The sequence below is a fragment of the Trachurus trachurus genome (genome assembly GCF_905171665.1).
Source record: "Trachurus trachurus genome assembly, chromosome: 1".
NCBI lineage: Eukaryota > Metazoa > Chordata > Actinopteri > Carangiformes > Carangidae > Trachurus > Trachurus trachurus.
In genome coordinates, this window is record NC_139891.1 from 17,446,557 (window position 1) to 17,510,213 (window position 63,657).

The 63,657-nt window shown below is 41.8% G+C and overlaps 2 protein-coding genes across 2 annotated transcripts; one reads left to right on the forward strand and one right to left on the reverse strand.

The window, feature by feature from the left end:
* Window positions 1-4,446: 4,446 nt before the first annotated feature.
* ankrd49 (ankyrin repeat domain 49) lies at window positions 4,447-11,276 on the reverse strand. The gene is made up of 3 exons (XM_083981228.1): window positions 11,207-11,276; window positions 9,201-9,438; window positions 4,447-5,149 (listed from the first exon to the last, which is right to left on the reverse strand). The coding sequence occupies exons 2-3, from the start codon at window positions 9,429-9,431 to the stop codon at window positions 4,673-4,675; spliced, it is 708 nt and encodes a 235-aa protein (XP_083837354.1). The 5' UTR covers window positions 9,432-9,438; window positions 11,207-11,276; the 3' UTR covers window positions 4,447-4,672.
* Window positions 11,277-30,436: 19,160 nt separating this feature from the next.
* Window positions 30,437-53,223, forward strand: gpr83 (G protein-coupled receptor 83; the record flags this gene model as incomplete). The annotated part of the gene is made up of 4 exons (XM_083972768.1): window positions 30,437-30,889; window positions 32,094-32,219; window positions 51,972-52,105; window positions 52,506-53,223. The coding sequence occupies 4 exons, from the start codon at window positions 30,437-30,439 to the stop codon at window positions 53,221-53,223; spliced, it is 1,431 nt and encodes a 476-aa protein (XP_083828894.1).
* Between the last annotated feature and the right edge of the window lie 10,434 nt (window positions 53,224-63,657).

Here is a 63,657-nt window from a genome sequence, read left to right on the forward strand (position 1 = left end):
AACTGTCCCTAAATGTAAGGAGTAAAATGAAGACACTGGCTCCATTTGAACCCCTCCTGAGTTTGTGTGATGTGGCATCCCAGTGCCAAGAATGGCAGGTGACCAAACCCAACATTGCGATAGAGTCTGAATAGGGAGAATAAGGACTAATTTGTGCAGTGTAAGAGTCTTATGGAATCATCAGCTGCCTCACTGATTAAATGTTAAAACTCTTCATCAACCATTTTCTTCCACTGACTAATCATTGCCTCAATTAACACATACGGGGTGATGATACCTTCTCCAGTCAGGAATTTGTGGCTTTGGCTTGCCTGAAGATCTTAGCTTAGCAAAAGTTTTATAGAGAGACAGAGTCTGTGATATTTTCTTCGTTTTTATTGTGTGTACTTGGTGTTTACTTTATGTTTGGGTCATGCTGGCTCTCACTGTTCTCCTATTTTCAATCTGCTTTGTATGAGGTGATTTCAGCTTTTTACCTGCAACTTCCAGTGAAACTGCTCTTATTTAAATGTTGTTCTGTTGTAACAGTGACTTGAGGTGGCACATTAAGACCATAGGTTTTACAGGAGACATTCCCAAGAAGATGGTCTCCTAATCCTGAGATATGTGTAAGGATTAGTCAAGAACTAAATTAGTTGTAAAAGGCAGTATTATGTGAATGTTTACAGCCAATTTCAAGCTGAAAAATCGACATAAATGTGCTGTAGCTCCAGTCTTGACCCTTAAACGAAGCATTAACCCTGAAGGAGTTTTCATCGTCTTGACAGACAAAATGTCCCAACTCAAGAGTTAAATCAGTCCTCACATAGGTATTAGAGAAAGGGCACACACAAACACTCAGTATATCATAGTCACTTTATAGCTCAGTGCCGTCTCTACAGAGCGAGGGGGGTAGAGTCAACTGACTGATTTAAGTGAACTCCTACTGTGCTGGAGATGGAGGGAAGAGGAGTGCTGTCACTTGCTGCCCACCAGAAAATGTTGCTAAGTTTACACTGCAAAAGCCAGGAAACCAAATCCATTAGTTTAAAAAGCAAAGAGACAGTGATGGACCCAAATTGTCAGATCTGATTTTAAAACTTGCTGAGGATTGTTCTTAGTCATAGCTGCATCTCTTTCAAAAATTAATGTCTACGAGAGGAAGACTTAAGTCTCCTCATCGCCTGAAGGTACTGACTCTTCTGGGATGCAGTCGTCTTAGATTCTCAATCTTATCCAGTTTAATCATTCTGCAACCACTCCTATCATATAAAGGTGGAAGAAACTACTCATTTAATTGCAGGAAGTTAAAAACTCCCCAGTCAGAGTTGAAATTCATTGAAAACTGACCCCAGGTCATCCATGCTGACTCTCCTTATGAATTATACAACAGAGGCCAAAGGCACAAATCAAACTAACCAGCTAACAAAAACTTATTTAACTTCTTACTTTTAAAAACGTGTTGGCTGAACTTAAGTAATCATACACGAAGTGAATACCAAACTCCAGGCTGTTTGCTGTTTACACAGCAATGCACACTATCCATCCAACACCACTCATCCATGCAGGATAGCTGGGGGACTGGAGCCAATCCCAGCTGACAGGTTCACCCTGGACATGAGGTTGTGTGCACTCTGTATTGAGACATCTTATTTTATTTTGCTATATACTGAATGCTTTTTACATTTGAGGAGTGTGTACAACAGTTATCTGGGCACTATCAGTGATGAAAAGGTGATACTATGTGTAAAAAAGCCCACCAGTGCTCGTATTTACTGCAAGCTTGAATGTTCTGACATCAGTGAGACTTTCATGAAAAATGTTTTATTATGTTTCATCAAATCTGTCCTGACATTCAACTTTGTTAGCTGGTAGGTTTACTCAACCTCAAGGATAAAAACACACTAATAGCTACAGTGAAGCTATGTTGTAAAATTGCAAGCACAGCCCTGAGAGCTGTCCCAAGTTTATAAGCTAAGGATCGTATTTAAATGTTATGTGTTTCTTTATTGTTTTTTGAGGTTTTGCTTGCAACTTATGGGAATAATAAAGATTACCTTGACTTGAAAATTGTATATATTAATATCTCTACATAAATACATACAAATATATTTGTATATAGCTATTTTACTGATTTTAATATTTCTTGTGCTCTTGCATGTCCTTTGTATAAAATAATCCTTGAAGCCTTAACAACCCAGAGCCATTTTATGGTCTGATGTTAGTTTATTACTTAAATACAATGAAATATCATGCACAGCAGGTGCTTTCTGCAAATGTGCCTTTGACATTAACTGCATGAGACTTCACCACAGGGCAGTTTCCCTGCAGGTAAATATGTCTTCACTTAATTGTAAATCCTTTATTGGGAATATCTCATTAGGATGCACTCGCCCATCTTGTCCTCAAAGGAGTCCTGAACAAAAATAATACAATTCTAATAAAACAATCTAGACACAACCTCTTAGAAAACATGTGTAGTACCTGAATAATTACATGACATATGGGCCCACGCAGAGCACAATAAAGGATCTATTAGTACTAGTGATAGTATAATCGTAACAGTATTATTATCATTGCTGAGGAAGACAGGACATTCCTGAAGACGTGGAATGGATTTTATTATAGATTAGAAATTCTCTGGTAGATTATTTCCAGTGTGAGAAAGCTTTAAGCATAGAGGCCTGTTCACCTGTTCCGCCTTGAGAGATTTTGAGCTGGATATTTGAGCCTGACATTTGGATAACTTCACCTGGAGAAACATTTTGTTTACACAGGGGTCACGATTAACAACTCGGAGTCATCACACAGATGCGAAAGAGTTGCTCGAAAATCCCTCAAATACACATACGAGTGTTCTGTGGGTAGTGACGGCAGAAAGAAACTGTGGCGTGGGTTTAGTTGAACTGCTGCCCTTTCTCTTCTATGCAGAATTTGAAGACATGAAAGACATGAAAGATCAGTATTTATCTATTCAGAGCAAGCTATCCTTGGACCGGCAGCATCCTGTCATCTAAAAGTATGTTTGACAAAATAAGTGGAGGGATGATGAACATCAGCTATATAAATATGTCTGTAAATATAATAACATGTAAATATGTCTTGGGCAGTTGAGCAGCAAAACAGGCATCACCTTGACATGTGCAGATGGTGATAGACTTCCACTAATTTCAGTAAAAACAGTTAAATAAATGGTAAAATGCTGTTGCTATACATATTGAAATAACTATAGCAGAATAATTTCTTAAATCAGATTTCTGTTGAAATGTTAGAGAAGACAAGACTGAAGAGATTCTCATTTTGTTTGACTGCTATTCAAACATGACACCTGACAGTTTTTTTTAAAAGTATATTTTATTTATAGTATTTTGCCTTTATTCAATAGTGCGAGGAGAGAGACAGGAAATAGGGAGAGAGGGAGAGAGAGGGGGAATGACAAGCAGCAAAGGGCCGCCTGAGTCGCGATTCAATACACGGCCGGCTGCAGCGAGGACTATAGCCTTTGTATATGAGGCGCCGCTCTACCAACTGAGCTAAACGACGCCCTGACACCTGACAGTTTTAATGAGACATGATGAGCCGACTTACTGACATCAGCTGTGTTGACGTCCATTGTGACAGAAGCTATTAAAAGCCTCAGCTATAAACTACTTCGTGTTGCATTGTGTTTCTTACAGTCATCTGACATTCTCTAATCACGATTTTCTAATATTATCCCAAGGATAAGCTTTGTGACCGTTTGTTAATCCTTGACCCTGATTTTATTCTGCAAAGCGCTCTATTAGTAGCATATCTTCATTCTGTGACTATATTCTGGCTTCAACAGAGGTTTGCCAATGTGGGCTGACTTCCCACAGAAAAAGTTACATTTCATGATGGCATTCACACCGGTCCTTCAGAGGATTCATATTCAAGGTACATACAGTACAAATAGGTATTTAGCGTAACCACACACCACTCAGAGGTCAGAGCAACTGTCTTTATAAATCTACCGTACTATAGTGAATCTCAAGGATTTCTGCAACAAAATCACAACTAAATGTGTTCAAAGGTAAAATGTGGGATTATACTTGAATACTTATTATATAATATTTGTGTTCCAACCTTGTTCTATTCATCTAAGTATATTGGCCTTGTATTCCAACAGAGTCAGCAGTCACTGAAAAAACATTTAACCTGTAAACTGCGAAGCTTTCACAAATTCAGAAGGCTGCTTAAGGTATGCACTCTGGTTCATTGGAATAAAAGAGTTACAAAAGCAGCTAAATAAAGAAAAAAATGATGAGATTCTTGAAGGGAAAAAAAGAAAACTGAGCAGAACAGGCTATATCTACCACACAAAAGCTGGAAAGAAAAGCAGGATGGTGGATCAGATCTTCAAAGATCAATGATGCAGAACAAAATAACTTCAAGGACGCAGCCTTCGTTTATTATCTCGACTTTCAACAAAGCTTTGTTTTTCAAGGAAACATGCAGGAGATTCAATGTATTCAGCTTCTTTAATATAAAGTCTTCATGCTTGTCATGTAAGAAACCTTATACTGTATCTGTGAGTTCTGGACTGTTGGTTGGACCAAAGAAAGGTGGATCGCTCAAACTCATAAAAGGCAGATTAATCAATAATGACATAACAATGGCCATAATGTAAAAAAAAACAGAAGTAGTGAGAATTGATTTGCATTTTTGATTGCGTTCATGACGCTGCCACCACATTGACACAGTCCTCCGCCATCTCAAACAGGAAGTGGTGCGGACCACTGCGACGGGCCACCTGACCAGCCGTCTCGCTGCTGCTGCTCTGGAGCGCCGGCCTCAGGTGTCGTTGGGAGAGGAGCAGCTCTAAAGTGTGTGCAGAGTCTGTTCTTGTGGAGCTGGTGCGGGAGGCAGCCAGGTGTAGGGGTGTGAGCCCACCATTGGTCTGTCCATTCAGGTCAGCTCCGTGCTGCAGGAGCACACTCACCACGGTGACGCGGCTCCAGCAGCAGGCGCTGTGAAGGGGCGTCCAGCCGTCCATGGTGCGAGGGTTGACTTTAGAGCCGGCAGCGAGTAAGGCAGACACAACCTCGACATGGCCGCTGTATGCTGCGCGGTGCAGTGGAGTGTAACCGTCCTCATCACAGCAGTGCACCAGCAAAGGATCAGTCGTTAACAACCTGTGGACTGTTGGAAGCTGGAGGAAAAACACAGATATGCTCTGGGTGAGGAAATGACGAACCTACTACTTGGAATTGTTCACTCATCACTCTGATAATTTTAATCCCGTCCGAACCATTCATGTGAGTAATTTCTTTCCTGTCTGTGATTTAAAAATCCCAGACTGCAGTATCTTCTATTCTGAGAAAATTCTGTGCTCGTCCACTCGCGCACATTCATCAGTAATTCTAAAGCAAATTTTCCTCATTCATTGCCCTACTGACTGACACTGCTAAATCTGACCATCTCAAAGCGAGGCAGACCTGAACCTTTGCTGGAAGTAGTAAAGACGTAAAAAAAATAAAAAACGTAAACTACACTGATCTTCATCAGACATATGGACACTTAAATGTGATCTCAATAACACCTGGCCACTAGTGTTGCTTTAGTGTTTGGTGTCTGATTTCTGTGACAGAAGCCCTAACTGAGTTATACCAACATGAGTCAATGATGAAAAGTAATTAGCCAGCTGGTTGCTATGGATATATCCCCATGCATAATCTAAACTGTTGCTCAGAAACTCAGTTTCAAGTCACATGAATAGTGTCATCACTCACGTCTGAGTTATATCTATTGCTTGTCTCGTCTGTGGCTCCCTGGTGGTGGAACCAGCCAAAGCTATCAGAGCACGGGAGCATGGGACGTTCACCTTTATCTCGGAGAATCTCTTGAAGACTCATCTCCTCTGAGAGCACTTGCTCGCCCGTCGCCTCTAACACCCTAACAAGCCAAATAAACACATACTGTTCCTCCTAACACTCCTAATCTCTTTACGTTTATTGAATAGATGTCATACTCAGTAGTTGTACAATGGTGTCTCACTGCACTGATGCTTGGCTCAATGTCAAATGTGCAATCAAGTTTGCACACGTTTTTACACATGCAAATCTTTAGGCCCTTAGTGTCATCTCTCACTTGTACATTGTTTTGGATAACAACGTCTGACAAAGGAATGAATGTAAATGCATGTACACTGAATTCAACTAGCATGGCCTCAAGGACACACATGCATACACCAGAAACAAGAATTATACACATTTCTACTCAATGCAGAGTCAGTAATTTACAGCATATCAACAGGAGTAATACAGTTTTTCTCGATTGCTAAGACACATTTCTCGAAAGCTTCTCTCATTTTCTCTAAACTGTGAACACAAACCCCAATTTTCAAGCTACATTCACAAAACCTCAGACTCTTCTTGCAAAACCAAACTTTCACCTCAAAACAGTTCAATCTGTGCCCAAAACTGAACTCTATTGTCAAATCGTGCCCCGAGTCAATCAAAATTGAAAACACTACTGAGCAGCCACTAAACACTACATAGAAAAATAGAAAACACAATGCTCAGCACATGAAGCTGTAGAAATAAATGTTTATCGTTCACTGTAGGCTAAATGCATGTTTCAAAACAAAAAACCTGTGCATTTACTGTAGCACTTCTCTCCTTCCCTTTCTTTCACCCTCCTCCTTCCCTCTCCACATCCATTTCACATTCATCCATTTCATCCCTTTTCCTTCCTTCTTATTTTTTCTTCCCAGTTCATCCCTCCCTCCCTCCCTCCCTCATCCTTTCTTCCTTCACCCTGTCGTCTCTCATCTTCTCCTCTCCAAAAAACCTGTGCATTTAGCACTTGTACATAGTACTGTAAAAAAAAAAAAAAAAAAAAAAAAAAGTACAAAAACCAGAAATCTTGTGCGTTTACACGTAGCACTTGTACAGTACAAAGACAAACAGAAATCTTGTGCATTTAGCACCTGTATGCAGTAAGCCTACGTAAAAATAAAGTACAAAAGTACAGAAATGAGAAGTGCATAACTCAGCCACAGCATCATTTCTCTGTACTGGATCAGGCCACAGGACTTAATCCTGAACTGGCTTACAGTATATGTGCCCTCACATCATTGGACATAAGTGTTATCAATTTTGAGTTGTTGTGTTCAACCGGTGAAACTTGTGCTTTACTTGTGTTTGACTTTTGCCACCTGTGCTCAGCATTTTGCAACACAGGTGCATCACAATGAAAATGTGTTGGTAAGATGTGTCTAAACAGGTGAAAAGTGCTGATGGTTTTGCCAAAAGAGTGACTGATTCAATCAGTGGGTTCAGGCAACTGAGAATTTGGTTCAGACAACAGGGTTTAGTGTTTTAGCAACTGAGAAAAACTGTAATAATGAGCAGTAATGTATGCAGTCACAGTATGTGACAAGAACAGGAAGCTCTCATAACAAAAACAAATCTCGAAGCACAGACTGATATGAATGTAATGCATTACAGAAACAACCACACATTATAGATATAAATACTCACATGGAAATAAATAAACAGTTTAGAATAATTTTATATTCTATTATCTTATCTCCATGCAATAAATATGACCAATTTCTGTTAAATTGTGTGTTGAGGCAACTGTTACATGGGAAAACCTATGTACTTTTTCTCACCCATGTGGAGAGTAATTATCTGCAGGGTGCAGTGTTTTGTTCTTTTATGTTAGTGCCACTTAATAAAACTGTCCAAGTGAAAAAGATGCGTTTGTTTTCGATCAACTGTTCTCCTTCTGTGTAATTAATTGTCTCGTGGTGTGCATAGTCACACAGCTTTTTCATTTCCATCCCTAGGCCTAGTTTCTGCCTTTCTTTACAACTGCATGTTGACCTGCAGTAGGGGACAGCCGTGTACTCTCTAGTGTTTCATTCATGGCACATGGGTACATACCAATCTTTTAAAGGTTTCTCATGGATCATAGATAAAAATTGGCACTAAACTCTACTAGTATTGTGAGAGGGCAAAAGATGGGAAACAGGACACTTCTGCTTTGCATAAAATCATTTTTAGTTGCACAAAATAAGTTAGGAATGTTAATGTTAATATACTAAGTTTCTTAATATTGTTAAAATAACTCTAAAAAAACAGGGTTTTTTTTAAACCTTGTTATTGGGCATCAAGACTTCAGTGAGCAATGCTGCGTACTTTATTCATAATCAGCATTCATAGCCGTCAATCTCTCAGAAACATTTATTAAGCTCTAATGGCTCTTTATTAACTGAAATAAACTGATAATATCAGAAAAGCAAGCGCACAAGCAACATCCGAGTTACTGACAGAATTACACAATAATTGCATGTGCTTACACAATCATGTGCTTGACAGTTTATGTGAGGCCGGGAGGGATCATGACTGTCTCTCCCATTGTGACCGAGGAGTTCTGCTTTCAAAACAACCATCATCTTCAATACACTGCGTCAAGATATGACTTTGATGAGTGGCCGTAACAAATACATTTTAAGAAGCAGTGGAAGATTTAGCCTACATTTGGAAGATTTGTATTTTTTTGTCAATCCAATCTACTGTATTACTATTTTCAGTCTTTGTTAGTCTCTCAGTCATATTTAGTTAATCCCAATTGATTGTAATTTAAAAACTTAAACTGTCGTGACACTGAAAGCCAGCAGCTTGATTACCATGTGTGTTTTTCTGCCCTCCGGACCTGACAATTAAATTCTCCCCTGCAATTAAAATTACCAGCTTCCGGAGTAATTCGTTTTTTTTCCCCCCGTGAAACAATCACATTAACTTCATGGCATGGCAGCTCATTGGTCAGCACAATTAGAAGGTCCTACATTCATACATACAACACCAGTGCTTTTCTCTGTGAGTTGGTCTGTCTCTTTGTTTCTGTGTGTCCTGCCAGCTCAAAAGAAGCGCTGAACAAACTGTAATAAGACTGAATGAGCACATCATATTTATATCTATATGCTGAATGGTCATTCCCAGTAAATGGTCATTAAAGTATGATGCAGAGTCTGTCACGTGGCTTTTAATCATCTTTTATGCATTTTTGGGAACAAATCTAGGCTGTTTTTCAGGGGTATTGACCTCTACCTTCAGCCAGTGACAATATTGAATGCAAAGACTGCGTAAAAGTGGGGCCACTGACTGACTGCCCTTCTAGCAGTCATCTCAACCTCCAGCTCAACTTAACCTCTGCTTAACACAGGAGTAGCAAAACAAGTCTTAGTCACTTACGCGATTATGTTCTGCTGCCCACAGTAAGAGCTCTGCTGGTTTGTCTTTGAGAGATTCCTCCTTTTCTAGATACCAGTCCTCACTGTGGCTCGCCTCCTCTTCCTCCTCCTCCTCCTCTTCCTCATCGTCCTTATTCCTGCTACTGGACCACAGGCTGCTGGCACCACGGGGGATCAGATGCCCATGTGTATTCAGAAGCTCAAGCTGATTAAACTCTTCAGGAAACTCCATCACCTTTCTTGGAGAGAGAGAGAGAGAGAGAGAGAGAGGTGGTATTGCTGACTAATATTCTCTATCCAGTGTATTTTTTAAAAAGCATATCAAAGGTAATTTAAAATATTCACTCTGGCCATGAAAAGCTAAACTGCCTCAGGATGCCTTTATTGCTCAGTTCAGTTGTCAGTTGTTACCTTGATTCTGACTACTGGCCTTTCTAAATCTGGTTTTAAAACATTCATCACGTCATTTTTGTTGCCAAATTAGGATTCATTACAAAGAAAAAGGAGAGGGTATGCTCGCACACTTGCTGGTAGCCAGTAGCCACATAAGATTCCTTTATTATACCTTGAGTCTGACGGAGCTGCCTGACAGTTCCTTCTCAGTCCGTTAATGCTGAAGCAGAAATAAGTTTTATGTCAGGAGGAGGATTTAGATTCGTTTAGATGAGAATCGATCTACTGTTTCTCATCAGTCCATCATTTACACTGCCCATCCAAAATAAAGTCACACACTCTAATATTTTGTTGGACTGCCTGTAGCTTTGTTTACGGCATGCATATGTATGTAGCATTGTTTCGATAACCTTCAGCAATGTCACAAGAACATTCATTTCGGTCCAGAGTTGCATTCATTTTTCAAATATTCTCAGTGGGGTTAAGGGCTGAACTCTGTGTTCACATTGGACCACATGGTTCCCCACTATCCTTCCAGTTTTTAATAATGCGTTGGACAGTTCTGAGAAATCTCCTGATGTTTTATTTGCTTGATGCATGCCAATAATTTGATTCACATCTTTCCACTGCTACAGGATGTGTCTTCTGACATGGTTGTTGAAGAAATGAGACTGCATCAGTTAGGGTTAAATAAATTGAAACATAGCTAAAACATAATCATCCATGCAGTAGCCTAATTATCCAATGGGAGGCTCTTTTTTAATAACTAAACTCACTATTTGAGACTTAAAGCAGAAGTAAGTGATATATTTGTGTTAATATAAGTCTTAAATAGTTATATCTTCCAACAGCAATCACTTAGTGTTTGGACCGAAACACGGGTCTCTCAGTCCCTCTGCTCTGCTCTGAGCCGAGGAGAAAACATTTATCGTATCCTACAGTTTTTATCCAATGAGGAGAGAGAACGGCATGCAGGGCTGTGTGTGCAGCAGTAAGTTGTGACTTGAAGCTGTAATTTACGGTTTCAAAAGCCTGCCTGGAACGCAGCATTAGCCAAAACGACCGGGATCGCTTACTTCTGCTTTAATGTCAATATTGAAGCTGTTATGGTGGCACTGTTCAGTGGGTTGTCTCACACAAGCAAAGCAGGTGTAAAAGCAGATATCAGATGTGGATGACTTCTGATAGAACATGTTAGACAGTCAAAAATAATCGGATACAGGCAACAAATCGGAATTGGGCATCAAGGACTCTAGTGTAAAGACAGCCTAAATTCACCTAGTTTTCAAGGTCAGGTTGAATTCACAGCATTGATTGAGCCAGTTGTTGCCTGAATCACTGCCCAACGTTTCTGTATGTTGCTGGTGAAGTTTACACGTTAAACACTGTCGGTTGTAACGGTTTAAGCTGCTATTAATTAGTTGACATTAGCGGTTGAAGCTAACACACACCGAGCAACACGTAACGTTGTCGTATCAGAACAGCATCTACTCCCACTCGGTTACGAAGATTTAACCAACATGCTAACTTAATCGCCTAGAATTCATTGTTATCCCTTACGGTGTCAGTGATTTAACAACTTAAAGGAATAAAGCACAACTGTTTCACCCGTACCTTCTGGTTTTGCCGGTTGTAAACAAACCATGGGCTAGGGTAGCAAAGACCCATGGGATACGTAGTTGTTTTTCAGGTTAGCGTCAGTGATATTTCCCGTCAAAAGACTCAACTACCCATAGATGCTTGCGGTGGTTTTTTTTTTTTTTTAATTCTTTTTCGTGGACGTAATTTTCAGTGGTCAAGATGCGGTATGTGCAGTTTGCTGCCACCTCCTGTCCACCATTAGCATTAAACGACTTTTAAAATGCCCGAGGGAGAAAAAAAACACATCACCAACAGTGAGGTCTATGAAGCGTTGGGTGTGTGTTTATATATCCATTAAAATACTTTTGTTGAGAGGATAGATAATCTTTTGTTCAGAGTGTAGAAGCAGACCTCCATTAACACAGTGTAACCTATCTTTTTGTTGTGGCAGCCCTGAGTAGACTCGTCAGGTATTCATCACACAGGATGGGTAGTTTTATTGTGAAGGGGTCACCGGAAGTATTGTTGTTGTTGCCGAGCGGAAGTTGACATGTGAAGAGAGGAATAAAGTACGGCACTGTTGCCGCTGAAGACGGCCATTCGTGTCCTTTTGTTATTTTATTATTCACCCAGTATAGGCGCCCTAAACACTCGGTTACATTGGTGGCAGCGGTGGGATTTTCCCTACGTGGATAGCAAGCGTTAACGACCGCCGAAACAGTTCGCCGAAGTTTAGCTAAGTGGCTAGCTACCGCTAGCATCGTTAGCTTAGCTGCTCAAGTGTAATTAGCATAACGTGTATGCCGTGTCGTCAGACCTGCACTTCGCGGTTATTAATTAGCTCGGTTCGAAGAAACAAAACGACTGAAGCTGCAAATATGTGGAAGTTTGACCAGGACCCACTGCGTGACAGAGAGCGACGCGGTGAGAGGCCATTAGCCAGCGGAGTGAGGATCGAACTCCCGCCGCCCTTCACCGGAGAAGACAAGCAAAGTTTCCCCTGCTGGGCCCGACAGTATGAAGTGGCTGTGAGGGCGCTCGTGGGAGGCACCAGCGATGACTATGACTTTGAACTGGTGAGACTTTTGCCAACACGGCTGACCAAGGCTGCTTTTCTTTTGTGGGACAGCCTGCCAGCGGTCGTTCAGGCTGATTATCCTGCGGTTAAAGAGAAGCTGCTTGAGGCTTTTGGACAGAGACATTTTCTAGATTGTTTCAGGGCTAACCTCTCTGCTCGCCCCCGTGCTCCAGGGGAGAGCTTGGACGTTTATGCAGCAGACATAAGCCAGCTAGTGCAAGAAGCCTTCCCAGGTTATGGTGACATAGCCCAAAAAGAGGAGAAATTTCGGAGGTTCCTGGCGGGGCTTGACCCAACTCTGCGAGCTAAATGTCACGAGCAGGGCGCTACTGACTTGGAGGAGGCCCTGATCATTGCTGCCCGATGTGAAATGGCCAGAGAGACTTTGAAACTGGACTATGTTAACATCCAAGCACGTCACGCTTCCCCTGGGGGGAGTGCAACTGCCATGGTGCACTCCATTTCGGATGGAGGAGGTGCTTACAAAGCTATAGAGAGACTTACTGAGGACATGAGAGAAATGAGGCTGGAGATGAGACGTATGACGGAAGAAAATAAGCGTCTGAGAGTCAATAGCTGGAGGGATGAGTGGAGAACCTCTTCCCCAGGTTGTCAGTGTGTGTGTGGGGAACAGGGCTGCCAGTCACGTCGCCCTCGGGTCGACCCGAGAGGGCGGTCACCGGACCGTCGCTGGCCTGAGCAGAGAGCAGAGGGGGGCCCCGGGGACAGACCGCCTCCCCGTGCTACCTATGATGATAGAGCGCCCTCTCCAACCTGGCGTGGTCCTCGACCTCCCAGGGGCCCCTTTAATGATGACACACAGAGACGCCGAGGAGTACGGTTCCTCTCGCCCAGAAGGGAAGACACCTCCAATCAGTCGGGAAAAGAGGTGTAGCTGGTGTTGCGGCCCAGACATCAGCTACATCCCCTATGGGCCCCCTGGAGGAAGAAACAGGTACTTCCCCCACAATTAATACACTGACACAGGACACTAAAGGGCAGCAGCACACCTCCTATGTGAGGGGGAGCATTGAAGGGACTGAAGTCAACATCCTGGTGGACTCAGGTGCAACAGAGTCATTTATAAGTGCTGACTTCCGCAAAACAGTTCCAACACTGCACAAGCGCCCCCTAAAAGCTGACTTTGTTGCTGCACGGGCTGTGAATGGACAGATGCTGGATACCTTGGGGACCATAACAGCCACGTTACATCTGGGAAATAATTCTTGGCAGCATGTGTTCCACGTGCTTCGGGGGTCCACACAGACAGCCCTGCTGGGCCTGGACTTTCTGGTTCCAAACCGTGCCCTTCTGGATTATGCTCATGGCACACTGCAGCTATGGGACACGATCGTCCCGCTCCTGTGTGGAAAAGACTTGATTCCAGAGTGTTGCAACGTTTCTATAACCACTGCCACGACACTGCCCCCCCTCAGTGAAATGCTGGTGCCGGTCTGTGTGACACCGACCAGGCCCGTGGACCAGTCTCCTGACTTTGTGGGCTATTTAAAGCCCAACATCCAGAACAAATGTGAGTGTGTGGTGGCTCATGCGGTAACCTCTGTGAAGAAAGGGGTTACACTGGCCCGTGTGTTAAATCCCACACATCAGGACATTACACTGAGAGAGGGGACACATCTGGGGGAGTTTTTCTCTGTGGACGAATCAGAGATTGTGCCACTCACACATGCTCCGGTCAAGACAGTCTCTGCTATTTCATCCACTGAACTGCCCTTGGTGTCCCTGCAAGAGTCTCCTGCCAGCCAGCAGCAAAAAGAAAAAATAGCTGTTCTGCTGGCAGAGCACCAGGAGATATTCAACATGACAAAAGGAGTGGCTGGTAAATGCACCCTCATCAAGCACAGCATCAAAACAGGCGACCATCCTCCTGTAAGACAGCGGGCCTATCGTGCCTCTCCGGACAAGAAGGAGGAAATTGATAGGCAGGTGGAGGCCCTATTGGAGGATGGGGTGATAGAGGGAAGCTTCAGCCCCTGGGCCTCACCTGTCGTTCTTGTTAAGAAGAAGAACGGTGAGTGGAGATTTTGCATTGACTATCGCCGCTTGAACAGTGTAACTGTGAAAGACTGTCATCCTCTCCCCAGAGTGGATGACACGTTAGATGCACTGGCCGGCTCCCTGTGGTTTAGCACCTTAGATTTCTCGAACGGCTATTGGCAAGTGGAGGTCGCAGAAGAAGACCGCGAGAAGACAGCCTTTACCACCGGCCGGGGTCTCTACCAGTGGCGGTCGATGCCGATGGGCCTCACCAACTCACCTGCAACGTTTCAGCGTATGATGGAGCTGGTGCTGAGGGGACTTCCCTGGCAGGTGTGTATGGTGTATCTCGACGATGTCCTGATATACAGCCCTACGTTTGAGGACCATCTTTGCAGCCTCCGCGAGGTTTTCTCCAGGATTCAGGCAGCTGGCCTCAGACTTAACCCTAAAAAGTGCCACCTCGCTAGAGACCATGTAGTGTTCCTGGGACATGTGGTGTCCCGCCATGGCCTGCAGCCTGACCCCCGAAACACAGACAAAGTGAGGAGTTGGCCCACTCCCAAGAATCCAACTGAGGTGAGGGCTTTTGTGGGACTCTGTTCATACTACCGCCGTTTTGTCAGAGACTTTGCACAGCGCGCTGCTCCCCTGCACCGCTTAACTTGTAAAGATGTGTCTTTCCAGTGGACGACAGAATGTGATGCAGCCTTTGAGTACTTAAAAGGGGTGCTCTCCGCTGCCCCTGTGGTCACTATGCCGGACTTCAACCTCCCCTTTAAAGTGTACACGGATGCCTCCATGGAAGCGGTGGGGGCTGTGTTAGCTCAGGATAAAGATGGACTTGAACGAGTGGTGGTGTATGCCAGTCAGTCCCTGTCGGCCACTGAGAAACGTTGGTCCACATTTGACAGAGAGCTGTGGGCTGTAGTGTGGGCTGTGCGCCAGTTCAGGCATTACATTGGTGCTGCAGCCTTCACCATTATAACTGACCATAAGCCTCTGTTGGGCCTGCGTGGCATGTCCATTGACAAAGATCCTACAGGAAGGAGAGCAAGATGGATATTGGAACTGGATCCTTTCAACTGGGTCATGAAACACAAACATGGACATCAGCATGCTAATGCTGACGCTCTTTCGCGGAGACCCCCTGAGTATGAGGCTGAGGCCACAGATAGCCATCAACAGGAAATGGCTGCTCATGTCAACACCATCGACTCAGAACAGGAGTCACCTGCTCCCCCCTCACACATCCCTGGGCCGCACCTACCAGCCGGCAGTCTCCAGGCCGCTGAGGCCGCCACTGGAGGGCAGTATAGGGACATGAACAGTGAGCCGGATGACTTGTCTTTCTTGTCTTCACTCTCACAGGATGGAGCTGGCGTCGCAGAGCTGCAGCGGGCTGATCCTGACACTAGCAGAGTACTGGACTGGATTGGAAGTAATGGTTCTCGGCCTCCTCGGGACCAGATGAGAGGTCAGCCTCGGCGGCTGCGTAAATTGTGGACTGAATTTCCTCGTCTTTCTGTTGTGAATGGACTTCTCTGTCGGACGGTGAACTCCCCCACCATGGGGGATGCGATTTGTCAGGTGGTTGTGCCCTCCTCGCTTGTCCCAGAGGTGCTGCAGCATCTGCATGGAGGTCCCATTGCGGCACATTTCTCAGCAGACAGAGTATGGGAAAGAGCGAGACAGACTTATTTCTGGCCATTCATGTTTGGAGATATTCAGCAGTGGTGTGAGCAGTGTATCCCCTGTCAAACCCGCAGGGCCCCGGTGCCCAAGCACAGAGCACCGATGGGGGGGGTTCAAGCAAGCCGACCATTTCAGAGAGTGGCCACAGACATTCTAGAACTGCCAATGACTTCTAAAGGTAACAGATATGTGTTAGTAGTTGAAGACTACTTCACCAAGTTTGTAAATCTGTATGCCCTCCATAACCAGACAGCTCAGTCAGTAGCACAGTGTTTGTTTGATGACTATGTCCTGCTACATGGCATCCCAGAGGCGCTTCACAGCGACCAGGGCCGGCAGTTTGAGTCGGAGATTGTGCAGAGACTATGTCAACTTTTGGGGATCACTAAGACCCGCACAGCCCCTTACAATCCCAAATCAGATGGCATGGTTGAACGTTTTAATCGGACTCTTATTAGTCAGCTGGCCAAGGCTTTGCTTGCCACTGGTGGAGAATGGGACGACTACCTGAAATCTGTGGCTTTTGCCTACAACACGTCTGTTCATGCCAGCACCAGTCACACTCCATACTATCTGGTTCATGGGCGCGAAGCCCGAGTCCCAGTGGATGTTTTGGTGCCATCACAGCGGGGGCGCTGGGGGGTCTTTTCATCTCAAGGGGACTACGTGACCTCTTTGGTGGAGAAACTGGAGACTGCCTTCGGTGCTGCCAGACGGTTCAGCACCTGTGCACGGGAGAAACAGAAACTGTATCATGATGGAACAGCTCGTCACAGGCCCTATGCTGTGGGGGATCTGGTCTGGCTCCGTAATCCTACGGAGGACCGGATGAAACTTGCGCCTCATTGGAAGGGCCCGTTCAGGATCCTGGCTGTGTTGGGCTCGCAGGAGGACGCTGGTCTGACCTATCGCATTGGCTATCCTTTGGACTCTGACGGACATGAGCAGGTCGTTCACTACGATCGGCTGAAGCCATACACACTGCCTCTGCCTCCCGGTTCCCCCAGCAGCTCTTCCCCTCCTGCGGTCCTCTCACAGCTGGACGATGGACTGTTACATGTGTCTGAGGAACCACTCATCGCTGGTGGTGTAGGGACAGAGTCTGCTACGGGTTCGAGTGAGCCCCCACTACGGCTGTCTCGGTTTGGGAGAGCTGTGAGGCAGCCTGTTCATTTCAAGGACTTTGTTACTGATCAGTGAATGTCATACTTTAAATGTATGCATAATGTGTGAATCAGTGTTGTGTTTTCTTGGTGGGTTCTCATGCTGTTGGTTTTCTGATTCAAGAGCTAAGGGTTATCTGTATGTGCAGTTTGATTAATGCCTATAGGGATCTATGTTTTTTTGTTTTTATTATGCAGGCTCAAAACAGTACTGTTAGGTTGTGAGGAAGGATGTGCTGCTCTTTACTGTTACGCCTTAAGGGTTTGAAGGTGTATGTGTCTTACATTTGACCTGTTAATTGATGCTGTTCATGTGTGAAACGAGGACGTTTCTTTTTGGAGGGGGGGAGGTATGTAACCTATCTTTTTGTTGTGGCAGCCCTGAGTAGACTCGTCAGGTATTCATCACACAGGATGGGTAGTTTTATTGTGAAGGGGTCACCGGAAGTATTGTTGTTGTTGCCGAGCGGAAGTTGACATGTGAAGAGAGGAATAAAGTACGGCACTGTTGCCGCTGAAGACGGCCATTCGTGTCCTTTTGTTATTTTATTATTCACCCAGTATAGGCGCCCTAAACACTCGGTTACAACAGCTTTTCTTTTATTGAAGTGGTGCCGAGGAGATTTTAGCCGAGAGTTAATCCATCAAAAGGAACGCACAAAGCACAAAGAAGGAAAAGAAAAGAAGAAAAAGACAAGAAAGACACAGGCTTAGGCTATAATTAGACAACATTATGTTCCATCAGCAAATGCACTCAGTTCGATAAAACCTGCCTGGCATTTATTTCGTCTTCTTTTTTTTTTATCATAAAGATTGCAAATGTATCAGAATATGCAATTTCCAACACCTTACACTGCAGGTGCTTTTTCCATAATAACCCCTAAAAGGCTGCAAGTCTCTGTAAGCCCTGATAAGACGTTTTGCAGCATTTTTGTGCATTTATCCAAAGGCGATTCATTAACACAATACAAAACAGTGCAACCACAATTCAGTAATAACTTCCATTTATGTGAAATAGCAGTGACACACACTATAAAAGGAAATATTTTATATATAAACTTTGTACATAACACCATCAAACCAATTGAGATGAAATACTCTAAGCCCTGTGTTGTTTAACTTTAACAGTGCCAACTGCAGTGTTGGGTCACTTTTGGAAATGTGAAACTAATAAAAGCACTGGGATAAAAACCTTTTCAAACTAAACAAAGATTCTTTTCCTTGCAACATTTCAGCTTGAATTTTTGTAATTCATTAAAGTGATTTGCATTTCCAGCCAAAGCAGTCATCATAAATTAGTCACTGCCGCTATCTCCTGGGTTGTTGGATAGCAGTATGGTAATGAAGTAGCATCAAGTCTCAGGGCCCTAGTTTGCTGGCGCAGCGCAGGTGGCGCAAGGTAGCGCAGCCAGTCTAATGCAAGTTTCGACCAGCGCAGCCTAGCGCAAAGTCAGATTGGAAGATTTGTAGATCGCGCTGCGCTGAGATAGGCGTGGCCGCGCAGCAGGGGGAGGCGTCACAGATTCAGCTTGGTGCAGTGGAAGTTTCGTCCGAAAATGTCTCGCCGAGGTTGCGCTGAAAGCTCGCCACCTCCAACCAGGTCTAGTCTCAGCGCAGCGCGGAGCGCAGCAGGTGCAGTGGAAGTTTGGCTGACTGACCTGCAGTGCACACACGTCACCAAGACCTCACAGGCAGATCTCCACAGTTCCAGACACATTTCAATGCAATAAATATCCACAATAACCACTATTTAATGCAACTAATGGAATCAACACGTGAATTTATATCTATATAGATTGTCCCGTCACATCTGACGTCAGATCAAAGCAGAGATCAAAGGCTGTCAGCGCGTAAAGGAAACTCCACCTGAATTAACACAGCAGGGACGAACTGGCACTGAAAAGCAGCTGTGGATGTCCCAAGCAGGACTGAGGGTGGATGACTGCATGTCGCTGCCGTGTTGAGATACCACTCTGCCCTTGTGATGATCGCTGTATTTATTTATTTACTTATTAATTCATAAGCACGTGCGACCGCATCACGCAGCCGTAATGAAAAACAAAACACAAATCATCATCTCTCTTAGTCCACCACCACTGCCTCGGTATCAGATAGTCAGTATATAGCCTACTACAGTATATTCAGCATCTCTATCACAGAGAAAAAAAGAGAAAAAAAGAGACGGACAGAGAGAGAGAGAGGAGGAGGACAGAGAGAGAGAGAGAGAGAGAGAGGGAGAGAGAGAGAGAGAGAGAGAGAGCGCGTCCTTGCTGATTTCATCCACATGGTGTGTGTTTATGTTGTGATTAGTGTAGCCTACACCTCTGATCTTATACACAGGGTTTGAATAAATGTGAGTTTCTTTATTAGTTTATTAGTTGTTGTTTCTTAGATTGCGTAGGGGTTCTCAGTGTATCAGATCAATCCTGGTTAAGTATATTAGTAAACTCATTATTGGTCACTCTGAGCTCGGACCTCCGGGGAAACAGCTGTTTCCTCCGGGGAGAGGTTCGGCCTCTGGCGTCGCTGTTTCCTCCGTCCATGTCCAAGTATAAAATGACAAACTTGCAGCGCGCATCACCCGCCGCGCAGTTAAAGGTGAGGAGAGGAGCTCCTTTGATTGGTGAAGATCTGACTCGGCTGTGTCAAACCCACTCCACGCCTTTCTCTCCTCCTCCCGCCCTGTCTCCTCCCTCTTCACCGTTTGCGCCGGTGGGAGGGACGAGGGGAGGGGCTGCGCCGGTCTAAGTCTGACTGCGCGGCCCACCAATCTTGCGAAATGGACCTGGACCACACCCCGTTGGCGTGGCGAAGCTGCGCTGATCACAGACTTCACCTGGTCGACGAAACTAGGGCCCTCAGTGTCTATTCATTATTGCTATGAGTTATAAAAGGCATTAGTGCTGCTCTACAGTCTGATCTTTGCCTGTGCTTAAGCTGGTGGAATCAAAACATAAACAGCAATAATAAGAGCTCCATAACAGTAGGCCTACAGAACATCCCATCGCTTCATGACAAAACTGAATCATAAATAAGCATCCTTTGGAAAAATGGTAGCCTACATAATCTTGATTTACATGAAGAAGGAATTGTCATACAAGTAGGCTAGAGAAGTGATGAAGATCTTTCATTGGAAATATAGACATTCAATGATGCAGAGCAATGGAAAAAATGTTAGGTCTGTTATTTTAAAATTATACACCATGCCCACCACTGTAGATTTGGAACTGCTGATAGAAAAGACATTATTGATAACCATCTCTATTTAAAGGTCACTTTTTGAAGTCCAACTTCATTCACAGGGGGAAACATTTAATAATAATAACCAAAAAGAGAACTCAAAGCAGCGGTTCAACATTTTAGATAACATATTAATTTGCTTTCTTGCTGAATTTCAGTGAAAGGTTGATGCCACTCTATAGTAAATACGAAGCTACATCCAGCAGCTATTTTGGTTTACTTTGGCCAGAAACAATAACAGGGAGAAAATAACTAGGCAAACAAATTGTTGAGTTTACACAGTTTTTGTACTGACTAGGCTATGTGAGATGAGATGTGAGAGTGCTTGGTGCTGGCTCGCAGTTTCCCTGTTTCCAAGAGTAGTCAGAGTGTCCTCACCACCACAGTCTCTGAAAAAGACATATAACTGTCATTCAAACAGTCAAACTATTTCCTAAGGTGGTTGGAAGAAGTTTACTGGATCTGAAAAAAAGCAGCACAAAATAAAAATAAAAAGACATTCATTAATTTATTCATCTTCTGTACCGTAACTCATCTCAACTGACTTAGGGCTAGAGGCGGGTTCACCACAGGTCGCCTGTTAATCACAGGGCTAACATATAGCCTACAGACAGACAACCATTCACACCTTCGGGAAATTTAGAGTCGCCAATTAACCTGCATGTCGGTCTGTGGGAGGAGGAAGCCGGAGAGAACCTACACATTCATGTGGAGAACATGCTAAACTTATTCATTCAATGAATGAATGAATGAACTCCACACAGAAAAAAAGGCAGTAAAAGTAAAATCAAGATCAGCTGTTTGATAAATGTTTCAGGTCAATCCACAGACTCCAAAGAGCCTTAAAGGAGCATTATCGCAAATACAGCAGTAATAGCATAAAATAAGATGAAATATGCAAAAAAATGGGTCGGGGGGAGCCATAACTAAATTTATTAAAAAAATCGCCAACAGTATAGTGTCCGTGGGGCAAATGCAGCATTTGTCTTTGTTATGATCCAAGCCGGCCCGGCGCTTGCTGCGTTAAAATGCACTCGGAACTCGCAAATCCGACCTCCGAACCGGACAAATATGCAACAGTAAGTAATGTAGCAGTGTGTTAGGCTGCTCACAGTCACTGAATCGCTGGTAGAACACTTTGTCTCCACGTCCCTGTGTCTTTCTTCAACTGTCCTCTCAGCGTTATTAAGGAGGAGGACGTTTCAGTTGCTGTTGTTGTCGTTGTTGTGGTTGTGCGCGACGTAGAGCTGCCGCTTCCACTAGCGAGTTTTCTTTTTCCCGCGATTGCACATTCATTCAGCCTGGTGAGGGAGGAGGAGGGAGGAGGGAGAAGGAGGGGGGGCGGGGGGGGGGGGACTAAACGAGGCTGCTCTCTCTCTCTGACAGCTGCCCACTTGTTTATATCTGATAAACTCCGCCTGGCTCCATCTAGTGGCCGAATTAAGGATTTGGATTTGCGATAATACTCCTTTAAAGGGATAATTAAACTTTTCGAGTTGTATGAGCTACAAATGCCCATAAACACTAGATGCAGCAGAAAGGTCTCTGCTCTCCCCCACTGAGAAACACTGGCGCATCGCTCTGCACCGAGACACAGGCAGTACACTGTTGTCAATGAGGGACGATTGATCCCACTGGCCCTCCAGGTTGGGGGTTGGGCTGAGGGCTGATAACCCACTCCCAGAAAAACAAATTATTACAGAAACCAGAAGCAGAGCAAACTCACTGAACCCACGGGACATCATAGCCAGTACTTCTAATAAGAGGGACACCATGACGCCCAGAGGTCAAAGCCGAGAGGACGACTCTGGGCCGATTCGGCCATTAATGCACCCCAAAGTAACCATGAAGATTGGAAATTGGAATGTAAGAACACTGTACAGAACTGGAAATATCAACATTGTAGCAAGAGAAATGACCAGCAAAAACATCCACATCTTGGGTGTCAGCGAAACACACTGGACAGGACAAGGAAAAATGGATCTCGCAGAAGGACAAACCATCATTTACTCCGGAAGAGATGATGACGACCACCGAAAAGGAGTAGGCATACTGATGTCAAAAAGGGCAGCAAGAGCCTTGATTGATTGGACGCCAGTCAGCGAAAGGATCATTCAGGCCAGATATCATTCACGACACATAAAGCTAACGGTGGTGCATATCTACGCACCCACCGAAGATGCAGAGGAGCAAGTAAAAAATGAGTTCTACCAGAGACTGCAAGATGTACTAGACAAGAGGAACACACATGACACGCTGATTGTCACTGGAGACATGAAAGCCAAAGTAGGAGATGAGAATGAAGGCTACGAGAGAGTGATGGGCAGGCATGGGCTTGGGAAGAGAAACAACAACGGAGAAAGGCTGTGTGATGTGTGTGACTTGAATGAGCTAGTCATCACAGGAACACTGTTCCCACACAAGGGTATACACAAAGCCACGTGGACATCCCCAGATGGAAGGACCAAGAACCAAATAGACCATGTGATAATCAACAAAAGATTCAGGAACTCAGTGGAAGATACAAGAGCATACAGGTCTGCTGATGTTGGGAGCGACCACTACCTTGTGTGCACAAAAATCAAGCTAAAACTAATGACGCATCCAAAAGAAAAGAAAAACCCCAGAGTCACGTACGACACATCAAAGCTGAAGAATGAAGACATATTAAGGACCTTTACCATCAGCCTAAGAAACAAGTACCAAGTACTGGAAAATGAAGAGTCAGAAGCGGAAGAAGGCGAGGAAGTGGAGCATGACTCTCGGATAATGGAGAAAGCCTATAAAGAGGTGGCTGAAGCAGTCCTAGGCAGACCACGAAAGAAGAAAAAACCATGGATCAGTGAAAAATCATGGAGTCTTGTTGACCAACGAGAAGAAATAAATAGGAAGATTCTGAGCATGCGATCAGAGAGAATCAAGAAGCAGTTAAAATTACAGTATGCAGAGAAGAACAGAGAGACCAAGACAAGCATAAAAGCAGACAAAAAGAAATGGATGGAAAACATTGCAAACGAAGCAGAAGATGCCGCAAGAAAACAACACATGAAGACACTATACGGACTCACTAAGACACTATGCAATGAAAGGCCTAGGCACAGCTCAGCAGTTCTTGACAAGAAAGGTGTCCTCATCAGTGGAAAAAAGGAAGTACAGGCAAGGTGGACGGAGCACTTCAAGGAAGTACTCAATAGAGAAGAACCAGAAGACCCAATAACTGAGGACGAAGAATGTGAACTCACTGAAATGATTGAAGAGATTGCTGTACATGAACCAACACTAAGAGAAGTAAAAGAAGTGATAAAAGGATTACGGAATGGAAAAGCACCAGGAATAGACTCCATCACAGCAGACATACTAAAAGCAGACATAGACTTCTCAACAACGAAGATACACCAGCTATTGGAGAAAATATGGAGACATGAAAAGATTCCCAACAACTGGAAGAGAGGGCTTATCATAAAACTTGCCAAAAAAGGAAATCTCAAAGAATGCAAGAACTTCAGAGGCATCACCCTGCTCTCTGTGGTGGGAAAGGTACTTGGTAGGATCATCATAGATCGGATCAGAGGTGGAATCGACTCCAGGTTAAGGAAGGAGCAAGCAGGGTACAGGAGGGGCAGAGGAACAACAGAGCAAGTCTTCATATTGAGGAACATCATCGAGCAGGTCAACGAATGGCAAGCAACGCTATACCTGAACTTTGTAGACTTTGAGAAGGCTTTTGACTCGGTCCATCATGAAAGCCTATGGCTTATCATGAAGAAGTATGGGATCCCAGAGAAGATAGTGAGAATTGTGAGAACCTTTTATGAAGACTTCCAGTGTGCAGTTATAGACCAAGGAGAGATATGCGAGTGGTTTAACATTAAGAGTGGAGTTAAACAGGGATGCAATATGTCAGGATTTTTGTTCTTGATTCTGGATCATCATTCATGGACTGGATAATGAAAAAAACGGTTGGACACGGTGAGAATGGAATCAGGTGGAAGCTTACATCAAAGCTCGATGACCTGGATTTTGCAGACGATGTAGTATTACTCTCCTCCACCAAACAGCATATGCAAGAAAAATCATCAAGAATGGAAGAAGAAGCCAGGCGGGTTGGACTCAAGATCAACACAGGGAAAACAAAAACCATGAGAATGCACGCAAGAAACCAGGAGAAGATAAACGTCAACGGAGAGCACATTGAAGATGTAGAAGAGTTCACTTACCTAGGAGCTACAGTAAGTAAGGATGGAGGAGGAATGAAGGACCTGAAAAATAGACTTTCAAAAGCAAGAGGTGCATTCATTAAAATAAAAAATATCTGGAACTCCAAGAGCATCACAAGAAGAACGAAACTGAGGCTGTACAAAACACTAGTGGTGCCGGTGTTACTATATGGATGCGAAACATGGAAAATTAAGAAAGGAGACAACAAAGCAATCGATGTGTTTCACAACAAATGTCAAAGGGTGTATTCACACCTGCAGTGTTAGTGCGCACTAAATCTGGTGCGCACTAAATTTGGTCCAGTTTGGGTCAGTGTGAAAGCAAATCGCACTCTAATGCGCACCAAAACTAGTGCGGCCTGAGGAGGTGGTCTCGGTTCGGCTCCAGCCGAACTCTGGTGCGCACTAGTTTAGGTGTGAAAGCAACTGCACTCTGGTGCGAGCCAACTGCCAGGCGAACTCAACAAGTTTGAGCTAAAAGGGCTCCCGTAGTCACTGACAACGGGTTAACGCAGCGGGGAGACCGCCCGGTGCTCCGGTGCTGCGGAGCTCTGTCCCCACAAACGAAGCAGCAGCAGCAGCAGCAGCAGCGGGGCAGCCGGTCGGTGCATGTCCGCTGAGTCCGCTCAGACACCGGACAGGTCGGCGTCCGTCCCTCGGGTCCGCGGAGCAGCTGATTACCGAGCTGCAGCAGCAGAGGTCCGTGTTTAACGTTTAACCGGGAACTAACGGGACCGAGCTGGGTGAACGCAACCGGAAACCAGCCGGAAGTACCAAACAGAGTAATACATGCAAACAATATAGAAATAAATGACCAGAGCTACTAACAACCGGCTCTACTGGAGTCTCCATCATGAAAGTTTTATCAATCAGCGCTTCCAGATTCCAACCGGTAGTCATGGAGACGTGACGTTCTCCAAGTTTGGTCCCGAGTGACAAAAAGCAGGTGTGAACGCAACCGCACTAACTGAAAAATGAAACAATGTATCATTTTAACATTTAGTGCGCACCAGGGTGCGCACTAAACAGGTGTGAATACACCCTAAGAAGAATCCTCAAAATCCAATGGCAAGACCACATTAGTACAGAAGAACTATTAGAAAGAGCCGACATGAGGCCACTGAGCGAGGAAGTAAAGAGGAGAAGATGGAAGATGATTGGTCATATACTAAGGCAGGACCAAAATAATGACTGCAACATTGCATTGACCTGGGCACCTGAAGGGAAAAGAAGAAGAGGGAGACCAAAGACCACCTGGAGACGTACAGTGGAGAAAGAAAGAGAAGAGGTGGGGTGGAGATCATGGGCCGAGGCAAGAACAACTGCTGTCGACCGGGAGAAGTGGAAGCGCTCTGTGGAGGCCCTATGTGCCACCAAGGCACGAAGTGGATAAAGAAGAATGAGGGACGATTAATCAACGTATTTTCACCGCCTACGAGAAGTTCCGTCTCAAAGTAATACACACCAGTTCAAGAGTACGATAGAAAGAAAAAAATGACAATGCATCAGCTGGTTGGTAAAAGTTTGTTTATCTAGAACTATCCAACTCACTCCTCTGTACTCCTCCACACTGCTGATCCAAACAGCTGATAGGCTGAGTGATAGCAAGGCTACAGCACGTCGTGGAGCCGAATGTCTATGCCCACTTCAAAAAAGCTGAAACAACCCTTTAAAGGTGATCAATAAGTTCTCAGGATCAAGTTCAGCGACAATCCAATCAGTGATGTCTGAGAAATTGGAATTGACTGATCCCAGAGTGATTTTCCAGGGAGGGCAACATTATCATAAACTCAATAAGTATGTGTAAATTACAACTGATATAGTAATGCTTAAATAAAAAAAAATATTGAATAGTTGCAATGATTAATAAACAAGTCCCCATGTGCTCACACTTCCTGTTATCATCATCCGTTACATAAGATCTTGAATCATGAAAACAAATATTTGTGTGAATTGATAAATGAAATAATCTAACACTGTTTTCGTCAACACATTCTAATGAATATTTCACACAAATTAGTAGCCTACTTCTTCACTTGACATGGTTTAAAGATGTGACTCAGATGGTGCTAAGAAATGGCAGTGATGAATCCTAATTCTGTTTGATGGCACCACCTGTGTCTCCTTCCCTCAGAAAAGCATTTCAAAATGGTCAAAGTATTGAATTATCACGATGCCATATTGTAAAGGAGGTGCTGATTGAGACCTCTGAATGAAGGTGAACTGATTCTTTTCTGAGAACAATCTCCACAGGGCGTCCCGCCAGAACAGTTGTGATGATGTCTGATAATGTCATTCAAGGACTCACACACTTATGCCCATGCCACTCATTTATTTCTTAGATGCTTGAATATACGTGGTTTCTACACAGAGAATTAAAAGAAACATACATGGAAATGAATTATATGCATTATTAAACATAAAATGTGGCATAAAACACACAATATATAATAGCAATGAAGAAAATATTGATACAGTAAAATTATGCAATCATTAAACACAATACAATTATTAGACACACACCACTGAAAAACATTGCACGCTGACAAAGCGCCCAACAAATGACGGTCCCTTAAAGGGGACATATTATGGAAATATCACTTTTCTTTCTCCAACTTTATTTATGGAGCTTTTTGAACATTGTAGACAGACAGTGTGGTGTACAACACCAGCCACAAGGGTACAAAACAGGCATTGATTATCACAACTGAATGTCAACTCCCTCAACATTTCCTCCCCCCACCCCACCGGCAGGCCAACCCCACAAAGTCCAAACAAAAGGAACAAAAACAAACAAACAAACAAACAAACAGAAAAAACAGCTCAAGCTTATAATAATGGGTAGAATAAAGTCTTAAATAAACAAGTAAATAAATAATAAATTAACTAATTAATTAAGTATGAAGAATAGAGGATCATACATTAAAGTAGACAAAAAATGATCAGATCTGTCTCAGTGCAGGAGGAAAGGCCAAGATGAGCTCCACACACTTTGTATAGACTCTGTGTCTTTGTCAGGGCCCTAGTTTTTGCCACTCTAATTGACAAAAAAAAGAACTGGCAGGGGCTGAGCTCATGACAGGAGTGATAATTGTTCTGGTTTCAATTTTCCACTACAGAAGCAATTTGTTAATGACTCCTTAGTTACAAGTATAAATGCTGTCTATTAGAACTGAATCAAGCCTCTGTGGAGCAGGGGCCCTGACTGCCAATTCATTCACCATTTTCTGTGGGTTAGGGTTGGGGGGTTCGGTTCCAAGTTGCATTATGAGTAATGTAGGCAGTTTGTTTAATCAAGGAAGAAGAACTGAGGGAATAAAAGAGTTGGTAGGCTATTCTTTGTTCTTCAGCATCAATGATCATACATTGTTCACAGTGTAGGTGTGAGATGTTAAATCAGAGGTGTTGTTTAGGCTGGGCTTTGGACCAACAGTTGCAAGAGACCGGAGACAAGAGATGTGTTCCAATTGTGGTTTAAGTCGCCCTCGTGACTTGCCCTCGGGGGAATCCACACCGCTATCATAAGTGTTGTTCCATTTCTCTGAAAAGCTTAAGTGAGGCACATGCAAAAAGAAAAGGTGGTGGTGGTGCATCACTTTGGACCCCTCTAGCTAGTAGTTATTTTATAGGCTGTACATAATTATTGGATTTGTGCTGCAGTCTGAACAAGGCCTAACAGGAGTAGAGCTTCTGTATTGCACTTTAGTAGTGCGTACAGGTGTGACCAACACATCTGCCATTGATAAGATTACCACAAATGAATTGCTGCATGATGAGGCTGGAACCTTGAATTTGCTTGACTGTATCTGACATGACGGATGAACATATGTATTGAATTATTCAGACATAATGTAAACAGGATGAAAACCACTTTTACATAACTAATGTGTATACGTGCTTGTGGGTGAATTAATTCATATACTGTATTTGCCTATAGGCAACTGTGGGACTGAGACGAGCTTAACAAGCACAGACTGCAGCAGAAGCCAGTCAATCATTCACGAGTACAACTCAAAGTTCAAAAAGACAATTACAATCACAGAAAGACACAAACAATGCATGTCTGTTGGGGAATCAAATTTGGCTGTGGTCAACAAAACCTACCAACATTTCAATCTCTGACTCAAATGAGATTTACGTTTCTCCTTGTTTTGTGTTTAAATGCATGATTCAAGATTTCCTCGGGAGAGAGCAGCATCTGACTTTCAAAACAGCCACTCCACCCTGCAGGCAGACAGCACACTTTTCATCCCTTATTCAATAAACATAGAGAGATGAAAAGTTTTACAACTGCAAATCAGTTATAGTGGACAATGGAACTCTGCGTACCTTTCTCTGAAGTTCATTGTTGTCAAAAAGAAAAGAAGAAAGGAAATACCACTTTGCAGTTAAACTAGTTTCAGGTTTATTCAGACCTCAAACAGACTAGTCCAAATGGCCATTTGTGCGAAAACTGAAAGGATTTCTTTCAAGAGTTTTGGAGATATAACGTACATATTGCCAAAATGTTTTTTTTTTCAGGTCATCATGACTGTGTGACCTTTGACCTTAAAGCAGAAGTAAGAGATCCGGTCGTTTTGGCTAACTTCTTGTCAGCCGATGGAGTTAGCAGTCCCTGCCCTCGTCCCTACGTCACCACATTCACGCGCATCCCTTGGCTGCACACACAGAGAGGACCGCCCCTTTATGCTGTTCTCTCTCCTCATTGGATAAAGGTTGTAGGATACAAGGAAAGTTTTCTCCTCGGCTTACAGCAGAGCAGAGTGACTGACAGACCCGTGTTTCAGACCAAACACTCTAAATGATTGCAGTCGGAAGATATAACTATTTAAGACTTATATTAACACAAACATTCTGTTTACTTCTGCTTTAAGCCTTAGCCACAAAACCTAAGTTTCTCCTTGAGTCCGGGTGAAAAGGTGTTTCACAGATATTGCATTCCCAAGAACAAATTTACAAGAATTGACTGTAAAGTCAGTGCAACCTTTGGCCTGTCACATTTGACCACCAATCTAATCAGTTCATTCATAAGTCCTGATTGTTTGTCCCAAATCTGAATTCCATCATGGTGTTTATGAAATATCACGTCCACAAAACTATACCCCCAACCCTGTCATGGTGCAGAGGCATACAAACAGAAAACAAAGATTCCTGCCTCATTACTTCCTGGACATAGATTTTCCAAGTACCTGAACGCTACTAAGGAGATTAACTCTGCTGTTTTAATGATGGTGGTGGAGAAGGGGAGTTTTCAAGCCAACAGTGCAGAACATGTTCAACAGGGAGACACAGAAATAAAAGCCCGAAGCTCCTCCATATCTGAGCCATGGCCATTTCAAATACAAATGTTTCCACATTGGAGACAGGAGGAAAGGCACTCCACCCCTCACTCCCCCTTCTCAACACAAAGCTCCCAGGTGACTAATTTAAATTTCTAATATTCCCTCAATCATTATGTGAGCCATTGTTCCCATAAGATCTGCATTAAGGTTTTTCCTTTAATTTGTCACATATCCCGTGCTGCGTGTGTGTGTTTGAGGGAGAGAGAGAGAGAGAGAGAGAGAGAGAGAGAGAGAGAGAGAGAGAGAGAGAGGGAGAGAGAGAGAGAGAGACTATTTCATGAATTTCTTAATTGCTTTGGGAATAGATATTGCGGTGACACAGGCTACATTCACGCTCACACACTCTCGCACCCGTAGATACTCGAGGTTGAGGAACTGCAGCCTTGACTCGCATCACGCAACTTGTTGCTCTGCGTCTCTCCAGTGCTTCAGACGGAGCAGGTGCAGCCTCCAGTCCGCACACACACACATCACTTCTTCACACATAGAAGAGAAGAGGGAAACGACAACAAACGGGGACCAGTGGCAGAATGAGAGCCGTGTGTGTCTGGTTGTCTGTGGTCCTGTGGGTGGACAGCTGTGGGAGCTCAGCTGCAGGTGCGGCAGCAGGACAGAGACTCAATGATTCCTCACTTATTGGAGACGGGATGTTTTCTTACAAGGAGAATTTACTTAATGTTTCGGGACAGGTGGACAACCGCACTTCGGGCTTTTTCCTGCTGGACTTTGACGAGGGGATGCTGGAGGACTGGCGCTCCCTGGCCAGTAAGAAGCGGCGCGGCGGGGAGTCTCAGGGGGGGAGCGTCAAGGCGCTGCTGGTGGCTGCCTACTCTCTCATCATCGTGATCTCCCTGTTCGGCAACACGCTGGTGTGCCATGTGCTGGTGAAAAACAAGCGCAACCAGTCCGCCACCAGCTTGTTTATAATGAACCTCGCAGTGGCCGATATCTTCATCACTGTACTCAACACGCCTTTCACCCTGGTAAGACCCCCCCCCCTCTCACTCACCCTGGATCACGCATCCCACATGACCTTTGTTGTTCACATGAAGATGTAGCGCAGCCTGAAAGAGTTCAGCAGGAACCTGACTTTACACTGCAAAAAAATAAAAGTGTTCAAACTTTTAGCGATTGTTTGTTGGTCAAAATGTTTAGTTTGTAGCCTATTTAGGCAAAAAAAGAGAACTCGCAACAGTCTTCTCCCGAAATAGAAAATATATTTATTCAAGGGCTACATAATATATTATGTAGAGAAGACATTGCGAGTTCTCCTTTTTGCCTTGTTTAACTTCCCCAGACTCAACACCTACTGCAATGTTGGATGTGCGTGAGCTTTTTTATTTTTTATTTATATATTAACATTTCTGACATCAACATATGGGAGCCATCAGAGAGGCAACCTCTCTCTCTACTGCTATATGCTTGTGTGTGTGTAGAGAGAGAGAGAGCGAGAGAGGATGAACTCATAAATATACATATCTCATCATAGGGTTAGTACCCTAATAGGCGTACAAGAAAATAAATATTCGGTTTTTTTTATGATGCCATGACTTAATCGTTTTTTTTTTTGTTTTTTTTTACATGGTGACAGTGTTTCTGTGTTGTATGCGCTTCCAACTGATGTTCATATCTTTGTTTAGATTTAATGAAAAATGGTTTTATGTTGGAGCGACGGTGTATCATATTAATAACACTGTTAATTTCATGTCTTGTTTATTTTTTATCTTATCCTTCCTGCACTTTTGAGTTTTTATTGATTGAGGCAGAAACTAATGATGTATGATGCAGGATATAATATGAACTATAGAATTTATACAGATGCAGGGGCAACTGTTTTGAGTATGAATGCATAAAAATAGACTAGCAATACAGTATATCACCTTACCTACACCTTACGGTATCCCAATGTATGGCAATATATCATATCGTCACCCTCCTTTAGGATATATCATATTGCCAGATTCTTGCCAATACAGTCCTATTATCTAGGTGCTGTCTTTTGTCTGTATGACTTTGGAAACATCCCCATATTCCCACTGTCACTCAAATATTAATTCAAAGATCATCTGTATTTAATTGAGTGTTTTTGTGGTCATACAGCTATGGATTGATGGGTGAGTTGGTTTGAAATGTTGACAGGTGTGCATGACCTAAACTCCATTTGCATGTGTGGGCCCGATCCCCCAGGTCCGATTTGTGAACAGCACCTGGGTTTTTGGGAGGACAATGTGTCACATCAGCCGATTTGTGCAGTACTGCTCCCTGCACGTCTCCACTCTCACACTGACGGCCATCGCACTGGACCGACGACAGGTTTGTTAGCATCGCAGTGATGCTCTTCTGTCCTCGGAGAGGATCATGCAATGTTATTTGTTAAAAAAAAAAAAAAGTACATGATGTTATGGCATGAAGAGTAGTTTTAGTCCATTTTCCATTTCATGACATTTGTTGCCTTGGTCTAGACTCTATACAAAGGTAACAACAGTGAATGACATCTGGGCTGCTGATTCTGGCACAGGTTATAATAAACCAATAAATCAGTCTCTCAGTTTACATGGTCATCGAGGGACCCCTGAGGTTGTGTTGCTACTACATTACAATGACATGTTTCTTCTACAATCGTGTGACCTGCGATAAGAAAGAAATCAAAGTGGAGTATTTTAAAACAGACAATACAGTATTACAGGGACACAGTATTTCTCATTCAGCTTCTACAAGAAATGACACAGCCTTTATTTCTTGGAAAAATCACAGCACTAATATATGGTGAGTATTGAACTATTATTGCAATTTCATTTTGTTGCTTAAAAATAATGAAAGGCCTTATATTAGCAAGCATTTATACCTTTTCATACTTACATTGTACTTTCACAAATAGGCTATTCTCTGTTTCTGTGTTCTTAGGCAATAAATTAAGACATGTTTGACATGTAAAACATATATTTCAGATTTGGTATGTTGTTTTGTTTAATAAACCAACTCCATAGACAGTTAGGAGAGAAGTTCATCCTGAACAACTACAACAAGGAAAACAACAGCAATGGTGTATTTTCTGTGTTGCAGGTTTGGCCAATGAGGATTTTACCTGAACCACAGTGAAATATTATACATCTGTAAAACATTACAACAGAGGATGGAAATGACGGTAGGCCAAATTAAAATCTCAGGTCCACCAGAATACATCCACAGCAATGATCTCAAAAGTCCCTGTTAGTCTAACATTTCAGGCAGTTGCACTCTGAGTTCCCAGATACTCTAACACTTTGCCAGACTTTGTTGTAAAAAGGTCCTTCTGACCATTAATACAAAATCTTAGTATTTCCAGAGAAATATAGTCTTTTTCATTTAATTTCATTTATTTGTTTATTTGTAACGGGACTCTGCATATTCATGAAATACAACATGTACATTTTAATTTCTTTTATGCTGTGTTTTTAACATTTTATATGTGATGTTTTTATGCTGTGTCTTTTGCACTATTTTTATGAGATGTTTCTGTTTGTATTTTACTGTGAGGCGACCTTGAGTGCCATGAAAGGCGCCCCACAAATAAAATGTATTATTATTATTATTAAATATGCCAGATTTAGCTCTAAAGCTAATTTCCATCCGCAGTCCTGCGGTTCACACTAAAACAACATTTAGACAAGGACAAAACAAAGTACAACATGGTACAAATGGTACCATGTCTGATATTAAAGACTTCCACAGACATATTGAAGGAGGTTCATCTCCCACCCATTTGGTCATAACAGCCTTTCGTCCCAACATAAGCACTAAATGTACAGTGTGTTCTCTTAGTGATTCAGTGATTGATTATCACACTACTGTAACCTCATCACATATGTGACCCCCCTTTATTTGTACTTTTTACTGATCTTTTTGGAGAATAACTTTCAATATCTTGTGTTTATATTAGGGCCGGGACTTTAACGCATTCATTACGATTAATTAACTACACAAAAATTAACGCGTTAAAATAATTAACGCATTTTAATCACACTTATTTAATTTTTTTTTTTTTTTTTTTTCTCACGTGTGTCTACGTGCGGTGCGCCCGCACGCGAGAGAGGCGGCAGTTTGAGAGGCTGACTGGCAGAGATGAGAGCTGGTGAAATGCTAGCATGGTTATTTAAAACAACATCTCTGATCTCTGCCTGCACATAGATACACAGACACGGGCGCACGCTAAATGCGCTATATCGCGCTAATTGCTCAGCTGCAGCGCTATATCTATGACCTGTCACTGTCACAGGTGCAGCTCATCTCATTATGATAGGACTTCACCCTCAGAGCTGTCTGTCTTCAGACTGTCCTGACCTGTCCCCTGAACATCACACAGGGACAACATGGAGCTGCCTGTGTGATAGACCATTTATGTATCAAATATCGATTAATGAATTAATCAATAATTTGCATCCCTAGTCTGTTGGTCTTGGTTAAGTACCACCTTGAATGCTTAAGCTTATGTATTCAGTCATTCAATGGTATACTAAAATCCATGTGAAAAAAAAAATGCTTCTCACTGTCCTCAGGTCAAATATTTATATGCGATTAAAATGCGATTAATTGCGATTAATTAATTACAAAGCCTCTAATTAATTCGATTAATTTTTTTAATCGAGTCCCGGCCCTAGTTTATATATATCTTTTTTTAACAGAAAAACAAAGACAGTATTGCGTGTATAGACTGGTATTTTAATACTAACTTTTAAAAGTATTCTAATCATGTTGTGCCCTTTACAGATTCATTCATTTATTACAGGTTACATTTTTGGAGTGAAAATCACAGAGAGACCACTGCTTGGACTCAAGAGACTGTTCAGTTATTCATTTTGCAGTACAAAGAGACGAGTCACACTCATTTAAGGCTGAATGAGTCACCACACCATGAGGTTGTAACATGCACAGTCATAATAGTCTAGTACGAAGAGGGGGGTATCATGCACCCCCCGGAAATATACTTCTAACCAGTGTTTCTAGATTGGAAAAAATGTGTAGAAAATGATGAGCTATGTTAAAAAGTTGTCAGAATGTCCCATGTATCATTTTTATGCAAATTAGTGCCGCCATTATTGAAAAAACCTAATTTCACTATATCTCAGCCAATATTGCAGATATCTGAACAAATAAGGTGTCTAGACCCATGTTTTGGGGGTCAGAGATCATAATAAAACTATTCATAAAGTGATCACATGTTGGTGGCATGCTAGTAAGCAAACCTAACCCTTTTACCAATTACAAGACGCCAATATTGGAGATACCAAATAAGGTGTCTAGACAGAGGTTGTTGTGTGTTTAACCAAGGTTTATTTGGATCAAACATCACAATAGAACTCTTGTTGATGTGACCACTCTTCTCTTTCCCATGCCAGATAAACAGTCAAGTAAATGGTTCTCCACTATGCATCACTCATCATCGTTTTCACTGAAATCTTCAAAGTTAAACTCATCCTCTCCTTCCTCTTTCTCCTCCTCTTCCTGTTCATGCTCTCCAGTGTCATGGGGATCAACCAGTGAAGTTGGTAGGATAGGACCACAGGACCACACCGGTTTCAACACTCCTTCATCAGTCTTCATCCATCCCTGCTCCTCATCATAGGGTTTTGGTTTTTCCAGAATAGGTTCATCAGCTCGCTTGTACAAGGTGACACGGTAGTTCACACGTCAATCATGTGGTTTCAGAGCAGAGTGGCATGGAGGAAGGTGAACCAGGTCAACCTTAGACTTGCAAGTGAGTTTCTTGTCCTCCCCCACCATGTTGCGTAGCAACTTGGCACGGACAACATCCACTGAAGACTCACAACTCTGTCCAGACAGGTGAATTGCTCCAACTGCCTCAGCATCTCAGGCTTGACACTCTAGCAGTCACTGAGTTGACTGAATACGTGAAATTGGGGATTCTTCTTCAAGGGCCCCACCTTCCGGGGCGTCGAGTGGCGCAGTGGGTTAAGCAGGCGCCCCATATATTGAGGCTATAGTCCTCGTGCAGGCGGCCCTGGTTTGAATCCCACATCGGACGGCCCTTTCCTGCGTGTCATTCCCCCCCTCTCTGCCTCCCTATTTCCTGTCTCTCTCAACTGTACTGTCAAATAAAGGCATGAAAAAGCCAAAAAGTTATACTTGGCACTGGTACAGTCTTCTCCACTGATATGAACACATAGAACCCAAGAAGAGTGGTGCGGTGGTCTTCTCCCAGGGATTCTGCAAGCTCAGAGATGTTGAGAAGCTTCCTGGATCTTCACACTGTAGGGGTCTGATGAAGTCAGCTTTAGCAGCCTTGCCCACAGCTTCTGCTCGTACTGTAACACGTCCATCTCAACATCAGTGGGGACAGGTGCACCGGAAGCCAGGCAGTAGTAGTATTGCAGAATCCCTGGGAGAAGACAACCGCACCACTCTTCTTGGGTTCTATGTGTTCAGTGGAGAAGACTGTACCAGTGCCATCAAAGGGAGAAGAAAGGTGGGGCCCTTGAAGAAGAATCCCCGATTTCACGTATTCAGACAACTCAGTGACTGCTAGAGTGTCAAGCCTGAGATGCTGAGGCAGTTGGAGCAATCCACCTGTCTGATGTCTGGACAGAGTTGTGAGTCTTCAGTGGATGTTGTCCGTGCCAAGTTGCTACGCAACATGGTGGGGGAGGACAAGAAACTCAGTTGCAAGTCTAAGGTTGACCTGGCTGGCCTTCCTCCATGCCACTCTGCTCTGAAGCCACATGATTGACGTGTGAACTACCGTGTCGCCTTGTACTAGCGAGCTGATGAACCTATTCTGGAAAAACCAAAACCCTATGATGAGGGGCAGGGATGGATGAAGACTGATGAAGGAGTATTGAAACCGGTGTGGTCCTGTGGTCCTATCCTACCAACTTCACTGGTTGATCCCCATGACACTGGAGAGCATGAACAGGAAGAGGAGGAGAAAGAGGAAGGAGAGGATGATTTTAACTTTGAAGATTTCAGTGAAAACGAAGTTTTCAAAACGAGTGATGCATAGTGGAGAACCATTTACTTGACTGTTTATCTGGCATGGGAAAGAGAAGAGTGGTCACATCAACAAGAGTTCTATTGTGATGTTTGATCCAAATAAACCTTGGTTAAACACACAACAACCTCTGTCTAGACACCTTATTTGGTATCTCCAATATTGGCGTCTTGTAATTGGTAAAAGGGTTAGGTTTGCTTACAAGCATGCCACCAACATGTGATCACTTTATGAATAGTTTTATTGTGATCTCTGACCCCCAAAACATGGGTCTAGACACCTTATTTGTTCAGATATCTGCAGTATTGGCTGAGATATAGTGAAATTAGGTTTTTTCGATAATGGCGGCACTAATTTGCATAAAAATGATACATGGGACATTCTGACAACTTTTTAACATAGCTCATCATTTTCTACACATTTTTTCCAATCTAGAAACACTGGTTAGAAGTATATTTCCGGGGGGTGCATGATACCCCCCTCTTCGTACTAGACTATAAGGGGTGAGCAAAAAACATCTTGCCGTTTACAAACACATATGTGTGTTAATCTATTTCACTGCTTTTGTCACAATTTAGATGATAAACTGGATCGAAAATGCAGACTCGAAGATCCGATATATGGTGGAACAAAGAAACTATTTTATTGAACTCACAGAGGGGCAGGAACGTGCAGGAAAAACACAGGTTGACCACAGGACATGATGAGCACGGGATGCATGCAGACGATCACTGGGGTAAAATACACAAGGGAGAAACAAGACACAGGTGAGACACTTCAAGAGGGCAAGACAAGGCATGGAACTTCAAAATAAAACAGGACTAAACAGGGAACGAGAGTCACAAACCATGACAGCTTGTGCTTTTCACAATGCTGCATAGTGCATACTAAGACTTTATAATGCCCCAAGAAAGATACAGTGGAAATCAGTCACTGGTCCGCGTACAGTTTTGTTCATTACCATCAATTACAACTGACCATGATGTCCTAGACAGATTGATTTTATATTAATATTGGACTGGATAATCTGATTGATGTGGTTAATGACAGGATTGATGATGATCACTGTATGACTATTATATAAAGCTGGGTACTGATTCTGTCACCAAGGTTTCTCTCTATAATTAAGTCAGGTCCTAACCTCTCCCTGTAAAGCCCCAAAGCCCCTTAAAATAATGCATATTATGAATTGACATTATATAAATAAAGGTTGAATTGAAACCTTGACAGACATGTTGCTCAGTGTTTCTGTTTTTGGTTATGTATTCATGTGGCTCAGTGTTGGATGTTGTTCAGTGACAGAGTGTGAAGATGCATTTCCCTTATGGGACAATAAAGGCATTCTATTCTATTCTAGACATGTTACATCTTTATCATCTGTGTTTGATCATGATCAAATCTTCAATAATATTTCACCACAACCGGTGAAATCAGTCAGTGAGTTATTTTAGACACACAATCCTGTGTTTGATGATAATTATGGAGGCATTTCAAACAAGACATGACTCTGTGCATCACCTTATGTCTCTGAGTAGGCTACTGCTACAAACCACCATAGTCCAGTTCCACTGCAATGTTTGTTTGTCAGACTGCAACAGCTGCAAATCCGTAAGATATTCAGACTACAAATGGAAATGTGGATCACAGCAAAGTTAAGAGATGGATAAACAACACGCTCCAGTGCGCAGTTTTATGTTGAGAAGTTCTGATTGGTAACACTGACTGCACACAAATGCCCATGCAGCTTCTCTATAAGGTCGATCCACACACGTAATTAATTCCCAAAGAATGGGTTGTGACCGGCAGCAGACCACATGTATTTCTTGTCACATTTATGTCTGCAGGCTGCAGGTTGCAGCACTCAACACTCTAGGTTCTACCATTAGCTGCCAACTAATATGGTTTTTGTTAATTGTTCTAATCACTGCCAGGTCCAGCCAGTGTGTGTTATATGCTGCTAAACACTTCCAAATGAGAGTTTAAAGCCAAACAAACCTTAAAGACTTTTGGGAACACTTCACCATATGTCAAAAAACAAACAAACACTGTTTTTCAAGGGAAGACACAGGAGACTCAATCATTGACTGATGTTCTGATGTTCTCTGCAAAAATGTGAGATTAGATGACAAAGCCCAGCTTGTTTCACTTAAGATTTCATAGACAAATAGACAACTGCACACCATCACAGAAAAATTGTTCCTGCCAATAAAGTCAGCAGACAAATTAAATGCATCCCCCTCAGTAACAACAATAATAAAAATATGTAGACAGAGCATAACGTAAGTGGCCGAGAAGAGTTCTTTATGCACAATTAACCCTGTAGCAAAGGTTATCACATTATTGGCTGGTTATTAGCCTACATTATTGGCCTAGTATTAAAAAAGCCTTTGAAAATGCTGATAAGTAATAATATATAAATATGACTGCAGTTCTTGGAAATAATTGGCTTTTTTGAATATTCTGTGCAGTTTGCTAATCAAAAAACGTACAGTGGATGACATGGTCGTCATATTTATTCATCCAAGTATTGATGTACTATCTTGCAGCTCTCTCTCTCTCTCTCTCTCTCTCTCTCTCTCTCTCTCTCTCTCTCTCTCTCTCTCTCTCTCTCTCTCTCTCTCTCTCTCTCTCTCTCTCTTTTCATTAGGTTTTCTTGTTTAACTGTGTGCTCTTTCTCCTCTTTAGCCAAATAGATATTCTTGTATAAACAGACAGTTTCTCATGTGGACCATGTATATATACCATGAAATCTGTGTCTCTTTGAGGATGTTGAGGTGTCAAATTAATTCACCATATTTCTTCACATTTTTTAAATTTAAATTTAAAGGTAGAGTCTGGAGGTTTTTTCGTTGCAGTTTGTAAACAAAACATTCAAACTGGGCTGTTACGTTATTGACCTAAAAAAACGTTTGACATTGTAATAACTTGAGCGGATAATATAATAATATGTATGACTTAATTTTTTTTTTTTCAGGGTATTATGTCACGTTTATGCTCAGTTTGACACAGTGCAATGGCCACACACTCACTTCAACACAGTTGTGAAACATTTGAAGTTCTGCACAGTGTGCCTGTGTCTCATCGAAAAGCAACATTTTTACCAAAATTAAACTGCTTCGGAGTAATTGTGATGGTTTAATAATTGGCTAAACTTGTTGCAGGGACAATGGAGGCTCTCTACCTTCCACGTGTGTGTCACTTATTGTGTCTCTTGGCTGTAAAACAACTTTGCCAGATCGGAGTCGCTGCCCCGGTGTCCCAGCTAGTCTCTGTGCACCGCGACACTACGCGTACCCGTAACCCGTTTTTTGTATGTGGTACATAATGATATATGATGCATGTTTAATCTGTCAGATTAAACAGGCATCATATATCATTATGTACCACACTATTGATTGATTTCTTGCCGGATTCGTTGTAATCAAATGCACAAGGCCAAGAGGAGAGTTAGCAAAAGTGTGGAAAACCGACCGGACTTAAATAGTTCCTCTTTAAATTGAAAATCAAAAAAGGTTTTTCCAGTAAAACAAATTGTGGTGAATTAATTTGACACCTCAACATTTGACACCTCAACATCCCCAAAGAGACACCCGTCGTATTATGTACACATGAGAAACTGTCTGTTTATACAGGAATATCTATTTGGCTAATGAGGAGAAAGAGCACACATTAAACAAACAAACAAAACCTAATTAAGGATAGAGAGAGAGAGAGAGAGAGAGAGAGAGAGAGCTGCAAGATAGTACATACATCTTGGATGAATAAATATGACGACCATGTCATCCACTGTACCTTTTTTGATTAGCAAACTGCACAAAAACTTCAAAAAACCCAATTATTTCCAAGAACTGCAGTCATATTTATATATTATTACTTTATCGGCATTACATTTTCAAAGGATTTTTTAATACTAGGCCAATAACGAAATAACCAGCCAATAATTAGTTATTATGTTGTATTACATTATTGACAAGTTATTACATTATTGGCTTTGAAAATAGCCAAAATGATTACGTTATTGGCAGTTATTACGTTTTGGGTTGCTACAAACCCCTTTCATTATTTATAGATGAGGCATATTTTGGATTGGATCCTGATGGTTTGTACCTTCTAAAAAGTTTGAAACCCATATCCATTGCATGATACTGTCAAACAGTCCATGCATATGAAATGCAGCACCTGACAGTTGTGTCGTATTGCCTTACTTTCCTTCAAATTGTCAGCCAGTCATGCAGGCACTCATGCATTGACTGCTCCAGGTTGATTTACATGTGTTTAGAGGTGATCATTGCAGCTCTAGGGTTTGATGTTTCCGAAAAAGAACATTTTCCCTCATAAATTCAACACCAGAACTAATGAGATTTACAGAGGACCCTACAATTATGGACAGTGAAACAACGAGAGTGTCATCACCATGGTAGAGATTACATTGTTGAGTAGAGGGAAACCTTCTTAGTCTATCACAAATCACTTCTTGAGTGTACAGCCTTAGAAAACTGGCAATTGCAAAATGAATGTGTTGCATAATGACACATAATGGCTTTGGCAAATGATGGTACTTAGATAGACCAACACAAAACACTTCGTGACACGTTCAATCATGGTGAATAGTTGTGGGCTCCTTTTGTCACAGGCAGCTATGAGTGTATTTCACACACTGCCTATGTGTGTTTTCTTTCACCGAGGTCATGAGAATCCTGTCAGTGAGATGACATGTGTAGTATTTGACAGATTCTATTAAAAAAAGAAGAAGAGAATCAGTCTAGTATCTGCAATTATAAATATACTGTGATCTTGAAGTAGTGGCCATGTGACAGTGGGGAGCGTGTCCCCCATTAATCCCACAAGCTCCCGATCATACTTTGAAATCATGATGCAATTAACTACTTTAAATTTGTTGAGTGCACACATGTAGGGCAGGAAGAGCACCATCTGGTGTTTAGACTTCACTTGAGTCATAAATGGCTCTTGACAAAAATACTGGATCACGCAACGTCAAAACCTGACTGAAGTGTAAAATAAATAAAATATTCAGGGTAAGGCCATTTGATTTATTTATCTGAATCCCAAAGATTTTGTTAGCGTACTGCATCTTAAATATTGCAACAACTCTGCCGTTAGGACACTAATTTGTTGACTTTAAAGCCCAGATAACAAATAAGTTGAGAACCAGGACAGATCTAGTATTAGACTTTTTATTAATATATATGAAAATCACTACAAAGTTGTGGTTAGTGGTGTGTTACAACGACTCTCAGACAAGGTGATGACATAAAGGAGATTCCTCCAGACTGATGGGAAAAGTTTTTGCACCAAATTCAGTTTGCTGACATAGTTCTAATATTTATTCATGAAGTACATTGTAAACATTGACAACAGGAAATACATGGGGGTGGAGTCAGATTTTGTTTATGTTTATAATTCTTACTAGAGTGTAGTTTATCCTCAGCTGTCTTGTTATTGGGCTGTCTTTGTTTTGTTGATTCCTGATTGTGTCTCTTTGAAAAGAGTCCTTTTGCACATGTCTCACATAATAAAATACATTCTGAAGTGTCAGGGATTTAAGGCGGCCTTGGGTCATTTGTCAGAAAATAAACATGTCTTTGTCAGTGCCAACCAGAACTATCTTAAGTTACTATATGACAAATCACTGCTCAGAGAAGCACAAAAGATTTTTAACGACCCGACACACATCCTCAACACAGAATTTGATGTGCTACCCTCAGGTCAAATGCTCAGAGTTCCAAAAAATAGACTGAATAGATATAGGAACTCATTTAACCCTTCCGCCATTAAGGCACTAAACAGTAATATGTAGCACTTTATTGCAGAACTGTAGGTTTTATTAATTTGACCGAATTTACCTTTTTTGTATAGTATTATTGTTTTATTATTTCTATATGCAAACATTGTGAATGTAGCACTCTAGTTTATTTGTACCGTCGATTTTATTCTACTGGTTTAGTTTTTCTCCGTATCAAACCACTGCGCACATAGCACTTTAACTTAAGAGCTGCTGGTTTGATCAATCCTACGGATTTATTGATTTATTTGTATTGAGTGGAAGCACCCTTCACTATTTTGAATGTGTGTTAAATGTGTGAAAGTACTTTGTATGAATGTATGTATTGTTTTGTGTATGCAGTGGCTCAGAGCCCAAAACAAATTTCCCTTCGGGACAATAAAGTACAATCCAATCCAATCCAATCCAACCAGTGTCTTTAAGGTTCACAAGAACCCCAGAAAACAAACTGTTAATGGCTGAAATTAGCTCTCTAGAATTAATTTGTAAATGTCATAATAGGGGCCATGAAGCATGTGGCAACAATTGGCTATCTCACTGAGTCAAAAACGAGTTCATACTCTATATGGATGCATAGTAAAACTAATATTTTCAATACTCAAACACCTGCTTAATTAAAAAAAAGGTGATAGTCTGCACTAAAAGACTTACATCCTTCTTTTTGTTCATCAGTGCTCATTCAATATAGTCCATCAGCTAGGATTCATTTTTCTTTTGTCATCTTTGTAAAGAAATGGTCATACTTTTGCCTCATAGTTTTGTGAGGGGATGAGCAGACATGGTGAAAGTGACTGAAATGACTGAAGTGAGAAAACTTTAATCTTGGCAGTAGGGAGCCCTTTTCACTTTCTTTCACTATTTCACTGCTGATGGGAGAACATCTTTGCTTCACACATGGGCAGAGCCATGCCCTCACACACTGCTTCACTGTACTGTAGATGGAAGAGACTGTGGAAAGACAGAGACTGTGCCCTCACATTATTTCTCACAGCTGACCAGCTCTTAAGAAATCCACTGTAAGATTATCTAGTTGCAGCAAAGCATGTAAAAAATAGTGACGGGTCAAAGATAATTGAACCCGTTGGTGCTGACTTGTGAGTCGGAGGCTGAAAGTTTTGGAAGTGATGGGGAGGTATAGGCAATCTTTGTCAAGGTCTGATACATTAATCTCCATTTATATGCTGCAACACCTTGAAATCCTGCTGTCTTTGACCAATTCAAATAGAACTTATACAACAAATAGAACAACTTTTTTTTTATCACCACATAAGAAAACAAATAGCCTACCTTCTTTTATAGCACCTTTCCTCCACCTGAAACAATATCTCCCAATAGAGAATGGGTAGGCTAAAAAAGAAAGAAAGGAAGAAAAAAATATACAGATATTACACATCTGAACATGCAAATACATTTGAATGAAAACACAGACCCATCCAGGTGCCTTCACATGGTAGAGGTTCCCTGAAAGCATAATGTAATATCTCTCACAGACACTGTTGTAACACTACATAACATATAGGTCTGGACTGCATATGTTCACTGTAAGGCTAGAGTCATGTTATTACCCTTCTGTGGACTCTGTACTACGTATTAAAGCTGCTGTATAATTACCACACATATGCACACATCTCATATAGGCACCAATGTAATCTAATCTTTCCCAATGTCCACAGGTGATTTAATTCAAGTCAAGCTATTGTTCCCATAAATAATAAACTCGGTATTGAATATAGCTACTAGTGGATAAGAAAATATGATTAAATAAGCTGAAGAGTGAACCAGTATACTTTAAATTTAATTATGACGTGTCAGTCCATTTAATTCGTTTCTTTAGCTTTATTTCTTTAAAAAAAAAAAAATATTCTGCACAGTCTCATTTTCTATTAGTGGACACACTTGTTTTGAATGCCACCCAGCTCCACAATAAATCATCTCTTGCTGCATTCTTGACAGAATGATTTCTTGTCATGTATAATTTTCACGGGGATATGGAATCTGTTCAACAAACCACTTTAAAAAGAAAATATTAAAAATAAGATTATATTTGTTTTGATTTGAAATGAGACCCAGATTGTTGTTTGAGCTGTGTGTACTCAGGTAAATTGGACATGTTTTGAAAGGATCTCACCATAAAACCAGATTAAAGTAAGAAAAACACTTTCTTTCTGTGGCCACAAAGATCTAATCTTTGATGGGAAAAAAAACTGGTCTACATTTGTTCTGGTAGGATTTGTCCCCATCTGCCATGTCTCCTGCAGTGTCAGACATACTGTAGTAGACACAGGCTGACCAGGCTACACAGGATAACAGATCTTGTCCTCAGACGACACTAAGATGCTCAACAAAACATTTGGCTTCATCCATATCATGCAGCTGGTGTGTGGGATGTGTCATAACTACCAAAGAAGTGGTTTAACTGCTGCAGGAAATCGACTAAGGAACTCACCCATGTTTGACTTTCCGGAGTGTTTACCGAGACAACAGATGAATAACAAGTGGGATAAGAAGTTGTATGGTTCATATAAGCAAATAATAACAGCAGAGATTAACAGCCATCAGTATGACAAACACCGTTTTGTATTTACTCCTTTATTGCACTGAAAATGTATTGGTGTTACCACAAAGGAAATTTTAGATATACATATCATTCAGTCCTGTATGCAGTTTTTTTTGCTGATATACTCATTTTTAAAACCGTTGCTTGCAACTTAATCAAGTTCACCCTGTTAAAAAGTGGCCACATTCATTCAAATACAGGCAGCTGCTCTCTCACTATTAAACCAGAGCTACCCTCATGCGATTGCTGACCAACATCTGTTTCTCTGTGATGATGTACCCACAAAGAATATTCTTTAAGCTTCCTGGTTGTTGTTTGTGCTATTACAACAATAGGCACAAAATAAATTGTTTTCATTTCATGTTCAGAAGAAGATGGAAATGAGCTGGCAGACTGTACTGCCCACTTACTGTAGCTGCTCTCACCCCAGCTGTAGATAGACAAGAATCTAAAACTAGGTTTTTACAACTGAAAATATATGAGGATATTGTGACCTGTTCCTATACAGTGAATGTCTGAAATTGCTCTATTCTTTACTGCATGTGCCAGAAAAAGAAGACTTCCTGATGCAAAACAAAACAAAAATTAACCACTAAACAGTCTCTAAATGATGAGCTTCCAGTGAGTAAAGAGGAATTTCACACTCATGATTCATCATTTTGTCTCACTGCTGCATGTGTAGTGTTGCATGATTGTGATTTATGACTCTTTTATGCCTCAGGAGCTGAAGCAAAGCCTTGCATTATGGGGAGAAGTTTACATTGCTCTTTCAGTTTCCTTGCTCAGTTCGACTTTTCGCTGTCCATGGTGCTGAATTTGAAGTGAAGAGAAGCATTATAGAAAGTAATGTTATGTAGGTGCACCTGTAAATGTTCCTGTAGTCAGCACCAGGTAATGGGGTTTGTCTGGCTTACATTAGCTGTAATGGTACAGGGCTGAAGGCAAGATTGTGACTTGAAGAGAGATATGTTTGAGGTGATGATTTTAGCCTTGAAAAGAAATGACATTGATATTATATAGATGGTCTTTCAAAGACACTGAAGGGCAGCAACTTTGAACACATTTCATCACATCATGGCCAGTCTCTATGCACTCTTTGCTCTGTGATTTCTAAAGATGTTATAACAAGCACCAGATTTAGGAAGAACTACTTCTACTGCTAATGGCCTTAAAAGTGGATCCATATGTATTGTATAGTTACATCTCATTTACTTCCACAGAGAAAACACAGTTCCCCTTCACCTGTAGTTTAGAGCTATGAGGATTAATGTGAAAGACAGAGCTGTGAATGCAGGACATCATTTAAGCCGCTAATGTACCAAAGTCAAAAAGGCTTCCTATAATTAGAACCAACACATTCCCATCCTCTTATAATGGAGACAGTTTATAGTTTGTTATGCAGGTGCCTGGGGAAAGTTGCAGTGTGATGTGTGAAATGAAAAAAATGGTTTGTGAAGCAGAATGGATGCGAAGATGAATGGATGTTTTGGTGATTGTTGGTGGCTTTTCATTTCTCCAGTTCATCAAAATGATTTCGCTCAAGCAGCAGGTGGACGTTCAACTCTCTAAATTGCTTCTTCAGAGCATTAACATATAAAACATCAACCCTGGAATAGACATTTAATAAGAAAGCTGATGGCTAATGCGGTGTCTTCTGCTGGTGGAAATTACTTCCTATCATTTTTTGTTTTCTGGAGAGTTGCGGCTCCTTGTGTCTCATCTGGGAGAGTCCAGAGATTTGGGGCTTAACCCCAATTAGATGACAGACAACTATTTGTGAAAAAACTCATCCCTTTGACTGAAATGTTGCTTATTAATATTTTCTCCCTCTGCTGCACATTGCTGTTATCTGCCTCCTGTTAGGAGCATCTTTTTATTCACTTTTCATTCAGCTCTCGAGAAAAATAGAACTTGAACTATGTAGAAAAACAGAGTTTGATCAATGCAATTCCATTTTTGGCAACAGATAATATCAACTTGCGTTAACATAGTTACTAATCTGAGATACGTGAATGCGGGACTGTCTGATAAAAATCGTGATCATCCATGATGAGCATTATAAAGTTGGATCTACTGTATGTTTTTTGTTCTGACCTGAACTTAATGCATAATGCAGACAGATCAAGGTCAAATTTGCAGACAGTTATCAGTGTAGAAGGACATCATGACTGTTGGCCCTACTTCTTTATCTTTGTGTTACCATTATATCTCTCTTCAATACAAAGGACAGAATTCAGTGCATGGAAATCTTAATGAAAAATACTTCCCCTTTATAAATCTCAGAAGGCTTTTCTTTTTGCAAGGACCATCCTCCACCAGGGACATGCACATGATTATAGGGCAGGGGGTCAACAAGCATGCGCTGAATTTTTTTTTCAGGCCTTAATAACAAAATAAATCAATCAAATTAAATTACAACTGTTTAGTCTGTAGATAAAGCGTGCACGCCTACAGGACTGCAATCAACATGATGATCTCAATGATTTGTTGACATAGCATAGGTAGCCCGAGACCTATATTAGCTAGACAATAAGCTAGACCGAAAATATGACTCATATTTAAGCTCGTTGAATAAATGGAAGGTGACTTGTCAGCCCCCACAAGGAAGTTATGTTAATGGCTTTTTAGTCGCTCCACTGTCACATCTAATCTATGTGCAGCACACAGAGTTATCGATGACGAAGCATCTCCATGCACAACAGGATTTATTCATTAAAAACACATATACAGTAAAGGGCACTTCTTAATATGAGGCAAAAAGGGCAGGGGCTCAGGCACCCCTTGGGCCCTGGTTACATGCGCCTGTCCTCCACCAACGTTTATCCTTGCTGGAACCTCCCTTTTATTTCTTGAAGGAAACGTTTATCATCATCCAAATCTGTCTTCAAACAACAGTTGAGTACCCTGATCAACATTTAAATAAATGTATCTTCCTGTAAACTTGTGGGACATTAAAAGAAACCCTTCTCAATGTGCTTCCAGTGTAATGGATGTTAATTGATCAATAATACAATACTGAAAGCCGTCATGAGTGTGTTTACTCTGTTTTAAGATCAATTTGATGCTGCTTTGATAAGATTTTGAATGCAGGTCTCACACTCATTATGGATTTTTTGGTACTTTTATGAGTGAATGAGCTGAAAATCTTTGACACAACTATGCTGTTGGACTACTTAAATAAATACCACACATATCCACAACATACAATCCTTTCTAATGCTTCTATTGATGGAGGACAAGACCACATGGCTCATTGTGTTCCCCAGACAAAGGAATGCCAGTGAACTCAGTCTCTCAGCATCCTCCACATTTTCAAACCTTGGGGTGAAGTCCCCACTTCCAACCTCCATTGGTCACTGTATGGCCCAGGACCTTTGATGTCACGCAGCCAGATAAAGGGACCTTCTCATTCTCTTCTCAACAGGAACTGCTGCTCCTCTCAGTTCTTCTCAACTCCCTTCCCACTGGACCCTCGTCCAGCCAGCTCCTCAACAGGAGCTGCTGCTCTTCTCTTTCATGAGGCCTGCACAAGGCGGAGGCCTCCACTGGACTTAAAGCAGAAGTAAGCGATCCGGTCGTTTTGGCCAATGCTGCGTTCCAGGCAGGCTTTTGAAACCGTAAATTACAGCTTCAAGTCACAACTTACGACTTTGTAGCGTTCCAGGCAACCCACTCGTGTTTTTCCGACCTGTTTTACCTGTGAAAGTCACTATAACGGCCACTCGTAACTTCCGACCCGTGAACTCGTACCAGATCGAACTGGTATGACTTCACAGGTCGGAAAAACACGAGTTACGGGTTGCCTTGAAGGCACCATAACGTCTTGTCAGCCGATGGAGTTAGCAGCCCCCGCCCTCGTCATGGATCTATTGGTCCTCGTCCCTACGTCACCACATTCACGCGCATCCCTTGGCTGCACACAGCCCTGCATGCCGTTCTCTCTCCTCATTGGATAAAACTTGTAGGATACAAGAAAAGTTTTCTCCTCGGCTCAGAGCAGAGCAGAGTGACTGACAGACCCGTGTTTCGGTCCAAACACTCTATGTAAGTGCACTGCTGTCGGAAGATATAACTATTTAAGACTTATATTAACACAAAAATATCGCTTACTTCTGCTTTAACCTCGGTAGTGACGCAAGATCCTATCAACAGATTAAAGGACAAGCATCAACCAACATGGCACAAGGTGCTAGTTGAGTTCAACTAGCAACAGAACCACAAGACAGAGTAGGCACCAACCTGCTAACTCTGCACGGAGAACCAAGGAAGATCCATGGCCTGGAAAACTGCAATTGACCGGACAAGGACAGCAACAGCAGGACTTTACAGCAACACCAGGGGCCAAATGTAAAAAATACGCAGTCTTTCCGTCAGATGTATAAACCCCACGTATGTATATTCCCACATGTTATAGAACTTTTAAACTGCCAATGTATGTATTGATTCCGTTCAGTAGTACTTTATTGTTTTGTATTGATCTTTATTGTTTTGTCTAGTTGTAGTCATATAACATATAACAAATACATTTGGATGTGCCTAAAAGCAGGCTAAAAACTAGAGGCGATCGAGCGTTCGCAGTGGTTGCTCCTAACCTGTGGAACAGTTCACCACAGCATATCCGGTCATCAGAGACTCTGGAGATTTTTAAGACCTCTCTCAAAACCCATTTTTTTCTCCCAGGCTTTTGGACCTGTGTGAGACAAAGTTGTTTTGGTTTGCTGAATGTATGTGTCATTGCCAAAATTGAAATGTACTATTGTATTTTATTGTTATCTATTTGGTCAACCTAGGTTGTTATAAGGTACTCTATAAATAAACATGACCTTGACCTTGAACTTGTGACCTGACATTAAACAAAGGAGCACAGCTCTGTCTGTTCACCTGCCCCACATCACATGTGGTTGGCCTCAGAGTTCAGTTCCTTTGTCTTAAGTCAAAAGAACAACTTTCAGCCATTCTGCCATTGTCTGCTTTCACACAGACACACTCTGTCACACGCACATCTGTACATAGTGTATGTAACTTGTGTTGGATTTATGTTTTGTTATTCCACTTTTATATTCGTCCAAATAAACTCCTTTGAATCTTTGCTCGTCCATTTAAAGCAGAAGTAAGCGGAATGTTTGTGTTAATATAAGTCTTACATAGTTATATCTTCCGACGGCAATCACTTATATAGAGTGTTTGGTCTGAAACATCTGCTCTGCTGTAAGCCAAGGAGAAAACTTTCCTTGTATCCTACAACCTTTATCCAATGAGGAGAGAGAACGGCATAAAGGGGCGGTCCTCTCTGTGTGTGCAGCCAAGGGATGCGCGTGAATGTGGTGACGTAGGGACGAGGGCGGGGACTGCTAACTCCATCGGCTGACAAGAAGTTAGCCAAAATGACCGGATCGCTTACTTCTGCTTTAGTGTCGCACAAGAGTGTTGCCAAACTTGACACTGCAAATCCTTCAACTTCTTATTGATAAGCTTGTTTTGGTTATAGTTATTAAATAAATGATTAATCAAGGTCCAAGTTAATTGTTAGTTTACTTTATGAGACTGTTTTTGGAAAGTGGCCATTTGGTGGCCTGAGGTGGATTTAATGTAAATTACGTTTTGTAGTAATGATTAATATTTTGACATTAATAATTTACTAATTTTGACAATAACATTCACGAGTGCACTGTACAGCACAAGATTTATGGTGCACAGGTGTGAAGCACAACATTAATGTGAGGTTGTGTATTGCGAGCGATCGTTGTATGATCCCACACATCCCAACACATGCAGATGCAATGCAGACCATTTAAAGAACAAAAAACTAAATTTAATACAATTGTGACAAAAAAAGAACTGCCACATATTGTAATGTTTCAGCATGACAGCAAAGCACACATATTAAAATCTTCACAGGCAACATTATTTACTGGATGAACAGAATGCCTGTTAAGAAGATGTATAATTCATTATTCATTGCAACAGGCAGAACCACTAAATGAACAGTACACGGCCCAGGCCTCGTCTTGCTCTTAAGCTTGTAATTATTGGACAAATATTTACGTACAGTAATAAGGACCAAGGAGAGGAATAGAATAACTGATTTCATGAATAATAATAGTACTTTTCAACTTCAAATGCTGTTGTTCACAATGAAGTCTCCAGTGAATCTCTTGAGTTTATCTAAGGCCTGGAGACCTAGAGGTGCCTACCACTCTAACACAGCGTGGAAGCATCATTAAATCAATGAATAAAGGCAGATCACTGTCCTGGATGGGTTATGTCCAGAATTATATATTTCATTTTGAGTCCCAGTATACGGCGCTCTGCTGTTGAATATGCTCACCCAAGGAACCATTGGTTTCTTTTCCTTCATGGCTTAAGTAGCCTGCTTCATCTGGTCCAGCATGACCAAACAGGGCTTATTACTTGTTTATTATCATTCAGATTGTCATCTGATGAGCTCCTTTGCTTTCTTCATGTTATACATTTAGCCATTTTGTCACTGACCAGCTATAGGGACTTTATCTTTGAAAGCTTTATCTTGATAATCAAACTGTTGTGTGCTAAACCCTCAGCAGAGGTGATAACAGATTATATTTGCCCATTTGGATTCTCCGTTTATCTTGATGACAGAATCAAGTGGGCATATATATTTTTGTAACACTTTCTATCCATCCTTCCTTTGACACATTAACCACTCTGACTTTGATCTGTATGTGGTGTTTTTTTTCTCAGGTGATCTTACATCCTTTGAGACCTCGTATGTCCCTAGCTCAAGGAGGTGTGTGGGTTGCTGTTATCTGGTTGATGGCCACCTGCTTCTCTCTTCCACACGCAATCTACCAGAAGCTCCTGACTTTTACCTACAGGTAAAATACTCATAATACTTCATTAAGGAGAGCTCAGTTGTAGCTGTATACACTTTACAGTATATATATTTTTAAGTTTGGAGACAGAGAAACTTGGCAATTGGACTCCATTCACTTAGTGTGAAATATCTCTGGAGTGGCGGTGCCGTTTCCAGTACTCCTCTTCATCACTGGTTCATTACCAAACCTTCATAGTTACTTTAAATACAGCATGTGTTTTGATATTTAATTAAAACAGGATTCTGTGACACACTGGCCTCAGGGAAAATTAATTGAATGAAATGAAAAACAAGACAGTAAGGAAAAGATCAATAGCATGACTGATAATCAGGATAATTATTAGATGCTCACTAGCTAGTTCCCACCTTTTCACTAATCTGCATCCATATCCTCTGTCCAGTAAGGAAAAGGAGCGCAGCCTGTGTGTCCCAGACTTCCCAGAGCCATCAGATGTCTACTGGCAGTATATCGACCTCCTGACCTTCATATTGCTCTACATGCTGCCGCTCCTCATCATCACTGCGTCCTACATCACAGTGGCCTGTCGCCTGTGGCGCCACAACGCCATTGGTGACACCACAACGGCTCAGCACGCCACTCAGAGAAGAAAGCGCCGGCGCACGTTGGCCATGCTGCTCCTGGTGGTCGGGGTGTTTGCTGTCTGCTGGTTCCCCCTCAACTGCTACGTGGTGCTGCTGTCCAGCCAGGCCATCCACTCCTCCAACGCCCTCTACTTCTGCTTTCACTGGCTGGCGATGAGCTCCACCTGCTACAACCCTTTCATCTACTGCTGCCTCAACCCCACCTTCCGCCAGGAGCTGCGGCTCCTCTTTGACATGTGCAGGAAGAGACGGAGGGCGGCGGTAGGGCTGGAGCCTGAGCTCCGCCCGGCAGCCATTTGCGCTCCTTGTCACAGGACTGCCTGGCCCGACAACCACGAGTCCTCGAGGCCAAGGCACGATTTACCAGAGCCGGGCAACGCCTCTTTACAGCAGAGCCACGCTTCTTCCAGCCAGTCCTACAATCTGAAAGATACACATGTGCTTTTCACTGCCAGGCAGGCCCTCACAGGGAGAACTGACATCCTCTCTGTGGAGCCCATCGTAGCTGTGAGCTGAATGGGAATGGAAAAACTACATCCGACTGCCATCCTGTGATGGGGCAGACATCAGTATTTGAGATTCTCAATCCTATTTCAGGATTTCATCATGTTCCAAAGAGGGTGGGAAATCAGAAAACCTCAGCAATGCATAACTGGACCTGTGCAGGTTTTTAGTGACCAGAGGAGAGCCTGGTGATGGCGTTAAACTGGAACAAATTATGATGCTCTACCATTAGAAACTGTGATCATCAAATGCATTCTCTGTGGCATTTTCTGTTTCAACACTACTTTTCACACCTTTTTTTTTTTTGTAATCGGTCAAGAATTCTCCCCTCACAGATCTGACAAAACAATCTCACCACAGGGTCCATTTATCATCTGCTCTGTAGTTTTTGAGCACATCACACCTCCCTCCTTCATCTGGAGTTGTAGATAATTCCTTATTTCCTAGTCCTCCATGTTGACTTGACAATTGAATGAGACATGTTTATCCTTGGATACAACAGTTGGCAAATCTGTCTCACCACAAGGCCCAGTTAATAGTAGTAGTAGCAGTAGTTGTAGTCCTGGAGCGGCAGGATCAATTTTCAGAAAATTGTCTTAGTGCATTCATAACATTTACTGTAAGACATTGTTCACTTGAATTCATTATATGGCCCATTTGAATGTAGTTTGTACTGTAGGCTATTCCCTAGAAGCATAACTTTATAATCTATCAAGATACATAACAGAATATCTTGATATACAGACATGCTGTTAAATATCAGGCATTCATGCTCATGTCCTGATGTAGCTGTTTTCTTTTCTTTAAGAAGCCTTCACAAACCAGCAGGACAATCAGGGAAACAACAAAGCCTGTTCCTTCTTCAGAGCGTTTCTAAAGCCGTCTAAAAAGAGGATGCATCTGCAGATCTGACTTCACAGCATCAGTTTACCATTCTGCAAACAGACAGGCTCTCAGTGGAGATATGAACATGTAGTGAATGAAATCATGTTCACATTGATCCACACACAACTTCAAACCTGTCCTGCTGCTCATGCATTTTTTTCTGTTCCTCTTTGATTGACTGTCATCCAGTCAAAGTGTTTTCGGAGTGTGTAAAATTAAAGAAATTATATATAGATTTAAAAAGACAGCCATTTGAAGGACTCATTATCCTTATTGTGATGCTTTGTATCACAGACTATACAGTCTAGTCTGTAGGTGTTCTACACAGGGGAATTTTAGGGGGTCTGAGCTGAGTTGACAGCTATTCATGCTGTTGATACCATCTGCAGAAATCCAGATTCATCATTTTAGGCTACGTGTCTCCAGTCTCCAGTTGATGAGTCCTTCTCGGCTGCAGCCTCAGATTTCTGTTCCCAGGCAGAGTGGTTATCATTGTTACCGTAGACTTTTTGTCAGGTCCTTTTTGTCTAAAGTTGAAAGAGACAGGAAATGGGGAGGCAGAGAGGGGGAATGACTTAAGGCCATTGCCTTATGGTTTGAACCGGGGCCCGGTGCATATTGGGCACTTGCTCCTTGTGAGCTATACAGCGTCCCAGCCCCAACCAGTCTTTCCATTTTCCTCTGACCTCTCTCATCGACAAGTGTTTCTGTTGTGTATAAAAGAAGTCACTTATTTTTTCCTTTTCTGGTGTTTTATGTAAACAGACACTAGATGGACTAGTGTCAAGGTTTGCCTACTTTAGTATACAGAGTGCAGGTAGTAGTTACAATTTATTTGCTAATAATATTACCCATACTGTATATCAAGATAACCATCTGCTTTAAAAAACCTGATGTAATATAATGTAAACCTGATGTGATGTTTACTCTTGCTGTTTCACTCTCTCCAAATTAGACCACCATGCTATTTCCCCTGTTAGATTTGCAGACACCGTTATGACCCAGAATATTTTCGTTCTATCAACAAATTATACACTCACCTCCGTTTTGTGAGGGTCTTTGAGAAGAGTGAATACCAAAACTTCAATTCAAAGACCTAAAGAGTAAGGATTGAAAACATATTATCAACACTATATTTTTTGAAGGAAAATCGTGTCCTCATGACAATTGCATTTGAAAATAAAGGGTTTTGTGGGTGAAAAGATGTGCTCCAGTTTTTTGAGTGAAATCGAAGAGACTTCAGTCTTTCTCTCAGGCTACTCCCAGTCACGCTGAATGAAACATTTACACAATTGTGCAGTAAAAGCAAAACATGTACTGAAATTATATTTCTGAATGTTCAGTGTTTCTTGTGAACAAACTGGATTTTATGTCTAAGAAAATGAAAATAGTAAAAATGTGTTTATATGTGCCTGTGGGTCGTACATGTGCACAGTAAGCATTGTGATAAATGAATGGCTTTTGGTTAATCTCTCGTCTCATGACAACACATGATGGGACCCATCATGCTAAATGAACGTATTGTATGTTAAAGTAGCTTCATCTTTCACAAGTAATGGTTCAGGAATGTAACATTGTGTGTGTTTAGTGTGCTCATCTTGGTCTTAAGATATGTGTTATTTTCCTTTGTGATCATTTTCCCAGATGACACTTCTTATCCTCTGCAAGATAAGATACCGTACATGAAATAAAAACAACCAAATGTGAACATCAGCCTCAAAGGTTTTGACTTGTTTTTTGGACCAGTCAAAGGCACTGACGGAGCAAAAAACACTGCTGGGACTCTCAACATGGTGTTTGGAGAAGATATCTAATTATCATGTCCATCACAATGTACCTTTCAAATGAATGGTTGGTTTTGGAGAAGCATTGTGCTAGTAAGAACAGCAGGGCTGGAAACATTGGTGGGTCCCCTCTGTGTCAGCTTTTGTCGCATACAGAATATATAATACCACAGGGAGTGCTGCTTAGAGGAAGTTTCCACTACCTTCCAGCTCTCTGCCATTGTTGCAGACAGATGGAAATGTACAGTATAAGAGTAAAGGCAATTTAATTCCCATTTTCATCCACTCTGTACAACACGAATGAAAGAATGTAAACAATATTACTGTGGAGCAACATTCATACAGGCAAATACATTTAGTTTTCTTCACTGGAGTGAAAACAGTAGCAACTCAAGCTCAAGAACTCCACTTGAGGCCAAACAGCAAGATGCACAAATAGTATAGTATAATTAAAGCAGAAGTAAGTGATATATTTGTGTTAATATAAGTCTTAAATAGTTATATCTTCCGACAGCAATCACTTACATAGAGTGTTTGGTCTGAATCACGGGTCTGTCAGTCCCTCTGCTCTGCTCTGAGTCGAGGAACATTTATCGTATCCTACAGTTTTTATCCAATGAGGAGAGAGAACGGCATGCAGGGCTGTGTGTGCAGCCAAGGGACGCCGTGAATGTGGCGACGTAGGGACGAGGACTGTTATGGTGCGTTCAAGGAAACTCGTTTTTTTCCGACCTGTGAAGTCGTACCAGTTCGATCTGGTACATAGACTGTACAAAAAGACGTACTGGTACGATTTCACGGTTCGGAAGTTACGAGTGGCCGTTATAGTGACTTTCACCGGTAAAACAGGTCGGAAAAACACGAGTGGGTTGCCTGGAACGCTACAAAGTCGTAAGTTGTGACTTGAAGCTGTAATTTATGATTTCAAAAGCCTGCCTGGAACGCAGCATTAGCGAAAACGACCGGATCACTCACTTCTGCTTTAACTACAGCCTGAGTCCATTCGCCAAAGGAAGTATCGTACTTCGCTCACACTGAATGATAGTTGTTGTTTTTTTATGTGGAGGACAAATATGAAGATGTTCCGTCACTAAAGATGGAAAAGAAGTTCCTAAAGACTGATCTGTAGAATACTAATAAGGGTGGTGGGTGTGTTTAGTTCAAAAATCCTCCTGGCCTAATCTTTTCCAGGAGCCCTGTTGAATGATTTATGCAGTTCTCAAGCATCCCAGCAGCATGTTTGGTCAGGATTAAAAAACTAATCTCACAAACACAGAGCAGCAAAGTTAACCAACAGTTTGCAACAGTGAAACCATAACAAAAGCAACTTAGTGGCAGCAGGTGTTTGTCCAAGCTGCTGACATGGCTCAAAGGAATGTAAGTGTCTACCTATCGTGTTGGTCCACAGACTCCACACTGAAACATCTCAATACATTTTACACAGATGGTCAACAGATAAACAATTGTGGTATTATGGTGGACTATCTTCTTCATCACTGATAAAACTTTAGTTTGTCCAAAACTTTGAGCAGATGTGGACCTAGACCTGCCAAAGCATGTTAATGCCAGGTCTGAACAGAGCTTAGTTTTGTTTGAAGATGTTGTATTTGAATTCAAATAAGTCATGGGTTGACTTAAGTGAACCTTTCTCTGTCTTAGGTGGCTTTGAAATAGGTTACCGAGGCATGAAAGAAAGAGCAGGGCACAAACGGGGAGAAAAAAAAAGAGGTTCTTTTGTTCTTGTAAGACTTGTGCATTTGTGATGAAATTAAATGAACTCAGCACAAGCTGTTGGAATGAATGGATTGCAATTCAAGGGATATTTTTGTACGATTTCTCTCTGTAGGAAGTCTGTGTGCCCTTTACCTTGAAAATGGGCCTGGCTGCAAAATTTAGATGTTCCCATCACAACAGAAATGAAAATGTAGTTGAAGTACTCCTACAAATGGGAGGTAACTAACAGAGACTCCCTCAACCCAACAGTCTGCTTCAAATGAATACATAGTCCTATTCCTGATGCGAAACCTTGGGTAGAAGCAGAAATGTGAATGATGCCAAATGGATGAGCCGGTGAAGAAGGTCAAAGTGATCACCAGTGTGAACAACACAATGCAATGTGAAAAACACTGATGTTGCAGGGGCTGCATATTCAAGGAGAGATGTGATGCACTCTCTGCATGAGTCATTGGATTGTGCAAGCATCGACCTGCTGCCATCATGAAAATTAAGGTTCTCAGAAAAGGAGCATGACTCTTGGATGTTAATGAAAATAACAGAGATAAAATAAAATTCAAATAGGGTAGGAAATTACAAATTGTTGGGATGAGGTAAAATCCAAAAATGGAAAGAAGATGCACCAAAACGTGGTCAGGGGCAAAACAGGAAGGCGAGGGATCGATCGCTACAAGATCTCTCTGAAACTTGCTGATTGTGAAAGTTGCCATTTATTTTCACTGGGATAAACAAAAGCCTTTTCTTTGCTTTCTTTGCTTGTGTCTATAGTCACAAACTGAGTCTGAATTGATTGATGACCTGGGGATGAATGTTTAATACATTGACATGAGTGCTGTATAAGTACATGATTTGAGTATCTGTTTTTGAGTCTCACCTTTTGTAAATGTATGACACTTTATACTTTTATTAAGAGTTTGTTACTTTTTGTCCGTGGAATCAATTTTCTTTTATTTCATAGTGGTTGACAAAATGGCTGTCCTCACTGCCTTCACAATAACATTACAAGGGCTCCTCTTGTTTATTCTATCGTTTTTATGGCCTTAACAGACTTTGTGGTATATTCTACAAGTTTTTGTAGCATTGTTCATTCCCTGGCAACAGAGGAATTAGGAGCAATGGGACCCTTTGTGGACTCACATAAACACACCAACCAAGACCAGAGTAGTTCAGTCTGACAGAGTAAGACCCCCTTGAAGTCTTGTCTTTGCTGACCAGCTTCTAATGCTGCTGCAGGTACAGGTTAAGAGTTTATGACACACAAGCTTATAGCTGCTGCTCAGAGGTTAAACAGATTTGCCCTGAGAGGGCAAGTTCACGGCTTTCTGCGTACTTAATAAAAAAACATGTCACATGACCCTTCCTCATTTTTTTGTTCAAATTTTAACCAAGGATTCAAGGAGGCTTTATTCTCATTACAGCCAATGATCAGCCAATCTGTGGGTTTATATGACTGTATGATTTAGATTTGGCAGCTTGGTGGACATGTGTGCTCTATTAAGTGCCATTCAAAGTATGGTTGTGGGTTGTGGGTTGTGGAAACTTATTCAATTTAACTCTGTAATTAAAAAAGTAGGAGGTAATAGTTAGATAGTCTCCCAGCCTTTTCTCATCCTTTAGGTTTAACAAAAAACTAAACCAAACAAAAAAAACATGATGGAAATATTGTTCTGTAATATTATAAAACCTATAGCGAAGGCTTCACACATTAATTGCAGTGTGTTGTGAAAAGTGGTTGAATATAAGGGAATCTCAGATTGTGCAGACTTGATTGAATGTGTTACTTTGATAGGCTATATTGTATGTGGTATCTGATTTAGATGTACTCTCTTGTGCAGCTGAAGACAGCTTCATGATGCCATGCCGCTGGCTTTTATATTCACCATGTCCGTTGGCTGTCTCATTGCTCCTTTCGGCTTTTTTGTCACGATTGACTCATCGACTCCTCGACTGGTGCATTGCAAAACATCTGTTAGGTCCGATTGATTTGTACAGCGTTAGAAACATGCAGATTGCAAAATCATTCCGTTAGGGTTAGGGTTAGGGGTTAGGGTCAGTTACTGTGTTTCTGCACTCTTTTGTAAACACTTACTTTCATTCAATTTACCATTAAATCAATTGAAATTTCGATTTCTCCTTTAACTCTGTACCTGGTTATGTGAGCAGTCTGGCTCTCTGAACCTGTATCTTCCTGTTTGTTACCAAAGTCACAGTTACATAAAAACAAGCACAATGTGGGCGGAAGGAGAAGCAGAACTTCATCCTGCTTGAACACAACTTTTTCTTTATGAGGCCAATCCATAATTAATTCCCAAATATTTTACACCCTCAGGCTGAGGATGTGGAGATCAACACAAGTTGACGACCTTCTTCAAACTTTATTTCTCGCTCAGTATTCCTTGGTTCTCTGATATGAAGATATGATTGAAAATGAATGAGGGGGCTGCTGGCTTTAGAAAACAAATAATAAAAGCTATGACAAATTATTTCCAGTGGTTTAAACTAATTAATAACTTCATCAATTCACCATAAAAGCTACAAAATTTGTTTTTGCTTGAATGATGGAGACTTAAAGGATATTTCTTTTCACTGTGAGAGTTTTAGAGGAAGGTGATGGGAGTTCAGAAATATGCAGGAGAAGAGGACTGCTGAGGCAATTTCAAAAATAATCAAACTAAAAGTTACACGTAAAGAGAGCAGAACGTGTTGACACTAAAAATACCCTGATGCATTGTTCATCATGAATACCCCCTGTCAGTGCACACAATCATGTTGTCAGAGGCTGTGCTATTTAACATGCTGAATAATTACATGTCTACTGTTCACAGTTGTGGAAGTATTAAGAGAGAGTTGGAGATGTAGCCTAGACATGTTGCTTGTCTGATCAAAGACTGTTAATACATTACAAAACTCTCAAACACTATGGCAACGCAACCCATAATAAAGAAATGATCAATCAGAGCAAGAGCATTCATCAGCAGATTAAAGACATTTAAAAACATGTATGAGGTTTAGTCTAAGCTACATTTTGGAAAACTTCAATGCCTGAGTTTTATTCTCTTTTGGATGTGGCTCTGAAAACAAACACTGTTTTACCAAATGCTGGTATTTCGCAATCACAGCTAAGGTTTGCCTTTATAGAGGATTATACCTTGAACCTGCAGCTTAAGAAAGATCATAGACGTCTATTCGCTATTTTATGTTTTAAAAAAAATTATTATTATTATTTTTATTTTCAGTTTTACATTTGTATACAGGTCAACATAACAACATAACAAAAGACATGGCCTAAAAGAAAAACCTTACCATACCAAGACTACAAACCCCAGGATTACAGGGCGGGTTTGTGTCTTGGTGCCAGCGAGACGAGATCTTGGACACGGGGTCGGAGGCGCTGATGTTGCAGGTGCCCGTATCCAGTCTTGTAGATAAATGACAGGCATATTGTTGTGTTGGCTGTAGTTTTCCAGCTGGTCTATGTTATGCTTTAGAAAGTCGCACAATGGCCGAGCTCCACGAGCTGGTTCTCCATTGTGCTAATACACTCCTCTGTTTTGGCATTGCAAGAGCTCAACTTATCTAGCATGGTTTTCAGTCCAGAGATGGACTAATTTAATTCTGCTGCTTAAGAGTTGATATTTATAGAGAGAACCTCATTGCCATTTCTTATCTCCTGGAGGAGAATGAGTAGATCTCCACCACTCAGGTGTTCCTTTGCCATTGCCACCATCATGTCAACTTTCTCGTGGTCACTCACGGTAGTTATAACCTCTGGCCACTGCAAGGTAGAAGTATCGAGCAGCTTAGTTGCAGTAGAGAAAATGTGTTTTACAGCACTGTAAATTTAATGTACATTGTTTCCAAAAAATTCTCAAGCTGTGGTGTGTCTTAATAGTGATTTATTATTTCCAGAGCACCTTGTGCCCTCTCCCTCCCACACAACAGTCATGCTGTCCTGCACTCTCACCATTTTCATTTAAAAGAAACACTATGCAGGCCTTTTTAGACTGTGTCATACTCCAATGCTTCATTTGATTGGTGTGTTTCAGGGAAAAAAATCACTTTCCAGAAGGAACATAGTGTCACAGTGGCATGGGCTGCCTGTATAGCATTTTAAATACATTTCAGAGGTTGTTTTTTCCCCCATAATTCTTTCTTTTTTCCTGTTACATAAGAACATAGATAAATTACCATGTGCAACAATTAACTCAGCTGCGCAATCTCACTTATCTGCTGCCATCGTCATGTTTAATGATTATATCATAACATTACATTATTCTTTCATTTTTTAAGGACTTGAATTTGCAGTTTTTTTATTTTTATTTTGTTACACATTCCCCACTGTAGGAATAATAAAGGCATGTCTTATCTAATCTTATCTTGTCTTACTGTACCTTGAATCCTGCCAAGCACTGGCATTTTAGAGGGAATGGAAAAACAGATTTTTGTTCTTGTTTTCATTGTGATTTGCATCAGTGACTTTTAGCAACTTTGCCTGGTTAATCCAAGAACATTTGCTGCAGGCTAAATCAAAGATACAGTGGGTTAAAGTGACAAATCATAATTTAAATACTTTGCTGTACTCTTCTTCAAGCTTCCTTTGAAATGCAAGTAGAAGGCCACACACACAGCATTGTTGTTTCTTTGGCCACTTTGGACACCACCTGACTCAGGAAATTGTTTTTCAAGTAAATGGAAAAATAAACTGAGGTTGTGTCATATTGATGTTTGTTCCTTCATCAGTGTGAAAGCTATGGACACAGACAGTAAAGGCTTCAGACTAATTGTTGTTGATTTATTGTTTTCAGTAAGACAGGATGGTACTGGTGCTGGGAACGTGTCCAGCTCTGGCTTTGAGTTGTGTCCTGACTCTTGAATAGAGACGCAGCGTCAATCTTGAGTTTGATGACGCTCCAACATGGAATTGCACACTTGTTTGAACGGCGCACTTCTTCCTCCTCTGCTCTTGTTCTAATGTGGGAATAATTATGGTTTATTCGTGACGAATACCAGAGTGAGTCCAAGTCAGGGTGTGGTGGGTTTTTTATTTTAATTCAGTCAGACAACTCTGGAATAAACTCTTTTATTGAGTGTAAGCTTGGCAAGCTGAAGCATAGCATAGGTATCCTTGAGCATGGCTGCAGCAGGTCTGGTGTCAGGTTCTGTCTTGGTTATTCGTTCCCTGAATGATCTGCTTTGCCAGACATTAGGAATGAAGCAGACCCTCGCAAGGAATCATAGAGACAGAGCCCACAGGTGGATGCTGGGGAGGAGGTGGGTTTGCAAAACCCTGTAGGCAGCAGGAGCAGCAGAGCAGCAGCAGCGGCAGTAGCCAGGGATGAGCAGGTAAGCTGGGGGGTTTAAATAACCTGCCCTATTTGGATGGTGAGAGCAGCTTGAGTCGCCTGCCTGAACTACTGTATAGCTTCACAGGCTTTGCATCATTTTTTATTACATATGTTCCTGCTGCCTACCAGAGCCTGACTCTACTTGAGACTATGTAGGGTTATTTGTTGTATTTCAAACTGCATTTTTGCAGCCACTTTTTATTCAGAACATGCAAAGGCTCAGTCTTGCTGGGAGACAAGTTTTTTCCATGGGGTTGTCCCAGGATATTTACCATCTAGTTTAAAGACCAACCTTTTTTTTTTTTTAAATAAACTTCTCTAAGTCCTCACCCTGGAGAAGATGGGCACTGCTGAGAACTGGCAAAGTGGCCCTATTGAAGGTACAATTCCCAGCATAAAGGCTTACATGAATTTGCTGATTGGAAGCAACACACCTAGATGTAGGAGCCCTGGGAGGTCATAAAAAGCCAAGGGTAATGCCCATAATAACAGCATAGCAACAAGGCCGGGTAACGGCAGCAGCCTGGAAGCTGAGGTCCCTTAGTTGTCAACAGGAGTGAGAAGTCAAATATCTACAGGTCGAACCCATATTTGGAGAATGGGCTCCCGAGAGTGGGAGGATGGTTGACTAGTGGCTCCTTGCTGGAGGAAACTAAACATTCACTTATCCTCTCCAAGAATCAACATGTTGCCACCCT

What these genes read in the sequence shown, in the direction of transcription:
- ankrd49 (XM_083981228.1), bottom strand. Translation starts at nt 9,431, where the DNA reads ATGGAGTTTCCTGAAGAGTTTAATCAGCTTGAGCTTCTGAATACACAT. An exon ending in GGGCAGCAGAACATAATCGC is followed by an intron (nt 5,150 to 9,200) that starts GTAAGTGACTAA and finishes TTTTTCCTCCAG; the next exon opens with CTTCCAACAGTCCACAGGTT.